Source organism: Salvelinus sp. IW2-2015, linkage group LG8, assembly GCF_002910315.2.
Source record: "Salvelinus sp. IW2-2015 linkage group LG8, ASM291031v2, whole genome shotgun sequence".
NCBI lineage: Eukaryota > Metazoa > Chordata > Actinopteri > Salmoniformes > Salmonidae > Salvelinus > Salvelinus sp. IW2-2015.
In genome coordinates, this window is record NC_036848.1 from 22,741,714 (window position 1) to 22,802,661 (window position 60,948).

The window sequence follows — 60,948 nt, forward strand, 5'->3', positions numbered from 1 at the left end:
CATCTCCAAACGCGGTTCGAAATGATTATGGAGGACGATTAGCTCAAACCGGTGGTTATTTCCACGTCGCGTGATTACGATCATACAATGAGTGCTAAACAGCATGCGGCAGTGGAGTGCCGCTAGGAGCGCAGAATAACTATTCCGGGGGAGGACGGAGGGGAGAAGGACGCTTTTAAATTGCTCAGAATCCCACAGGCTTGAGGCTCATAGCAAATGGCCATAATGGCTGCCCACTCTTCACCATTACTCATTTGGCTAAAGTCATATCCAACCTGACTCGTGAATAATTGGTACCAAACACACAATGGTGTGGTTTTGCTTTGAAAATAAAACAAGTAGCCCCATGCTTTTTAGTCTGGGTCCATTTTAATTTCAACCTAGGCACGTAACATCATGTCTGTGATTTAAGGCATTACTGTCCACATAATGTCGTTCAGGCAGGCGCAGGTGGTCCAATCATAATCAATTTCTAGACTCACACTGAGGTGACGGGATTTGTTTTTGTTAGTGACAAGATTTAGTGCCATATTAGTTCCCATTTGTAGGCACCCAGAGCCTTGTGACACATTGTTTTGAGCAACTTCAGGGTGTTGGGAATTTAGCTGCAAGTTGGTGGGGAGCAGAATTAAATTCAAACATTGTACAATTAACCTTGGATCGACTGATTCAAATAAGAAGTTATTTATCAATGCATGTTGACATTTTATATTTTAGGCCTTCAATACACTGAGTGTACGAAACATTAGGAACACCTTCCTAATATTGACTTGCCCTCAGAACAGCCTCAATTCGTCAGGGCATGGACTGACTACAAGGTGTCGAAAGTGTTCAACAGGGATGCTGGCCCATGTTGGTTGGCTCCAATGCTTCCCACAGTTGTGTGTCAAGTTGGCTTGATGTCCTGTGGGTGGTGGACCATTCTTGATACACCCGGGAAACTGTTGAGCGTGAAAACCCCCGCAGCATTGCAGTTCTTGACACACTCAAACCGGTGCGCCTGGCATCTACTAACATACCCTGTTCAAAGGCACTTAAATATTGTGTCTTGCCCATTCACCCTCTGAATAGCACACATACACAATCCATGTCTGAATTGTCTCAAGGCTTAAAACCCCTTCTTTAACCTGTCTTTTCCCTTTCATCAACACTGATTGATGTGGATTTACAAGTGACAATAATAAGGGATCATAGCGTTCAGCTGGATTCACCTGGCCAGTCTATGTCATGGAAAGAGAAGGTGTTCCTAATGTTTGTACAATCAGTGTATGTATACAGCTGTGGAAATTGATAATGAAATTAATCGCCTAGGCATTTAAAACAGGGTTTTGGAGACTGAGATGATATTCTGTGTATTAGATCTTCTTGTAAAAGTAGAAAAAGGGATATTGTCAGCAGTCTGAGTGACAGTTTATTATAACTTTTTCTGCACCTGTAATCCTGCATCTGAAAAGACTATCTAGAATTCAGACTAGAGAGCATCCCCACCTTTATCTACTCACTGGAAGTAAAACCATGTGGAGGTTGACAATAGTTTCTCCAAAAGGCACAGATTCATGTAGAACAATCAAAGTGTTTCCTTTCACATAATACATAGACATCCAAGGCACTCATCTCCATCATTGAAACCCTCCATTATCCCCTGCTAAACAAGTAATAACTGCAATTAACTGCTTATCCCGACATCTGATTGACTTGCTATCTTAAAGAGAATACCCCTGAACACTATCCAAACTGGGTAGTGTGTGTGTGTGAGTGCGTGCGTGCGTGCGTGCGTGCGTGCGTGTGTGTGTTAAACACACATATGCAGAGTTGAAGTTAGATATACAGTCGTGGCCAAAAGTTTTGAGAATGACACACATATTCATTTTCACAAAGTTTGCTGCCTCAGTTTGTATGATGGCAATTTGCATATACTCCAGAATGTTATGAAGAATGATTAGATGCATTGCAATTAATTGCAAAGTCCCTCTTTGCCATGCAAATGAACTGAATCCCCCAAAAACATTTCCACTGCATTTCAGCACTGCCACAAAAGGACCAGCTGACATCATGTCAGTGATTCTCTCGTTAACACAGGTGTGAGTGTTGACGACGACACGGCTGGAGATCACTCTGTCATGCCGATTGAGTTTGAATAACAGACTGGAAGCTTCAAAAGGAGGGTGGTGCTTGGAATTATTGTTCTTCCTCATTCAACCATGGTTACCTGCAAGGAAACATGTGCCGTCATCATTGCTTTGCACAAAAAGGGCTTCACAGGCAAGGATATTGCTGCCAGTAAGATTGCACCTAAATCAACCATTTATCAGATCATCAAGAACTTCAAGGAGAGCGGTTCAATTGTTGTGAAGAAGGCTTCAGGGCGCCCAAGAAAGTCCAGCAAGCGCCAAGACCGTCTCCTAAAGTTGATTCAGCTGCGGGATCGGGGCACCACCAGTACAGAGCTTGCTCGGGAATGGCAGCAGGCAGGTGTGAGTGCATCTACACGCACAGTGAGGCGAAGACTTTTGGAGGATGCCCTGGTGTTAAGAAGGCCAGCATAGAAGCCACTTCTCTCCAGGAAAAACATCAGAGACAGACTGATATTCTGCAAAAGGTACAGGGATTGGACTGCTGAGGACTGGGGTAAAGTCATTTTCTCTGATGAATCCCCTTTCCGATTGTTTGGGGCATCCGGAAAAAATCTTGTCCAGAGAAGACAAGGTGAGCGCTACCATCAGTTCTGTGTCATGCCAACAGTAAAGCATCCTGAGACCATTCATGTGTGGGGTTGCTTCTCAGCCAAGGGAGTGGGCTCACTCACAATTTTGCCTAAGAACACAGCCACGAATAAAGAATGGTACCAACACATCCTCCGAGAGCAACTTCTCCCAACCATCCAGGAACAGTTTGGTGACGAACAATGCCTTTTCCAGCATGATGGAGCACCTTGCCATAAGGCAAATGTAATAACTAAGTGGCTTGGGAACAAAACATAAATATTTTTTATGTCCATGGCCAGGAAACTCCCCAGACCTTAATCCCATTGAGAACTTGTGGTCAATCCTCAAGAGGCGGGTGGACAAACAAAAGCCCACAAATTCTGACAAACTCCAAGCATTGATTATGCAAGAATGGGCTGCCATCAGTTAGGATGTGGCCCAGAAGTTAATTGACAGCATGCCAGGGCGGATTGTAGAGGTCTTGAAAAAGAAGGGTCAACACTGCAAATATTGACTCTTTGCATCAACTTCATGTAATTGTCAATAAAAGCCTTTAACACTCATGAAATGCTTGTAATTATATTTCAATATTCCATAGTAACATCTGACAAAAATATCTAAAGACACTGAAGCAGCAAACTTTGATTTGTTATTTTTGTTGGTCTAGTTTCTGTTTCCCATCTCCACACTTTCTCTGGAGTTAGTACCTTCACACACAGTAATACCATAAGGCCATTAATGTCTTTGGAGCCCAGAGGCACAAACTGTATTGCCTGAGCTATCCATGGTGCTGAAAGGCCTATCTCTCGCATGGGCTGGAAATGGTATGTTCTGCACTGGCCATGGTGCTGAAACACCTCTAATTTGAACTCTACAACTGTATGTTTTGAGTTGTCAATGGTACTGAAACATACAGTCGTGGCCAAAAGTTTTGAGAATGGCACAAATATAAATTTCACAGTGGTTTTCAACCAAACACCTTTCATAAACTAGTGGCTATTAGAAGAAGGGATCATAATAGCCGTTTCTAAGAGCCACCTGTTTATAATACATTATGGATGCATATCACCACATGGTGCAAGTATAAGACGTGCTATAAGCATTCATATCTATCGATAGCTATTTTTAACACCCTTTATAATTGTCTAAAGCTCATGACTAAATGCTTAAGTGCTTATGTGTTTATAATACCTTACAAACCAGGTGGCTCATAGAAAGTGCTACCAAAAGGGGATAACTTAATTATACCATGGTGATGAATCCCTTCACACTGTTCTCATGTAGCTATCTTTGATATTATGCGCATGCTTAGGTGTGTCTGCATGCCTTCCAGCATACATATGCATGAGCAACATAATGCTTATGTATTTATTTTTTACTTGTACACGTGTTGAGGTGAGACGTCTGTACATGTGTCCTGTTTGTCTGTGATGCCAGCTTGTTTGTTCAGGCTCGCTTACTAGGTAAAATACTAAATAAACGCACCTCGAGGACAGATGATGAGATTTCTATTTGTTGTAGATTTTTTTCTCCCTTCATGTGTTTTCATCAACCCCACCGCTGCTCTGGTTGCCATGGCGTCAGGCAGCCATGGCGAGTGAGAGACAATGGGAAACTTTGCTTTTCGCTAAGGGCCCGATTCCGACTTAATAATTAAGCCTTTCTTACACATGCCTTTCCTACGCACTTCTCAGTAATTGGTATTCAGACTAACCTTATGAAGGTCCTTTGCAGGCGTTGTGTTATTTTCATATTTTTATTTGCGCTCGCTGAATAAATGTAATTCAACCGTCTTGCTGGCCAACAGATTTTCTCGTGGAGATTTACATCAATTGAGTTTCCAGTATATTTATCTTAAGCCCTCCCTTTAAATACGGTGTACCTTTTAATTAGAATTTTGTCGACAGGCTAGAATACATAGAGAGAACGGGTTCAGAAAGAGAGCCATCCAAATATATGCATATTTGTCTCTGTTTCAACACCAACTGGTAGATAGCAAGTACTCTGATCTTGTAGATTACTTAGGCACATTTTTGGGTTAGGAAATTATGTATGAATCATATAAAAAAAACTGTTTTGGCGAGCCTTTACGCAAAAAATATATTGATGAGTCAAACATACAGTGGTTTGATGTTGGAAGATTAGTGTACATATAATTATAATAGGGAGAATAGTTTACAATAGTCGGCTATACCCTCCTCTATTGCCTGTACTAACCATGGAGCTAGCCCATGGAGCTAGCCCCTGTGTGATGACACAGCCAAGTATTGCGCCATGCGTCGGGTTCAAACTGCTATGGCTTGGACTGTGCTCCGCTCCATAACAATTGAATTAGCCTAACAATTGAATTAGCCTACATTAGGGCTGTTGCGGTGACCATATTACTGGCAGTCGTGGGTCATGACCGCAGTAAAATTCCACGTAACTGTTGAGTCATGGTAATCTCCTTTTATGCAGACATGCGTTAGTAGTACCCAACTCTGTAGTACTGACAGTCACTAATGGCCTGGCACTCAGCGCTCTATTGTCCCTCTAACAGCTCTGACATCAATGAAAATCCAATCAAAGTCACATTAAACACCTATCATCAAAACAGTACCATGCTTTTAAAACTCACCTCACTGTGATCGATCAATTTGAGGYAAGAAGTTCAACAACAGGTTGAAACTGAGTGGAAAACATGGTTGTTGTGGATGTTGTTTCAAAGCCTAACACAATGAAGCGGGCCACACTTTCTAAAGTGATGTTTAATTCTAAACACCGATTTGCATTTAGCATTTTGGTACTTGTGCATACCAATAGTCCTATATTTGAGCCCCAAAAAACGGAATTAAAATAACGATTGTGCCTTTTATACAACACATAGCCTACCGCATATTACACATGGCAGCAAAAATAGGTCTTTGGTAAATAATTGGTCTAGCTTACACTCCAACATAAACAATTTGTAGTAATGGCCTTTGAGTGTGGACTGTAGTATTATGCATACTGGATGGACTGGTTACCTTATGCTACGCTCCAAACTTACTATCCATGAGTCAGAGAGAACATATGTAGGCCTAGCCCTAGGCAATGCTGTTGGTTCATTGATTTGGCAGGGGATGCTTACAGAGTGAGCCTACAATTGTAGTGAATTTGAATTTGATTTTGAATTGCCTAGTAATAGGGAATTATTTATATTTTCATAATTAATAGGCTGACACGTTACCTTTAAATTACAGAATGTTTCACCCCCATGCGTTTCCATCTCCTCCAATCTCTCCTTCATTCCTTCTCGAGCGTGCCGAGAGAGGGGCTGTCAACAGTTGAATGAAATATGTTCCGTCGTGAAAACAAGTTACTATTGATGTCCCAAACAGGTTTCTGTTCGTAAAGAAGAGATTCAATTAAGAATAGTCTGATGGGTGAAAATATGATCACTTGATGAGAGAACAGGTGTGCGTAGCCTGAGGTCAAGGAACAGAGGTCAAGCTTTTTTAGCGACTTCCTCAAATCATGAATAGCATACAGTCACATCATGCAGCCCATATATGTTTTGATTTCTAAGACATCCTAAGGTTGTATCATTCACAACTTAAGTTGCCAAATAATGTATCGGACCTGTTTCAAATGATCACTTTTACGGTCAACATAACCACTTCATAAGCGCACTCCATGTGGAATGGAAAAATATATTTTCAATTTTATTCAGTTGAACTATATTCTTCTTACTATAAAATCATATAATATAAAATGGCACGGGATTATAAGCATGTCTTGTCTGCTAAATTAACAGCAGACTTTTGCATGACAATAACTGGCAGACAAAATTGGATGACCACCACAGCCCTATCCTACCTGTCTTCTTTTATTATCAACTGTTACTAATTACCCTCAGCAACAAACACATGGTCGTGATGGTGTTTAGAAGAAGCAAATGAAGGTAAACGAAACAATGTAATGAGAATGTAGGCTATGCCAACTAAAGGGAACTAACAGTAAATTGGCAGTTGAATATGTGTTGTTATTAGGCCTACTGACGGTCTATGCTGATAGTGGCTAATATTTAACATGATAGAAATGGAAACAGAGAAAGTCAGGGTAGACTATAATTAAGACATTTAGTGCCCATCCCTGCAAGTTAAAAGGCTGTACAATTTAAATGCTGCATGATGGCACAGCATTTCATAAAGTTTACTTTGGGAAAGTTGATAGTTTGATATGCCTCAGTTTGCTGCAATATGACTGGTTTGTCTAAACAAAGTGTAATTTATATTTACAATTCCCTTATCCAAACCGATTGCTCTTTTACCTAGCTCTTATCATTGTAAATTATAGTGCATGGAGAATGCGGGAATTAATTCAAGGTTCGAATATGGCATATCTGTTGTGCATAAAAAAGTGAATAACGTTCAATTTACGCACGCTTAACCGGGTGGTAATCGGGCCTATGTAGAGCTGGGGAATATGGCGAAAATATCATATCACGATATATTTTAAATATTTGACAGTAGGACTGTATTTTATGTTTTTTACTAATAAACGTTATAAACTCCTTTATGAGTAGTGTGACCCTATGGTGGCAACACATATATTCTAAATTATTTCAATGGGTCTTCTCCATTCTGATTGTTTTATGTTCAATTCAACTTCAACCAAAATAATTCCTGCATTTCCATCAATTTCTGCATTTCCTGTTAGAATATAATAGTGGGTACTTTGAATACAGTGTTGCTTGACATGTCAACAAATACAAATGCCAGGGAGGATTATTGTGACAGGGTAGGAACCAAAGGGATGGTCAGTGTTTAATAGGGCAGAGGATCCCAAACTTTTTCACTGGGGGAATAGACCTGCGCATCCGCAACATCATTTCTATGTGCACAAGTACTGTTCATAATAAACTGTTCACACCCCTCTTGTTAGTGGAGAGGATTTAGCAGGTTTAAAGTTTAGTTCCGGCAATTCTATACATTTTGCCATGTCTAATGTGTATTCATGTGATATTTGAGTGACAAAAAAATTACAACAAAATCTATGGCTAAAAAAACTAAAAATGTTAGCTGACATGGGCTAGTTGATCTGGACATTTCTGACAAGTTATAAATAGCTCTAAGGTATGCAATGACTAACATGACAAGAGGAACTGATGATTCACTGCCCAATTTCGAAATTGCACCTTGTGCATTCTACTATTACAACTTTCAAGAGTAGGTTCCCCCTGCTGACCCCTCGCCCGCCCCATAGTTTGGGGACCCTATAATCTTTGGCGCATTAAATGTTTCTTCATGTTGCCAAGATATTCATGCTTTGCATATTCATCTTTGATTTAAGAGATACTGTTGCACAAACATGCTGAATTAGGCCTACACCAAATCAAATCAAAGTTTATTTGTCACGTGCGCCGAATACAACAGGTATTTCACCTTACAGTGAAATGCTTACATAAGGCTCTAACCAATAGGTAGGTAAAGAAATAAAACAACAGTAAAAAGACATGCTATATACAGTAGCGAGGCTACATACAGACACCGGTTTAGTCAGGCTGTTGAGGTAGTATGTACATGTAGATATGGTTAAAGTGACTATGCACATATGATGAACAGAGAGTAGCATAGTGTAAAAGAGGGGTTGGCAGGTGGTGGGTGGGACACAATGCAGATAGCCCGGTTAGCCAATGTGCGGAGTGTCACGATCGTCTAATGAATTAACGGACCAAGGCGCAGCGTACGTAGAGTCCCCCCCCCCCAAAGGTGCGGACTCCGGCCGCAAAACCTGAAACCAAGTGGGGAGGGTAGGGGGGTGACTAGTGTCGGTGGCGGCTCCGGTGCGGGTCTTTCACCCGCCCCGACCACGGGTCCGGGTAGATGGCCCATGGGGCTCCGGACTGTGGAGGCTCCGGACTGTGTCCCGTCGCCGGGACTCCGGGGCTCCGGACTGTGACCCGTCGCCGGAGGCTCCGGACTGTGACCCGTCGCCGGAGGCTTGATGCGGACCATCGGCCGGACTGGGGAGGCGGACTGGAGATTTGATGCGTGGGGCCGGCACAGGTTGCACCGGACTGGTGACACGCACTTCCGGGCGAGTGCGAGGAGCAGGCACAGGACGTATCGGACTGTAAAGGCGTACTGGAGGTCTGGTGCGTAGAGCAGGCACAAATTGTCCCGGACAGATGACACTCCGCACAGCGAGTGCGGGGAGCTGGCACAGAACGTACTGGGCTGTGGAGGCGCACTGGAGCCCTGGTGCGTAGAACCGGCACAAATTGTACCGGAACAATGACACACACCTCAGGGCGAGTGCGTGGAGGAGACACAGGACGTACCAGACTGGGGAGGCGCACTGGAGGGCTGATGCGTGAAACTGGTGCAGATGACACTGGACTGGTGTCACGCTCCTCAGCACMCTCATCGCCACCACCTCTCTATGGAATCTTTCGTTGAGTTCCTCCTTCGACTCCCTGACGGTCTCTGGCTCATTCCTCAGCTCTGCCGACCACCCAGTGTGCCCCTCCCCCCCKAAAAATGTGGGCTGTTTTTTGGGCTTTCCTTGTGGCCGCGAACCCCGGCGTCGTCGTTGTCCTCCCTTCTCTCCTTGCGTCTGCTTCCATGGCAGGCTTTCGTGTCCTGGATATTTTCTCCTCGATCTCCTCCCAAGCCCAGGATGCCATCTGATCCTGGGCACGCTGCTTGGTCCTGGTGTGGTGGGATCTTCTGTCACGGTCGTCTAATGAATTAACAGACCAAGGCGCAGCGTACGTAGAGTTCCACATGTTTAATCAGATGAAACTCACCAAAACAATAAACAGCAAACGAAACGTGAAGTCATGGAGTGCTCACAGGCAACTACACACAAACAAGATCCCACAAAACACAGTGGGAAATGGCTGCCTAAATATGATCCCCAATCAGAGACAACGATAAACGGCTGCCTTTGATTGGGAACCATACCAGGCCAACATAGAAAGAAACAACCTAGATAGGAACACCCCCACTAGTCACACCCTGACCTAACCAAAATAGAGAATAAAAAGGCTCTCTATGGTCAGGGCGTGACAGGGAGCACTGGTTGGTCGGCCCAATTGTGGTAGTATGTACATGAATTTATAGTTAAAATGACTATGCATATGTGATAAACAGAGAGTAGCAGCAGCGTAAAAAGAGGGGTTGCGGGGGGGGGGGCTCACAATGCAAATAGTCCGGGTAGCTATTTGATTACCTGTTCAGGAGTCTTATTGCTTGGGGGTAAAAACTTTTGAGAAACATTTTTGTCCTGGACTTGGCACTCCGGTACCACTTGCCATGCGGTAGTAGAGAGAACAGTCTATGACTGGGGTGGCTGGGGTCTTTGACCATTTTTAGGGCCTTCCTGTGACACCGCCTGGTGTAGAGGTCCTGGATGGCTAGCAGCTTAGCCCCAGTGATGTACTGGGCCGTTCGCACTACCCTCTGTAATGCCTTGCGGTCAGAGGCCGAGCAATTGCCGTACCAGGCAGTGATGCAACCAGTCAGGATGCTCTCGATGTTGCAGCTGTAGAACCTTTTGAGGATCTCAGGACCCATGCCAAATCTTTTTAGTTTCCTGAGGGGGAATAGGCTTTGTCGTGCCCTCTTCACGACTGTCTTGGTGTGTTTGGACCATTCTAGTTTGTTGTTGATGTGGACCCCAAGGAACTTGAAGTTCTCAACCTGCTCCACTACAGCCCCGTCGATGAGAATGGGGGCTTGCTCGGTCCTCCTTTTCCTGTAGTCCACAATCTCCATCTCCTTAGTCTTGGTTACGTTGAGGGATAGGTTGTTATTCTGGCACCACCCGGCCAGGTCTCTGACCTCCCTATAGGCTGTCTCGTCATTATCGGTGATCAGGCACTGTTGTGTCGTATACAAACTTAATGATGGTGTTGGAGTCGTGCCTGACCATGCAGTCGTGGGTGAACCGGGAATACAGGAGGGGACTGAGCACGCACCCCTGGAAAGCTCCAGTGTTGAGGATCAGCGTGGCAGATGTGTTACTACCTACCCTCACCACCTGAAGGCGGCCCGTCAGGAAGTTCAGGATCCAGTTGCAGAGGGAGGTGTTCAGTCCCAGGATCCTTAGCTTAGTGATGAGCTTTGAGGGTACTATGGTGTTGAACGCTGAGCGGTAGTCAATGAGTAGCATTCTCACATAAGTGTTCCTTTTGTCCAGGTGGGAAAGGGCAGTGTGGAGTGCAATAGAGATTGCATCATCTGTGGATCTGTTTGAGCGGTATGCAAATTGGAGTGGGTCTAGGGTTTCTGGGATATTGGTGTTGATGTGAGCCATTACCAAACGTTCAAAGCACTTCATGGCTACGGACGTGAGTGCTATGGGTCTGTAGTCATTTAGGCAGGTTACATTTGTGTTCTTGGACACAGGGACTATGGTGGTCTGCTTGAAACATGTTGGCATTACAGACTCAATCAGGGACATGTTGAAAATATCAGTGAAGACACCTGCCAGTTGGTCAGCACATGCCCGGAGCACACGTCCTGGTAATCCGTCTGGCCCCGCAGCCTTGTGTATGTTGACCTGTTTAAAGGTCTTACTCACGTCGGCTACGGAGAGCGTGATCCCACAGTCGTCCGCAACAGCTGATGCTCTCGTGCATGCCTCAGTGTTGCTTGCCTCGAAGTGAGCATAGAAGTGATTTAGCTTGTCTGGTAGGCTCGTGTAACTGGGCAGCTCGCGACTGTGCTTCCCTTTGTAGTCTGTAATAGTTTGCAAGCCCTGCCACATAAGACGAGCGTCAGAGCCGGTGTAGTATGATTCAATCTTAGCCCTGTATTGACACTTTGCCTGTTTGATGGTTCGTCGCAGGGAATAGCAGGATTTCTTCCGGGTTAGAGTCCCGCACCTTGAAAGTGGAAGCTCTACCCTTTAGCTCAGTGCGAATGTTGCCTGTAATCCATGGCTTCTGGTTGGGGTATGTACGTACAGTCACTGTGGGGACGACGTCCTCAATGCACTTATTGATAAAGCCAGTGACTGATGTGGTGTACTCCTCAATGCCATCGAAAGAATCCCGGAACATGTTCCAGTCTGTGATAGCAAAACAGTCCTGTTGTTTAGCATCTGCTTCATCTGACCACTTTTTTATAGATCGAGTCACTGGTGCTTCCTGCTTTAATTTTTGCTTGTAAGCAGGAATCAGGAGGATAGAGTTGTGGTCGGATTTACCACATGGTGGGCGAGGGAGAGCTTTGTATGCGTCTCTGTGTGTGGAGTACAGGTGATCTAGATTTCTATTCCCTCTGGTTGCACATTTAACATGTTGATGGAAATTTGGTAGAGCATTAAAGTCTCCAGCCACTTGGAGCGCCGCCTCTGGGTGAGTGATTTCCTGTTTGCTTATATCCTTATACAGCCGTCTGAGCGCCCATAAAACTCCTGCCATTTCTTCCAGCGCCATTTTGTTACCAGCACTGGTATCAGGCTGTATTAACTAGCTATGTTTGCTCTGACTCAGTACATTTATTAGCTAGCTAGCTAGCCAGCTTACTAGTGATTAGCATTAGTGGCTAACACYATTTAACTAAAACTTGCTAAGAAAAGACAAACTAGCTGTTTGCAAATGTAAGAGGCACAAACTAATAGTGTAACTATAGAACTCTGTGTGGCTCAGGTGGTAGAGCATGGCACTTGCAATGCCAGGGATGAAGGTTCAATTCCCAAGGGAGACTGGTCTGCTAAAAGACAAAAAAATAAAAAAATATTTAGATTAAGAAGAAAAGTGGAAACAACATTGTTGCATTGGCCATGTAGACTAAGTGACAGGTGGTGGGGCTCTGTGGAAAGTGGCACGGAGAGGGATGACTTAAGTAGTGGTGTAAACTATAAAAATGGACGTTACACATGGCATTTAACATTCAAATACCGTTATAGACAATAAAGTAAAAACCCAAATCGGTCTGTGCATCAATACCGGTGTATAGTAAAATATGATATACAGTGTAAGTGAAAAGCTGACGATAGTCGTTTTCCAGAAATAAGATCTTGGGAGTGATCAGGGAAAATAGGGAGGAGCAACACTGTCAACAGCATGGATACTGCTGAATTTAAACCATCTGAGAGCAGGATAGGGAGAAATTCCTGTTTGTCTGTATGACATGAAATACACCAGCAAACAACCCAAGCCTAATGAGGGCAGCAAACATAGATGTGTGTGTGGTGTGTGTGTGTGAGAGAAACAAAGGGTAGCCTACCTTTGCAAAGCAATTCAACACAATAGCTAACATGCTTTAACAAGGAGCACTGAGACATTATTAGAGAATAGCTATGCTTCAAGTGACAGCTACAGCAACAATTGTCACTTCTGGATAAAGCTCAGAGAACCTGTTCATTTCACCCAATCAGTTAGCAGCAGCAATGGGCCCAGACCATTTCACACAAAAATGTTAGGGCACTTTTCAATCAGATCCGCTTTAGCCGACATGCGCATAGCAGTTGTTTTGGTGGTGTCGGAAGTGGAACAGAGTTAGAGCTGTCAAATCCACAAAAGGCTTTATACCTAAAGCGGACATTGCCATTGGCTGCATGGAGTTGCATTAACAGAAATCTCATGATGCCTTGCTTACAAGTTTGAACACTGGAATGTGCGATGTAATCTACACCTCAATTAAGATGATAGAAATTCTCATTATTTAGTGTAATGATTTTTCAATTTGAGCGAAACACGCCTACACTTTCTCTTTCTGAATTCCTAACAGGAGTGGCGGGTGAGGCTTCTTGACAATGATCGCAAGAGCAGCTGCTCACCGATTTGAAGGCTCCAATGCAGTTCCACCTCCTACACCGCCTAAAGCTATACGGGTGTCTGCTATGGCTGGTTAAATCCTAATCTGATTGAATCTAGGCCTTACACTATCATTTGACCGTGACACAAATTGTATTTTTGTGATTCCTCCCCTCAGACCTTCTTCTCCAATGCAAGGAGAGAGGATACAAGGAATCTAGAAAAATATGAATGGAGAAAGAGAAAACATATTCCATCTTTGGAAAGAAGCAGAGTTCAAGCAAAGGCTCTTAGTAAGAGACTGTTAGCAGTGTGCTTGGTTTGTTGCTCAAAGTTTTTTGGTTATTGATCTATTTACCACCTAGTGTGATGACTCCTACTAAGATGAATCAACATGTTCCAATAAAATATTTTAATAAAATACAGCTATGTGATGTGAGGTAGTGTGCGTGTGTGTGTGCCTACCCGTGCAAAGCAATTCAGTACAATCTTTGGCCAGTTTCCTCTTGTTACTTGATAGCCTCAAGGGGCAGTATACATCAGTAGGTCTCTAACCGTTGAAAGATGCTAGAGATCCAGTCCATTTAGACACTGCCACTAACAAGCCAAAGACCATAGACTTAGGACTCACTACAGGTTTTCAAAACATTGGATGGAAGTGTCCCATCTTTGCTGAATAAACTACTCAGACAATGGCATCACGATACAGATCATACAGGATTTWAAAAAATCCTCAACTGAATGCTCTCACGCTTCAAATAAGTGTGAGATGAATCTAGACAGGCACAGGCCTATGTGAGACATTTAGGCGAGGTGGCCTCTCCCTCCATCAGTTCCCTCGTCCCCAGGCGGGTCATAAGATTGTTTACCTGTGCCGTGACAAGGTGAGGGAGTTAGGGGGTTTCTATTTGTCACTTCCAAACTCATTCCCCTTCTCCCTCATACCACAATAATGAGGGCTGAGTGAAACAAGTTTTACCTGGCGTTGCTAAGCAACCATCCTCTTTTTCTCGCTCTCTGTGAATTTTTCCCAAAACGAGGACAAATGCAATGTGGCGTGTGATGCCTTGGTAGTGCTCAATGGCAATGATGGTGCATGCGAACAAGGGAAATGTGGACATCGATGGACATGTACAGCAGAGGAGGTTGGTGGGATGAGCTATAGGAAGGTGGGCTCATTGTAATGGCTGGAATGGAGTTAACGGAATGGGGTCAAACATGTAGTTTCCATGTGTTTGATACTGTTCCATTGATTCAATTCCAGCCWWTACAATGAGCCTTCTCTGATGTACAGTACTGTCTATCAGCAAAGCCTTCATACCTCACCAATACGGAGCATGATTTTCCACATTGGTAATGAAATTACTTTAAACCGCAACTGCACCTAAAAAKCAACTTCTCATTTAGAAAACCTGATATGAGTCAGAAACATTTCATCTACTGTGGGATAATGGGATAATTTTGGTCATGAAGTCAGTCTCGTCAAAAACTGAGTTTTGTGAGACTGCATCACAATGTAAATGAAGGTTGAGTTGGTTTCAACCCTGCCCACAGCCGGCAGCACACATTTGGAGTGCAGCTGCACATGGACCAATCGTAATGCCCATGGTAAATTTGGGTTGACTTTGGATATCCCTATGGGGCTAGTTAGGGACCATTGGTAAATTACACAATGTACATGGGACAATCTGTAAAAATTGCAATAGCTCCAACTTTCAATGACTTAAAACCACAAACCAACTATAAATTCTAGGCTTAAACTTAAAAAGGTGTGCAACCTGAAAATATATTCTCATTTACATTGTGTCATTTATTGACGGTCCCTAACTAGCCCCGGCGGCTATCCAAAGTCAACCAACTTTGCCACAGTCACACACCAGCCGGCTGTAGCTGATTGGCAACAAATGATTTGGCTAACTCTTCCCACCTGCGAACACACACACAAAATTCAGTCATGGCCACTAGCATTAATGAACCAAATCTAAAATGAGGCCAAAGTGCAGTCACCATTTAATGTCAGGCACTGCTCAGAACATTTCTCTCCTCACAGTTCAGCTGGTTGAAGTGTTGACACTACACTAAACGCTATATTTGTAGAACAATGTGCTCCAAAGACAGATGTTGCACCCTTCGAAAGGAATCAGGCAAACCCAATACCTGTGAAAGAATGCAAAGGCCTATACATGCACGCACGCACACTACCTAACATCACACAGCTGTATTTTTTGAATATTTTATTGGAACATGTCGATTCATCTCAGTAGGAGTCCATCACACTAGGTGATAATTAGATCAATAGCCAAGTGTAACGGATGTGAAATGGCTAGCTAGTTAGCGGGTACGCGCTAATAGCGTTTCATCGGTTACGTCACTTGCTCTGAGACTGAAGTAGGGTTTCRCCTTGCTCTGCAAGGGCCGTGGCCTTTYTGGAGCGATGGGTAACGATGCTTCGTGGGCGACCGTTGTTGATGTGTGCAGAGGGTCCCTGGTTCGCGCCCATGTRGGGGCGAGGGGACGGTTTAAAGTTATACTGTTACATTGATGCTGTTGACCCGGATCACTGGTTGCTGCGGAAAAGGAGGAGGTCGAAAGGGGGGTGAGTGTAACGGATGTYAAWTGGCTAGCTAGTTAGTGGGTACGCGCTAATAGCGTTTCAATCGGTTACGTCACTTGCTCTGAGACTGAAGTAGGGTTTCCCCTTGCTCTGCAAGGGCCYCGGCTTTTGTGGAGCGATGGGTAACGACGCTTCGTGGGTGTCAGTTGTTGATGTGTGCAGAGGGTCTCTGGTTCGCGCCCGTGTCGGGGCGAGGGGACGTACTAAAGTTATACTGTTACACAAGCACACTGCTAACAGGTAGCTGTCTCCTACTAAGAGCCTTTGTTTGGACTCTGCTTCTTTCCAAAGATGGAATATCAAATCAAATCAAATAGTATTTGTCACATGCGCCAAATACAACAGGTGTAGTAGACCTTACAGTGAAACGCTTACTTGCAAGCCCTTAACCAACAATGCAGTTAAGGGYAAAAAAGTGTTAAGTAAAAAATAAAATAATAATATGAATCTCTTTATCGATGAATCTTTTCTCGATTCAATGCATCCTCCTCAAGATGCATTGGAGAATAAGTTCTGAGGGGAGGAATCACAGAAAGACCATTTGTGTCACGATCAAATGATCGTGTAGGGCCTAGATTCAATCAGATCAAGAGTTAGCCGGCCATAGTAGACACCCGCATAGCGGATGTTTTGGCAGTGTCAYAGGTGCAAAGCTGCATTGGAGACATCAATTCGGTGAGCAGCTGCTCTTGCGATKATTTTCAAGAAGATTCACCCGCCCCACTCCTGTTAGAAACTCAGAAAGAGAAAGTGCAGGCTATATAGAAATACCAGCCTCACCCTACTAGAATCTGAAGTCAAATGTCTACTGTTTGCTGATGATCTGGTGCTTCTGTCACCAACCAAGGACAGCCTACAGCCGCACCTAGATATTCTGCACAGATTCTGCCAGACCTGGGCCCTGACAGTAAATCTCAGTAAGACCAAAATAATGGTGTTCCAAACAATGTCCAGTCGCCAGGACCACAAATACAATCTAGACACGTTGCCCTAGAGCACACAAAAAAACAATACATACCTTGGTCTAAACATCAGCGCCACAGGTAACTTCCACAAAGCTGTGAACGATCTGAGAGACAAGGCAAGAAGGGCATTCTATGCCATCAAAAGGAACATAAAATTCAACATACKAATTAGGATCTGGCTAAAAATACTTGCATAATTTATAGAACCCATTGCCCTTTATGGTTGTGAGGTCTGGGGTCCGCTCARCAACCAAGAATTCACAAAATGAGACAAACACCAAATTGAGACTCTGCATGCAGAATTCTGCAAAAATATCCTCCGTGTAAAACACCAAATAATGCATGCAGAGCAGAACTGGACGATGCCCGCTAATGATCAAAATCCAGAAAAGAGCCGTTAAAGTCTACAACCACCTAAAAGGTAGCGATTCCCAAACCTTCCATAACAAAGCCATCCCCTACAGAGAGATGGACCTGGATAAGAGTCCCCTAAGCAAGCTGGTCCTGGGGCTCTGTTCAAACACACACCCACAGAGCCCCAGGACAGCAACACAATTAGACCCAACCAAATCATGAGAAAACAAAAAGATAATTACTTGATACATTGGAAAGAATTAACAAAAAAACAGAGCAAACTAGAATGCTATTTGGCCCTAAACAGAGAGTACACAGTGGCAGAATACCTGACCACTGTGACTGACCCAAACCTAAGGAAAGCTTTGACTATGTACAGACTCAGTGAGCATAGCCTTGCTATTGAGAAAGGCCGCCGTAGGCAGACCTGGCTCTCAAGAGAAGACAGGCTATGTGCACACTGCCCACAAAATGAGGTGGAAACTGAGCTGCACTTCCTAACCTCCTGCCCAATGTATGAGCATATTAGAGACACATATTTCCCTCAGATTACACAGATCCACAAAGAATTCAAAAACAAACCCGATTTTAATAAACTCCCATATCTACTGGGTGAAATACCAGTGTGCCATCACAGCAGCAAGATTTGTGACCTGTTGCCACAAGAAAAGGTCAACCAGTGAAGAACAAACACCATTGTAAATACAACCCATATTTATGCTTATTTATTTTCCCTTTTGTACTTTAACCATTTGTACATCGTTACAACACTGTATATAGACATAATGACATTTGTAATGTCTTTATTATTTTGGAACTTCTGTGAGTGGAATGTTCACTGTTCATTTTTATTGTTTATTTCACTTTTGTATATTATCTACCTCACTTGCTTTGGCAATGTTAACATGTTTCCCATGCCAATAAAGCCCCTTGAATTGAAATAATTACACTCGAAAAATAATTAAATGAATTAATGAGGATATCGGCTAAAGAGGATCTGATTTGAAAAGTGCCCTAACATTTGTGTGTGAAATGGAACTGGGCTGACTGATGCTGCTAACTGCTAACAACTGTTGATGAAGCTGTCACTTAAAAGTTGTCACTTGAAGCATAGCTTCTCTAATGTCTCAGGGCTCCTTGTTACAGCATGTTAGCTATTGTCATAGTGGATGGTGTGTTTGGTTGGAGTCCAGTCAGTCCTCCCTTTTTCTGTACAGTATACAAGCATCTTATATCACACAGCCCTGTGTATGTGTGTGGGAGCGTGCGCGTAAGACCGACCTCTGGTCTTGTACGTCATTGTTCCTTGACGGGCTCAGCATCTGATTCATTATGGATAGCTGTAGGGGAAGTGGATCTGTCAGTATTTTCCCACTCACCTTCTCCAATGCCGTTCTACCCTATTTGTTTTCATGTGCTTGGCATTTCCCTCAATAATGTATGAAGATCACAGTCACAGGGCTGAGCTTGCTTGCTGAACTTGCTTGCTGAGCTTGCTTGCTGAGCTTGCCTGCTGAGCTTGCCTGCTGAGCTTGCCCGCTGAGCATGCCCGCTGAGCTTGCAAACTGAGCTTGCCGGTAAATTAAGTCCTAAACTCAGGAATCCAAAAGTAGCAACACTGTCTAATAAAATAAAACTTTAACAGAATACTTTTAAATTTCCCCCTTTTCCTAATTTAGCCACATTGTCTTCAATGTCAATTTGATGCTGGCATTATCCCCACCACCGCAAAGGCTCAATTGATGGCGACACAAACCCTGAAATGCATGGATCTCATCTTGTAAAAACAGTGCTTTATAATGTGATGTGTTCCTTTAATGTGAAGCTAATTATGTCAAAATATGTGGACAATTATTGGTGTCGTTTGGAAGCAAGTTTTCAAATTCCATTTCTGTTTGCTAAGCATTGTCTTTAATTGTCAGTTTTTTTGTACATTTCTCAAGTTCACACAATGGGAGGCTGTCTGGATGTTCATGGGTTTGTGGCTGTAGACTAGAAACTTCTTTACACCATGCGATAATGTGAGTTTTGTGATCTGATCAATATGATCGGGTGTCAATGTGGGCAGCATCCTCTCTGAGTTAGTGATTGCTGTTTAGCAGTCTGATGGCCTTGTTATTGAGAAACAGCTTCTATCTCTCAGTCCCAGCTTTGATGCACCTGTACTGACCTCGCCTTCTGGATGATAGCGGTGTGAACAGGCAGTGGCTCTCAGTGGTCTTTTTGGTCTTCCTGTGACATCGGGTGCTGTAGGTGTCATGGAGGGCAGGTAGTTTGCCCCTGGTGATGCGTTGTGCAGACCGCACCACCCTCTGGAGAGCCTTGCCGTTGAGGGCGGTGCAGTTGTCGTACCAGGCTGTGATACAGCCCGACAGGATGCTCTCGATTGTGCATCTGTAAAAGTTTGTCAGGGTTGAAGAGGCGCTGTTGCGCCTTCTCCACACTGTCTGTGTGGGTGGACCATTTCAGTTTGTCAGTGATGTGTACGCCAAGGAACTTAAAACTTCCCACCTTCTCCACTGCTGACCCCTCGATGTGGATAGGGGGGTGCTCCCTCTGCTGTTTCCTGAAGTCCACGAGCATCTCCTTTGTTTTGCTGACGTTGAGTGAGAGGTTGTTTTCCTGACACCAAACTCCGAGTGTCCTCACCTCCTCCCTGTAGGCTGTCTCGTCGTTGTTGGTGATCAAGCCCACTACTGTTGTGTCGTCTGCAAACTTGATGATTGAGTTGGAGGCGTGCATGGCCACGCAGCCATGGGTGAACAGGGAGTACAGGAGAGGGCTGAGCACACACCCTTGTGGGGCCCCAGTGTTGAGGGTCAGTGAAGTGGAGATGTTGTTTCCTACCTTCACCACCTGGGGGGCGGCCCGTCAGAAAGTACAGGACCTAGTTGCATAGGGAGGGGTTGAGACTCAGGGCCTCCAGCTTGATGATGAGCTTGGAGGGTACTATGGTGTTGAATGCTGAGCTGTAGTCAATGAACAGCATTCTTATATAGGTATGCCTCTTATCCAGATGGGACAGGGCAGTGTGCAGTGCAATGGCGATTGCGTCATCTGTGAACCTGTTGGGGCGATATGCAAACTGAAGTGGGTCTAGTGTGGCCGGTAAGGTGGCGGTGATATGATCCTTGACTAGCCTCTCAAAGCACTTCATGATGACAGAAGTGAGTGCTACGGGGCTGTAGTCATTTAGTTCAGTTATCTTTGCCTTCTTGGATACAGGAACAATGGTAGCCATCTTGAAGCATCTGGTGGCAACAGACTGGGATAGGGAGCGATTGAATATGTCCGTAAACACACCAGCCAGCTGGTCTGCGCATGCTCTGAGGACGCGGCTAGGGATGCCGTCTGGGCCAGCAGCTTTGCGAGGGTCAACATGTTTAAATGTTTTACTCACGTCAGCCACTGAGAAGGAGAGGGGGGGGGCGCAGACTTTGTTAGCGAGCCGCGACGGTGGCACTGTATTATCCTCAAAGCGGGCAAAGATGTTTAGTTTGTCTGGAAGTGTGATGTCGGTATCCGTGACATGGCTGTTTTTGTTTTTTTAGTCCGTGATTTCCTGTAGACCCTGCCACATATGTCTCGTGTCTGAGCTGTTAAATTGCGACTCCACCTTGTCCCTGTACAGGCATTTTGCTTGTTTGATTGCCTTGGAGGGAATAACTACACTGTTTATATTTCAGCCATATCGCCAGACCTCTTTCCATGGTTAAATGCGGTGGATCGCGCTTTCAGTTTTTCACGAATGCAGCCATCCATCCACAGTTTCTGGTTAGGGTAGATTTTAATAGTCACAGTGGTTACGACATCGCCAATGCATATTTATAAAACGCACTCACCGAGTCAGCGTATAGATCAATGTCGTTCTATGAGGCTGATTGGAACATATTCCAGTCCGCATGATCAAAACAATCTTGGAGCAGGGCTTCCTATTGGTCAGTCCAGCATTGAATGGTTCTCGTAACTGGTACATCCTGTTTGAGTTTCTGCCTATAAGCCGACACGAGCAAGATGGCGTCGTGGTCGGATTTTCCGAAGGGAGGGCGGGGGAGGGCTTTGTATGCATCGCGGAAGTTAGAGTAGCAGTGGTCGAGAGTATTAACCCTACGTGTCGTGCAGTCAATATGATGATACAATTTAGGTAACATTGATCTCAAATTTGCTTTGTTAAAACCCCCAGCTACAATAAATGCAGCCTCTGGGTATATAGTTTCCAGTTTACATAAAGTCGAGTGAAGTTCCTTGAGGGCCGTCTTGGTGTTCGCTTGAGGGGGATGTACACAGCTGTGACTATAACTGATGACACTTATCTTGGTAGGTAGAATGGCCAGCATTTGATTGTAAGGAATTCTAGGTGGGTGAGCATAAGGACTTGAGTTCTTGTATGTTGTTATGGTTACACCATGAGTTGTTAATGATAAAGCATACACCCCCGCCCTTCCTCTTCCCAGAGAGGTGTTTATCTCTGTCGACGCAATGCATGGAGAAGCCTGGTGGCTGGACCGATTCCGGCAACATATCCCGAGAGAGCCATGTTAGAATGTTAGTCTCTGATGTCTCTCTGGAAGGCAACCCTTGCTCAAATTTCATCTACCTTGTTGTCAAGAGACTGGACATTGGCGAATAGTATATTCGGGAGCGGTGAGCGATGTGCCCGTTTACGGAGCCTGACCAGAAGACCGCTCCTTCTGCGTCGCCGTTGTTTTCGGTCAGCTGCTGGGATTAGATCCATTGTTCTGTGTGGTGGTCCGAAGAGAGGATCTGCATTCCTGGTCGTAATGTTGGTAACTTGACGTTGTTCTTATATCTAATAGTTCTTCCCGGCTGAAAGGAATAAGACTTAAGATTTCCTGGGGTAAAAATGTAAGAAATAATACATAAAAAAACAAAATACTGCAGTTTCCTAAGAACGCGAAGCGAGGCGACCATCTCTGTCAGCGTCATCTTATTCCCAGCTATTAGGTCAATTAGACTTGCCTTGCCACAGTAATGGCTATGAGTTAATAGTTTTGCATATTGAGTCTTGCAACTATCAAAATCAAACATACAAAGAGAGTAGAAGAATTGTGAAAGCAACTGTGGCTTTGGGGTTAAGGCCTAGATTCAATTAGATGCGGGTGTCGGCTAGCGCGGATCTGATACAATCTAGCCCTAAGTACCCATCTTGCAACATAGTTCAACTTCGGAACTATGAACCGTTGTGATAATGGAGAAAAACTATTTAACAGTTTGTGGGTTGACTTGTTTGGCATGAGTAAGATCTAAGATTACTCATGGGGGCGATAGATTATTTTATACACTTCATATACTCTAATTAAATCATTTTAAAGTGGCTACAGGAGCAAAATTCTCCATCAATTAGCCATAACATGACTAATTATAAGCAACTTCAACCACAGGCAAAATAACCCGCTGGTATATTAAGAGTAGTCTGAATGCTAAGCAGTCATAGTCCTGATGAGGCTGTAACATGCCTTCTCATCTTATCCTCTCTCATGCTGGAACAGATAATCTGAAACGAGGAAGGGAAGCAGAGTGAGAGAGGGTAGAAGGAGAGGGGGGGGGGGTAGAAAGAGAGACAGATTGAGAAGGGCGGAGAGTTCAAGATGCCAGAGCCTACAACCTGTATCCATTAGGGAGAGAAGAGCGATGGGAGCGGTATAAAGATGCCCTGCTGTGAGTCCCAGAGTGTCTGGAGGTGAGTGTGAAGGAGTGAGATAGACAGAGGAGAGGGCCCATGTAATGGAGTTGTCAGCACCAGAGCCAATCCCTCCTAGGCTTCCCTGAACACATGGGAGACAGACATGGAGCTAATAGCCAGGGCTGCCACCTCTCCTGTCGCTCTGGATAAGAGCGTCTGCTAAATGACTTAAATGTAAATGTAAATGTAAATCTTGTTCTACCAATGGAAATTATCAGGACCACTTTGGGTGGGAGACTTGGTCATGTAGCAGGGAGGAAGGGGGCTGTGTGTGTTAGCTTAAAGATGGGAGGGGCTAAACAGAAAATTACTTTCCATTCATCCTGTCTTACAGTATAATGGGTCGCTAGTCCATTGTAAATTGTCTTAGAGAGCCATGTCTGAGAACAATTGGGATTCCCAGTTATGCATTTCGATCACTGCAAGGCGCCAGGCCTGAGACGTGTGCAGTATGTTTGTTTAGCTTGGGTTATGACTGACTGTTTAATATCATTGACCTCTCGCAGTTTACTCTGTAGAAATTTAGTACATTAGAGTGAGTCACGGTTGAAATAGAGAATGTTACTGGAGTATTTGGACGATTCCATGTGTCTCAGTTCAAATGTCCTCTCCCACAGAAACACTTCTCAATAAACACAAACTTAACGATCTCGGTCCACACAGGGTCCGATTCAGATTTAGGCGATGTATGCCTTTTCTAGACGCCTTTCTTACGCTCTTCTCAGTAGTTGGTATTCAGAAATTATGCAGGTGCGTAACGGGCTTTGCCGGCATGGTCCCCATGCACGTGCTGAATAAACGTAATTAAATCTGCTGAAAACCGGCCCACTTGCTGGCCAACAGATTTTCTCATGGAGTTTTCAGTACATTTATCAAAAGCCATCCCTTTAAATTTGATGTAACTTTAATTTTCTCAACAGACTCACTAGAATATATGGAGAGAACAGTTCAGAATATTAGGGATCAATGAAGGAAAGCCATACAAATACACACATATTCATCTCCTTTTCAGCACAAATTGGTATATTACAAAAATATAGAAGGGGTCTGAATACTTTTGCAATTCACTGTATGTGGATGAATGTGGCATTCCTGACAGCTTTGAGAAACGAGGCTCTATTCAATCCGCATCGTGGAACTTCCGCTTTACAGTGTGATTGAAGTTTAAAGGCAATGTTCTTGCTTTAGCGGAGACTGCATTCACGGTAAATACTGCATATGTCGGCTCAATCGGAAATTACCTTTACATTTCTACCGTGGAATCTGTAAGCAGCTTTACAGATTGAATATTGCCCTTACTTGCGCCTGTTGTTCACACGCATATCTAATCTCTCATTGGCTAGAATGGTCCCACCTGATATCACCTGCCTTCAATCATTGAGGACATTTATTTACATTGTTAGAGCATTCACTCAGCTATCTCGTCAATATAGATAATATGCCTATAATCTTGCTAATAAGCGTGGCGTGTTCTAATGGACGCTAGGTTGTCTGGCTGACTCCCTGGACTGTCCCGCATTTATGAGATCTGATTACACTCTGCCCTATTATTTGTGCTCCTTAAATACTGATGTGACTGGGAGGAATTACGGAGAATCAGCACAAGTGATGTGGGTAACATTTTGATTAAATCCAACAGGTATAATTCATTATGATATGATTATAATGCATTGTACTGTAAGACTAAGTCTTCATGATTTCATAATGATCCTGACTGAATACGTTTTTTTTTCTTTCTTCAGTCTGTTGAAAAATGTCTGTATTGAAATACATACCAATTTGCAATGCAGGAATACTTCTCATGAAAGTTCATGTTGCACTGTAAAAGCCATACATAGTTATGGAACCATATGCAGCTATCCATTTCAAAAAGGTCAACCCTTCATATCTTGTAATGACTTGACTTTCCATAGCTGGCCCAGTGAAACAGTCCCACGAAGGGTACTCCCACTCTCAGCTATCCAATGACTTGATCCAACGGTCCTTTTATAGCCTTTGGAGCTGCAGAGATGGATGCAATGGCTCCAGAATCAATTAACAAGAAAGCCTGGAAGCTAACCTCATGCTGCTCCATTTAATTGTGATTTGACTCTTTTAGCCCAGTGATTTAAGATGATACGCTTTTTTCCCTCCAAATCTATCAGCTATAAATTACAGTCGAAGCAAAGTAAAAAATAATAATTGTTTTTCGCAACACGGGGCCAATTTAATTTGGGGAAGACATTGCGATTGAGTCATGCTTTCGATGTGTAATTTCCAAATGACCAAAAACAATCCCTGGTTAATGTATTTTAGCTCAGCGGCTAACTGCTAATACGGTGAAATGGTTGTTCAATGAGCGGATGTGTTTTATTCATCTCGCTCGTTAGTGGGAGCGAATCCAGATGAGACAATTACTGGCTGAACTCAAACACACAGGCCCATTATGCCAAGTAGAGTGAACGAAAATGACTGAAWAGTAGGTACGTTAGAATGAGGCACGTGTGTTGGAATCGAGAGAGAGAAAAAGGACAAGGGCAAAACTTCCAGTTTAGAATAATCATAATTAGTTCTAGCGTACAAAAGACTCTTTAGCCTACAGCAATGCAGAGTCTGGTTATACAGTGTTTTGGCAACGTCATCAATATGAATCTACACAGAGATTTGTTAATGGCTTCTTAGCTACAGTGTTCCTGTGTACTGCGCAGCAGAACAAATCCAAAACAAGCCTAATTTCACAGTAATGACTCGTTACCACACACTCACGTAATCAACATCCAATCTAGCTCAACTATGGCTATAAACTTCAATACAAGACAATGACAGCAGCTGTCCATATTTGGAAATCCAGGGATGATCCAACCCTATGTCATAACACTTATCTGGAGTGAGTTACCTCTTTTACAGTAAGCTACAAGTGTTTATTTTGTTACTTATCTCCTTTTTTTATGTGGTAATGCTATTGCCAAACAAACTTGGGCTGGTTAAAAGCGGTTGCTCCCTCGACTCCCATTGAGTTCTATGTCTTCCCTCAGCTACTGCAGGGTGTCTCCTGGTGAACGGAGCCTGAGGCTGATCCTGGGTCAATTCCTGGGGTGCTGGTGGTGGTAGAGGGGTCACTGGAGCCGTATTTAGTCTGCAGGGAGCGGCCCACGTAGCTCCAGTACTCCCTCCGGATGGTGTCCTTCTCATGGGCCAGGAGCTCACAGAGCTGGGGAGAGAGACAGAGAGAGGGTTAGGGATATAGCAGGATTAAAGGGTTGAAGGTGCAAAGGACGAGAGATGGACAAGAGATCTATTTAAACAGAGCAGAAAGATTAAAGGAATAATTGATATTGTAATGGGGTGAAACCAGATACTGTTTACTTTAATGGAAAAAAATAAAATAAAGCCAAATCAAAATGTTTCTTTTTGCATAGTCTTGCAACCCAAGTGTTTGGAACTTTGGGCTGATTTGCTAACACTTGCTTGTTCGCTTACGTGCAAATCAAATGACCTATTACCACAGCTAACATAGCCATGGTAGAAGTACTGGCAGTGAAGTAGTTGGCTAGTGGCTACTCAACATACATTTGACACTTCTCACGGATGCACTAGCATTGCGAAACATAAATTTTCTAAGTAAATAAAGAGGAAAACTAAGAGAATGTCATTTTCAACAACCAATTGAATGAAATCCCTTCCTGCTGCATGCATTTCTGAGTAGTGGAGACTCAAATATGCATCAGAGCTCCTGTAGTGCCTTTTCTGACAACGCCCATGTTGATGATTATAAGCATAGACACGTTTTAATTTTGTGTTCTTTTTTTTTTTACAGTTGAAAACAGCAGCAATTTTTTTAAATAAAACACCTCCCAGGAAACCTAATTAACTCTGACAGACAACCTAGCATTTAGTTGCCAAAAATAGAGGCAAAATACAATCTGTCACTCAAACTGCCAGGGAGATTGTCATTGGAGACTTGGAATAACATGCAAGAGATCCGGTGCGATAGGATAAAGCGTTTTCAAATCCGACTTGTTGAATAATTCCGACTGATTTTCCTTGTTCCTCAGCCTTGAACTCTTTGCGCGAGTGCTGCTCTACACTGATTGACTCTCAGTCAATGTTTTACACTCGAGGTATACAAAGGAAGGAGACGTCTCGGCTATGGTAGAAGACACAATTTCCATTCTCTGCACATTGTTGCCAAGTTCTTCAGCATCTACACCCGTTTCCCAGTGCATTCCTGGGGGGATCCCGAAGATGAGATGTGCACATTTCTGTTCGTGCCGAGCACTAGCACATTTGTTTCAACTCATCAAAGCTTGGTGTTTAGTTTAATCAAGCGTGTTACTGCTGGGCTAAAATTAAAAAATGTGCACTCCCTTCGCGTCCTCCAGGAAATGACTTTCAGCCGAGACTTTCAAAGTCTAAAGACTTTCAGCTGAGTGCACAATCCCACTTCTGCCACAATGTCTCTAAATTAGTTTAAAGTAGTATAATCCCAACTCTGGAGTAATACCAAATAAGATTGTGCCTATTTTCCCATACATTTGGTCCATGTGCTGAACTATCCTTTGAAGTGGGAGAAGTCCCCATGTTGAACTCTTCTTTTAAATCAGATAGGTCCCCATGCTGAATTATCCCTTTAAGTCTAGTAGGACAATGTGCTAAACTAGCCCAGATAGGTCCTAGTGCTGCTCACCTCCAGGGCCTTACTGAGGACTTCCTTGTGGTGTTCCAAGGTGTTCTCCAGGAAGTCCTCGTAGATGTCCACCAGGAAGCCCAACAAGTTGGGCGAGCAGTGGGTCTCCTTAAGCTCCAGAATCTGCTCCAGGAGACCCGGGTGGGATGACAGGCCCAGGTCCTGTAGAATCCTGGGGGTGGGGGAAAGAGGGAGAGGGGTGTGAAAAGCTTTGACCAACCAGCTGGTCAAGCCGCATGTGGCTCTTCAACCTCCCCTTACACCTTCCCTACAGTAGGCCTATGCTCCATGCCATAGGCTGTAGACTTGTTAATTTAGCTGACAAGAAATGCTTAAGTGCAGTGCCATTATTTTATAGTAAGAATAGAATGCAACTTAGCTGAAAAAATTGAACATTTATTTCTCCCATTATGGAGCAAGTCCGCATATGAAGTGGCTGTGTTGAGCATAAAAGTGATTATTTGAAACAAGTCCTATATGCTATACTTAGAGTTTTGACAACTTTAGTTGAGAATGATATAAACCTTAGAAATCAAAACATATGGGCTGAATGGTATGACTGTAGGCTATTGATGATTTGAGAAAGTAGCAAAAAAAAGTTTGTGCTCCGTTCCTTGCCTCAGGCTGCACAACTCTTCTCTCATCAAGTGATCATATTTTTATCCGCCATCAGACTACTCAATTTAATCTCGTCTTTACTAATATGTAAAAAAAAAATGTTTTAACCGATTTAGAAATGGGCCATTATTAAATGGTCAGGAATAGGGACAGGGGAAATGCATGTAATTTGTACGCACTCGAATAGCGAAGGGAGGCCGTGCGCTTTCCCGCGGGACCGTTTTGTAGGCTACTTCGGTTTTATAGCGGAGCATGTATGTGCTTTAGAAATAAATAGAAGCACACTTATTTTACGCCACTGCATCAACCACYGTTCGAGGTGCATTGTCTCGCTGCCAGACGGGTGATATTCAGCCCAAACTCTGTATGCTATGGGCTCTCTTACCCTGTTCCTGCATCTACCTATTGCTTAATTTTGGAAACCAAGCAAAAATCGCATCGAAACATTTCACTAAACATTTGACAGCCCTCGAGAAAGGAATCAAGGAGAGGCGATGGAAACACATGGTGTGAGATATTCTGTATTTCTAAAGGTAATGTCACCCAATTAATAAAAAAAAAATAAGCCCTATTACTAGGCTATTCTAAATCAAATTCACTAATTGTAGGCTGTCAACTGCCCTGCACAATCAGTGAACCAACAGCATCGCCTAGGGCTTTACGTTCTCTCCCAGACTCATGGATAGAAATTTTGGGGCATAGCATAAGTCCACTATGCATAATAATACAGTTCAAAGGCGATTACTCGAATTTGTTTAATTTTGGAGTATATGCTAGATCAGTGGTTCCCAAGCTTTTTAATAGTCCCGTACCCCTTCAAACATTGAACCTCCAGCTGCGTACCCCCTCTAGCACCAGGGTCAGCGCACTCTCAAATGTTTTTTGCCATCATTGTAAGCCTGCCACACACACTATACACGTATTAAACATAAGAATGAGTTTGTCACAACCCGGCTCGTGGGAAGTGACAAAGAGCTCTTATAGGGCCTGGGCACAAATAATAAATCAGTAACTTAACCAACAACTTCTTTACTTAACCATCTTACATATAAAACCTTATTCACAATTTTTTATGAACAAATAACTCACCACAGGTTAATGAGAAGGGTGTGCTTGAAAGGATGCACATAACTGCAATGTTGTGTTGTATTGGGGTGTCTTATCATTTTCCACACAGTTTGTGCCTGTATTTAGGTTTCATGCTAGTGAGGGCCGAGAATCCACTCTCACATAGGTACGTGGTTGCAAAGGGCATCAGTGTTTTAACAGCGCGATTTGCCAAGGCAAGATACTCTGAGCGCTGCCCAATCCAGAAATCTGGCTGTGGCTTCTGTTTAAATTCCATTTTCACAGAACCGCTTGTTGCAATTTCAGATATCGGTAAATGGACTGGAGAAAGGTCCTTGTTAATGTAGACAGAGAAGAGCTCCAACTTCTTAAATCATAGCCTCAATGTTGTCCCGCACATTGAATATAGTTGCAGAGTCCCTGTAATCCTAGATTCAGATGAGAAAAAAACATCACCCAGATAGGCCAGTCGTGTGAGAAACTCATCATGCAAGTGGTCAGACAAGTGAAAATTATGGTCAGTAAAGAAAACTAAGCTCATCTCTCAATTAAAAAAAAAAAGTGTCAATACTTTGCCCCTTGATAACCAGCGCACCATATCGTTGCATAGTGCAGAAAATACAGGAGTTCAGGGGCCTTGCTTTAACAAAGTTAACCATTTTCACTGTAGTGTCCAAAACATCTTTCAAGCTGTCATGCATTCCATTGGCAGCATTCCCTTGGCACCATAAATGTAACGGACATATACCAGGAGCGTTGCCAGGCCCACTGGCTTGTATGCGAAGCAGTAATTGTTTCAAAACATCTCCTGCCATGTCACTGATGAGTTGTGAAACAGTGTTGTTTGATGAAGGCATTGTCTGTATAGTTTTTTGGGCCTTTTCCCCCAGCATTGTCCCAGCCATATCCGTGGCAGCAGGAAGAATTAAGTCCTCCACAATAGTATTGGGCTTGCCAGTCCTAGCCACGGTAGCTCACAATATAAGACGCTTCTAGCCCCTTCTTATTAAATGGTCTCTGTTGCTTTTATACATGTCGTACTACTCGAAATTGGTCTTCATTTTCAATCAAATTACTCCCGTGGCTTATTTTTCAAATTGGCATGTTTTGTTTCTAAATGTCTGCGCAAGAGTGAAGGTTTCATCGAGTTGTGAGACAGTGTGTTATGTACAAAAGTACTGTACCTAAGGAAAGGCACTACTCCCAATATAAGTGATCCCCAAATCAATGTATTTGCGCCTCTTCGATGGTCCAACGTCCCTGTCTGTTGTTCGGTGCTTTCCCGGGTAAGGGGGCAGTAGCTCTTCGGCTGCATCAGATTCACAACTGTCAGTGTCCATGCTAGCTGGGCTAACAAATGTAGAATTACTGATGCTACTGATTGGATGTGCTCGTGGAAGCAGAACAACTTGGGTGGTCGACAGGTGCAGGTGGAGTACTGCTTGTAGTAGCAGCTGGTATGTGTCTCTATGGACGCGGGTCTTACTTTAATCATTTATCTATTTTTGAGCAAACGGAATGTGCAGCAGCTACGCTTGGCTACATACGGACCGTTAGTGGAATTCCCGCGAGAGAACAACGGTTAATGTGATTGGATGTTAATTATTTCACTAGGCCAACTGTATTTGACATCGTGTTATTTCGCTGAACACTAGATGGTTTAATTTTATTTTTGGCAGTGAAACGAGGCTACTCAGGCAAGGAAAAATCTCACCCAAATGTATTGCCCCGTAGGAAAATATAAATGGACTGTTTGAAACTTATTTTAAATGTTAATCACATTTTAATTTGGCGTACCCCCGACGGCATTGCGCGTAACCCAGTTTGGGAATACCTGGGCTAGACCAATTATGGCCCAAAGACATTTTAAATCTGCATGATGTTTTCTTCCATGCATAATATGCAGTCGGCTGTGTATTGTATAAAAGCACAATCATCATTTGAATTCAGGTTTTTCTTTTGGCCTGGGCTCATTTGCCTATACATAAGCTCAAATWTGTATATGGGTGTTCTGAATTAATCATCACCTTAGAAAGCACTGTCCATTTCGTTATGTTAGGCTTTGAAACATCATCCACAACAACAACCATGTTTCAACTTCTTTCTTCAAATTGATCATCACAATGATGTGAGTTTTTTTTAAAGTACTATAGGCTTACTACTGTTTTGATGACAAGTTTTTGATGTGATTTTCGAATGCATTTGCATTGATGTCAGAGTGGATAGAGGGACAAGAGCGCAGGGAACCAGGCCATTAGCGACCTGATGTTAGTTGGCAAGTTGTGTAATTTTACTGTGGTTATGACTCATGATGTGGGCAGTAATACGCCCCTGCAACAGCCCCATCTGAGATGGGCGACGTTACAATATACAGGACAATACATGTTAAAACCTTATCTTACTTTTATTTAATTCTGTTTTTAAAATGTACAAAACATAACCTGTTGCAGGTTAAGTTTCTGTTGCTGAAAGTTTCAGGTTAGGCCGTTCAATGTGCTAATTTCTAAAAGTAAAGAAAAAAAACACTGTTTTTAGTTAAAGCAGTATAATAAATATTGATTACAATCAACCTGTTTGCATTACAATAAATGTATCTGTGTTCATTATAGAATTTCTTGTGGGGCTTGATATGGGCCTTACAACGAATCACTGCAGCATTTTTTCTCAATAAAGTAACTATCAGCAAAGTCGGTGCTAGTGGGTTGGTGGGGGGAGTCAAGTCTTAAAAAAAAAGATTTAAATGGAGGGGGGTGCAGTGGGATTATTTAAAATACACTTTGAAGAGGTAGGGTTTCAGATTTTTTGGGAAGATGGGCAGGGACTCTGCTGTCCTAGATTCAGGGGGAAGCTGGTTCCACCATTGGAGTGTCAGGACAGAGAAGAGCTTCGACTGTGCTGAGTGGGATGGCCAAGAGACCCAAGGTGGCAGAACGGAGTACTCGGTAGGGATCGACATTGGTAACTGGGATCACTTCACATTTCCCCTCCCCCAAAAATGACAAGACCCAGGAAATTATATTTTGCCCCAATGTTGGCACTAAAGCAATTCCACAAGACATGTGTGCAGCATGAGATTATCAAAACAGGTTCACACAAAGTCGCCATAAACGCAAAGCACACGCGACCCAATTTAAGTGAATAAACTCTACAGGAAACCCTATAAAATAGTGTGTGCCTCTGATAGGCCTATGCACAATTCACTACATAGGCATCTCTGTCACAGACAAAGTCTGTTAACAATTCAGTGGAATGACAGAAAATTCTATCTTCTTCTGTCCTAGAGCCTAGGCTATTTTCCTATTCAGTCCCAATCCCACTGAAACCCAAAATCATGACTCTTGTCTTGCATGAAAATTCCTAACTTTCTTCTGTAATCCATAGCTTACATTATCAAAGCACATCTCTCGCCTATGCATGTCAAAATAGAGGTCTAACATTTCTCCCACTTGCTGCCCATATGAGAGCTTCGGTAGAGAATGTGTGATCTACATACAGTACGAGCGTAGATATTGATATTTTTTTCAACAGAGTTGCTCCCAGTTAAGATACCTTGATATTTAAACTACTTCCATTCTTCATCTGACCGTTATTCAAGAACTGATCTGCTATCTGTATAAACATCTCGATTTAGCCAAAATATAGGAGATATTCTGTCATTCGTTGAACGAGGTTATCTATCAAGCTTAGAAACTTTGGACATTTGACTTTTGTTTGACTGCCGTTAAAGTATGTATGATTCGACAACGCTATACTCGGGGTGCGCTCTGTGTCGAGATGGCTTACTGCTGAAATGCCTTGAATTGAGGAACATGATAACGCTCTGAATTTATGAACCGTCTGTTTGGCAATTCACATCATTGCTGATCAAACAGTTACTCTATCATTACTAAATATCAGTTTAATTTGCTATGAAATATTCACATAGTGGCGCAGCCAATCCAACAAGGTGGCGCCGCGCCCATCTATTTGGGGAGAACCCTGGCATAGTGGCCATATCTTGGTTTTAAACACTTTAAGTGGGCACTTCCGATTTTTTGAGATATTTCCCGGGATTCTCGTGATAAATATGAATCATTCCCGGTATTGAAACTTGGTAGATTTTGGAGAAAATAATCATCCCTATAACACAGGTTGGGGTGTAGGTTTTGAGCATAGCTGAAGGTAGGAAGGGGCAGTTCCTCTTGCTGCTCCATAGGCAAGTACCATGTTGTTGTAGTGGATGCGAGCCTCAACTGGAAGCCAGTGGAGTGTGCGGAGGAGCGGGGGTGACATGGGAGAACTTGGGAAGGTTGAACACTAGGCTGTGGCGTTCTGGATAAGTTGCAGGGGTTTGATCGCACAAGCGGGGAGCCCAGCCAACAGCCAGTTGCAGTAGTCCAGACGGGAGATGACAAGTGCCTGGATTAGGACCTGCGCCACTTCCTGTGTGAAGTAGTGTCGTACTCTACGGATGTTGAGTAGAGCATGAACCTGCAGGAGCGAGTCCTTGCTTTGAGATTTGCAGAGAATGACAGGGTGTTGTCCAGGCTGTTTTTCCAAATCAAAAAGTAACATCACTCCTGTAGCATATTTACTGTATGTTCACGAGATTGATTCTCTCTACACCTTCACCAGACAGCCGCTGTGTCCACTGCTCTGTGAACCTTAACGTCAGATTTCATGGTAATTTGATCTGACTGCTATCAGTGGTGATGAATATCAGATATTGCCGCTATTGGCTTGAAAAGGCTCACATTTTTTGTGCGGATCTCTCAACACTTTTTTTTGTTTGGAAAAAAAGGGCTCTTCCAATCAAAGGTTGCAGACCCCTGGCCTAAACTAAAAAAACATGGTGCCTTCTGACATCTGCTGGTGGAGGATAGAAACTGCAAGGCAAGTGTGATATTACCCATAACGTTGTAGACTCAGAAAGTAAGTAGGATTTAATTCCCTACTGAATGAATCCTATGACACTTACCCTTTTAAATAGTTCCACACACTTTCGTTGTGGGGAGCCTTCTTAACCTGTTTGAGACTGTACCTTAAAAAAGACAAAAGGAGAACACATTTATCACATATTTGTTTGATATAGCTCACTGGAAATCTTTGCCCAATCCAGAAACAAGACCTACCCCATTTTCAAAAACAATCCCTTACCCACGGATATCCAAAAGGGTTTGATAGGTTTAATGCCGGTTAAACTCCTACCAAGCCTATCAGAGGGCAAGGTGGAGTTACAATCATGCTGCTCATACCCATCTCATCCGTTCAGATAGGAGTGGGTAGGGGCTTAGAGGATGAAGTGCCAAGTGGGTAGCAGCTAGGAGGTTGTTTCTGGACCAAGCCTTTCCCATTTTCTGGGGCAGTTTGTGGGGCTGACATGAGATACGGCTTGTAAGGAGAGCAGGTACGTACTGCACTTCTCTGTTGAGTATGGCTGGGTCTGAGTAGCCTGTCGTGTGGGAGATGATGTAGTGCCTCTGGTTCCATGCCGAGTTGTTCCTCACATCTTCCTCCAATAACTGATCCACATACTCCAGCTCACTGTCCCAGAGCTTGTACTCCTAGAAAATAAGACACTTTAGTACTGACACACACAAACTAACATAGTACAGGCACACTGTCCCACGGCTTGTACTTCTGGAGTACACTTATTTAGTACTGACAGACAAACACATCATTGTCCTTGCTATTGTGTATTCCAATGGCATGTGTCCATTCAGATTTGTGATTCATATTCACTGCACATAAAGGATTTCCTTGTTCAGATATCACCATTCATTCTGATATCCTATTTTTGATCCATCCGCTACTAGATACTTTCCAAGACAATACACCGATTCAATCACACAACTGTGTTAAAATAAAACTGCACAGTCATATAATCAATGCAGCCCATTTCAGAGAGCTATAGAGTCTGTTTGGTGGCAGAATTCAAATGGGACTTCATTTACACAGACCTGCAAAAATAAATTGGTAATCAACGTCGTTTGGTTTCATGTATCAAACCAGTTGCCTTGAAAAAAAGTTGGTTTTGTGCACTCTCCTCAAGCAATAGCATGGTATTTTTTCACTGTAATAGCTACTGTAAATTGGACAGTACAGTTAGATTAACAATAAGTTAAGCTTTCTGCCCACATGTCTATGTCCTGGAAAGTTTGCTGTTACTTACAACATCCTGCTAATCACATTAGCGCACGTTAGCTCAACCGTCCCGGTATAGGGACACCGATACCGTAGAGGTTTTAAGAACAAATTCTTATTTACAATGATGGGCTACACCGGATGGCGCTGGGCCAATTGTGCACTAACCTATGGGACTCCCAATCACGACCGGTTGTGTTACAGCCTGGATTCGAACCAGGGTGTCTGTAGTGACGCCTCTAGCACTGAGATGCAGTGCCTTAGACCGTTCCACCACTCAGGAGCCCAATATACTCTCTGCCTCATTAGAAGGTATGTGATTGTGAATGTGCAACGGAGTCGGTATAGTCCCTATCCCAAACTGGGCTTAACCAGAGACACTCTGCACAACAACACTTCTTGCTCAAGAAGCACCGTTAATACCATTGACCCAGAAAAGCCAAGGTGCGAGCAAAGGTTCAGCTAGGTCCAGGACAATGATTTTAAGTCTCAGGGCAGGAGATGTCACTTGCACGATGGCCGCTACTAGCGCACACAGAGATAACTAGCTAACAATTCACCATCGGTTACAAACGCAGCCTGGTTGCTGAGGCTCATACCTTGATGACCCACTGTCTGTGCTGCCAGGCATGGTAGTTCTTAGCGTCCTGACTTAGGATCTCTGCAATGAACTCCAGTTCCTCAGAGGGGTCGTTCAGCCACTCCACCACCATTCGTCTATGGTGCCTAGGATATGGAGCAGACGGTTAAGGCTTTGTAGAACCGAAGAAGAAAAATAAGAACTTTATTGTCCAACTTGCAGAGAACGGAAAAGTGTCTTTATGCTCACAACCCAATGTTGGAGACAAACAGCCCGATGTTGTCATCCAGTCACATTTGTTAATTTCTTTAAAAAGTATAGTACACAATATTTTACATAAATTAGGTTCTTAAAGGACAATAGAGTTTTAGTCTGCTTCATTGAAAATCAACTATGGTCGTGACACTGGATTGGCAGAGCTCACCAGACTTGGTAGTTTTTGGGCTGGTCCTCGATGATGGCTGTGATGTACCTCATCTCCTCTCTCAGGTCCTTCTCCAGGGCCTGCAGTAAAACTCGCCGGTAGTGCCTTCACATACACAAAATGGAGAGGAAAAGTTCACCCTTTCTGTATGATCTTCGAAAATGAAATGTGCAAGGAGGGGAAAAGAAAAAAAAAGTGTTGGTTTTCTACTGTTCTGTTTATAAATCATAATAACACCTGCTTACCATACAGTGTAATTTGCAGCATTCAGTTCAATAGCTTCAGCTGTCAGCAAGAGTGCCCGGTCACTTTTTTCATCATTCTTCAGTAACGCTCGGAAATAGTCATACACGTCTGTGACTATTGGAGACAAATGTAACATGTTTAGTTACGTGTGAAATGTAACGTATGATGCAAAGTGAAATAATTGTTCATGAATCGTAACTATTTAAAGTGACTTCAGAGTTACAGTTGAGTTTTAATGACTCCAACCTAAGTGTTTCAAAAACTCCTCAAATTTCTTGTTAACAAACTATAGTTTTGGCAAGTCGGTTAGGACATCTACTTTGTGCATGACACAAGTCATTTTCCCAACAATTTTTTACAGACAGATTATTTCAATTATAATTCACTATCACAATTCGTGGGTCAGAAGTTTACATACACTAAGTTGAGTATGCCGTTAAACAGCCTGAAATTCCAGAAAATTATGTCATGGATTTAGAAGCTTCTGATAGGCTAATTGACATCATTTGAGTCAATTGGAGGTGTAACTGTGGATGTATTTCAAGGCCAACCTTCAAACTCAGTGCCTCTTTGCTTGACATCATGGGAAAATCYAAAGAAATCAGCCAATAAATTGTAGACCTCCACAAGTCTGGTTCATCCTTGGGAGAAATTTCAAACGCCTGAAGGTACCACGTTCATCTGTACAAACAATAGTACGCAAGAATAAACGCCATGGGGCCACGCAGCCGTCATAACGCTCAGGAAGGAGACGCGTTCTGTCTCCTAGAGATGAACATACTTTGGTGCGAAAAGTGCAAATCAATCCCAGAACAACAGCAAAGGACCTTGTGAGATGCTGGAGGAAACGGGTACAAAAGTATCTATATCCACAGTAAAACGATTCTATATCAACCACTGAAAGACCGCTCATCAGGAAGAAGCCACTGCTCCAAAACCGCCATAAAAATCCAGACTACGGTTTGCAACTGCACATGGACAAAGACTGTCCTTTTTGGAGAAATGTCCTCTGGTCTGATGAAAACAAAATAGAACTGTTTGGCCATAATGACCATTGTATGTTTGGAGGAAAAAGGGGGACGCTTGAAAGCTGAAGAACACCATCCCAACCGTGAAGCACAGGGGTGGCAGCATCATGTTGTGGGGGTGCTTTGCTGCAGGAGGGACTGGTGCACTTCACAAAATGGATGGCATCAAGAGGGGAAAAATTTGTAGATATATTGAAGCAACATTTCAAGACATCAGTCAGGAAGTTAAAAGCTTGATCGCAAATAGATCTTCCAAATGGACAAGGACCCCAAGCATCTTCAAAGTTGTGGCAAAATGCCTTAAGGACAACAATGTCAAGGTATTGGAGTGGCCATCACATAGCCGACCCTCAATCCTACAGAAAATTTGTGGCAGAACTGAAATAGCGTGTGCGAGCAAAGAGGCCTACAAACCTGACCAGTTACACCAGCTCTGTCAGGAGGAATGGGCCAAAATTCACCCAACTTATTGTGGGAAGCTTGTGGAAGGGAACCCAAATATATTGACCCAAATTAAACAATTTAAGGCAATGCTACCAAATACTAATTGAGTGCATGTAACTCTGACCCACTGGGAATGTGATGAAAGAAATAAAATCTGAAATAAATCCCTCTACTAATATCTGACATTTCACATTCTTAAAATAAAGTGGTGATCCTAACTGACAAAAACAGTGAATTTTACGGGATTAATGTCAGGATTGTGAAAAACTTAGTTTAAAAGTATTTGGCTAAGGTGTATGTAACTTCCGACTTCAACTGTATTTGGTAGGCTAAATGCATGACACTGACAAAATAAAACAATATGGATGTCTGGTTTTAAATGATATGCCAAGTTTAATTTCTTACACTTGTCAGAGTAAGGCAATCTTCACAACAGGATTGGGACCATCATCTTGAGGAACAGGCTCTAAATCAGCCCATTCTTTCCTGTCTCTGTACATGAGGGCGAGAGAGGGAAAGTGAGATAGACATTAGTGAATGGGGCAACTGTTCAGTCTCGGCCAATTCGCCTACCTCAATTGACGTGAATTCAGGTATCACTTTTAATTCAATTAAACATAGAAAACAATAATACCTAGCTAATTGTAAGCTTACTATTAAGTATAGATCAAGGCGACCAATAGCTAACATTATTAGCGAACTAACTCACACCGGCTAGGGAAGTGGGGGAATTTTTTTTGACGTATTGCTACACAGAGAAGAATCTTTGACTTCACGGACTCGTCATACTCGTCTCAGATACTGGTTCAGCTAGTCGTACTACTTAACGCTAGCCTAACTCGTTAGCTAGCCTACCTGTAAAACACATAACGGAACGGGCTTCATAGCAATCTCCTCTTCGACCTCTTCCTCGCTCCTCTCCTCCTGAAATTCTGAGGATACATTTGAAGTTTCTTCAATACCTGACATCTGTAATAAGCTGGTTTCGGTTGCAAGCGGAATAAGAGCTGCCTTATTTGTAAGGTCGGACGTCTGTGTTATTGCACTCATGGACGTCATTTCCTGTTTTGTGCAACTCTATAAATCGTTTTACAAGGAGCAATGTACTGGAGAACGTATGGTCGCGTAGGAGTTGATAAAAATATATATAAAGGACCGTTTTTAAAACATTGTGTTTATGTCCGCAATCTGTCACCTCATTCCTCGAATAAATAGTCTTAAAAATGTATGAATATGTGTGTGTTTCGTTAGAATGCACACAGGTTTACCAAAGAGTATTATATTGGCACGAACATGTATTTTATCCCTACTGTGGATTATTTGTTTTGGATCTTTAGAGAGATTCAGTAGAGCGTTTTTGAGTTTAAGAGTTTTAGCAAGAATTTATCCATCACGACTATCCATAAATGCAAAAACCGAGTTAAAGCCAGTTTCAGGTTGGGAAATTCGACGGAATTGCGCGCTTCAAACCTCAATTGCTTTCAAACCACTTGAGCCACAGACTCCAAATAAGTTCATGATGTTGGAAAATGTTTGCACATCATGCACAGGTCTTATTTTCACGATTTGGACATTAACGCTTTCAAAAGCTAATAAACTGTGAAATGTGAGCAGCATTTTGTATTCCTAGTTGATTAGTTAGGGAGCTTAAACTAAGTAGAACGTTTTTTTACATTCGAATTTCAATAGTCCTTGGTCCATGTGACCTACTGACTTCAACAAGACGTTCAGAATGTACACTCAGTGGGCCTACACATTGCACATCCTTTAGTTTGTCCATTTTTATCTCACACGTTTTTACAATAATTTTTCAAACTTTCCCATTTCAATAGCTCCTTGGTCTTGTGATCTACTGGACTCAAACAAGGTTCAGAATGTCGACTGACTACCCTTCTATAGCGCACACCCTTTTGTTCGTCCATTTTCATCTCACACGATATTACATACATTTTCAATGTTTCTCATTTCAATAACTCCTTGGTCATTTGACCTACTGAACTCAAACAAGGTTCAGAATGTACACTCAGTGAGCCTACACATTGCACACCTTTTAGTTTGTCAATTTTCATCTCACACGATTTTACATGAATTTTGTAAACTTTAGAATTTCAAAAGCTCCTTGGTCATGTGACCTACTGACCTCAAACTACTTTCAGAATCTCCACGGACTGGCGAAGACGGGTGCCGCAAGGTATCCCGGAGAAGCTGGCAGGAGCACGGGGCGAGGTCTCAATTCTTTGTGAAGGGCAGGGCGCCCTGGAATGGGTTTTCCCCGAGAGAAGGGCCCAAGCCATGAAAAGCGTAGCGGTTCCAGCGGCGTCCGGTGACCTCTTGCTTGAAAATCCGGGGGAGGGTGTAAATCTCAAGCCGGGCCGTACCCATATCCGCAGCAAGTCTCCAAGGTGAACAGGCTCTGGGATGTTATAACAATGTAGGTAAGGGTTGTTGGCAAGTCAGATCCGTAACTTTGGGATGAGGATTTGCTCTAAGGGCTGGGTCGGGGTCGGGGTCGGGGTGCGAAGGTCGGGGTGCGAAGTGGGGCTGGGCTCAAGCCGCAGCTGGGGGAGCAGTCACCACCGTTGGAAGTTCGTTGTGCGGCCAATCTCATGGTCTCTCGTGCGTGGTCTCGCAATGAGCTGCGTGCCAGTGTTTGTCCGAGTGGTGTTCGTCTGGCGAGCCGGTGGGGGGTTGGGTCCGGCAGTTAGCGGCCGCAACTCTGGACGCGCACCAGGCCCTTCTCCCTTCTCGCGGATRTCCCCAGCTACGGTGCTCGCCCGTCCTGTTCGCGTGGGGTCACTTCGGACGGCGCCTAGCAGCTGACTTAGAACTGGTGCGGACCAGGGGAATCTGACTGTTTAATTAAAACAAAGCATTGTGAAGCCTCAATGTGAGTGTTGACGCGATGTGATTTCTGCTCATTGCTCTGAATGTCAAAGTGAAGAAATTCAATGAAGCGCGGGTAAACGGCAGGAGTAACTGTGACCCTCTTAAGGAGTCCTTAGCCCAGGACATTGGGGATCCATGCTTCCCGAATTAATGCAAAGTCAAATATAGGCAACTCCAAACCATACATTGTGTTACCTGCTTGCAGGTGGCCCTAACATAGCAACAAACAGGAGCAAAAGGTGCCTTCAGGTCGAACGAAACCCTGGTCCAGCTGAGAGTAACTACCTCGAATAGGTTAAGACAGGGGAGGTAAGGCAAGACGGCAAAGTCAGATCCATAACTTCGGGATAAATAGTACCATAGCCCTTGGAGGGCTCTTCCAACCCCTACTCTGTGTGTCACCTGTTTGAGGGAGTCTCTCCAACGTTAGGAGGCAAACTGTCTCTAGTACAGTGTAAGGGAGATAACGAGGTAGCCCTCTAGCAGGACACTTCCGATCCCTCCCTGTGTCACCTGTTTTTAGGTGTTGCTAACGATGCAATCCAAACGGGAGTTACCTGCAGATGGTGACGGCTGTTGATCGTTTACGGATGGCGGCAGTCGATCCTGGAATATGGGGCTTTCGGTCAAGCATGAAAATATGTGGGCGGTTCCACCAGACTCAATGATTTGCTGCGGGGCTCTTGTAAATTAATCCTGACCTTGACAGGAAGCCAATCTGAGAATGATGGCTTGAACGCATCCCTGGCTTTAGCTGGGAGGGAGAGTTAAGTCCTGGGAGACGGCTGATGAAAGTGTAGTACTGGCATCAGTCTGATCACAGAGCGGCTGTGGTGAAACGTTTAAACACGCGTCCCCCGTATACTTAGCTAACTCTAAACCACGAAGGTTTGAATCGAACGCTGGCTTCGGCTGGACCCGCTAACAGTGGAGCACTAAGTAGAGATGGAATGTGCTTAGCGGTTATGGATACTGCCAGGTCTCAGGTCCGCCTGGGTGCGGGACTCTACACATTCTATGTGGGAGCTCTCCTCCACGCTCCTTGGAGCATGTATTGGAGATGGCATGTGCCTTACCATTAGCTGACACTACCAGGCCTCAGGCTTGCCTGAGTGCGGGACACCACACATTGTAGGTGGGGAGGTCTCCTCTATGCTCACTAGACTCGAGGCGGAGACTTAACCCATTGAACCCGCAGTGATAGGGAATTGCATGGATCTGGCTCATGCCCTACGAAGTGGAGAGAGGTATCTCCAGCTTGTCTGGGGAGGGAGGCCTACATCTGATGTGGGTAGTACCATCCACACCTATTGATTTGCTGCAGACCTCAGAAAACGGACGGAAGAAGCCTAGGTTCCCACTGGGCACGGATCACTGAATGTCAACTTCATGAAATTCAAAGGAGCGTACCCATCTGTAGTAATCCTGCTCAGTACGAGAGGAACCGCAGGTTCAGACATTTGGTATATGTGCTTGGCTGAGGTGCCAATGGTGCGAAGCTACCACCTGTGGAATAGCCCTAAACGTAACGATACCGTAGCGCTGCAGATCTTCGGTTGGCCTGGCATAGCCTGCTTCTTTTGGCAGGTGACTAGAGCCGTTCATGACGGGGTTGGGGTGCAGCCGGATGAGTTGACCCCCCTCTCCTGATGCGGACCGCATCTTTGTGGGGAACCTGGTGCTAATTCACTCGTAGACAAGTGAATGGGTCAAGGTTTCGTACGTAGCAGAGCAGCTCACACACTGCGATTTATTGAAAGTCAACCGTCGAGCCAAGCTTTTGTCGGGGACGGAAGGCGTCTTCCTCCACCACCATCCCTCTTTACTAACGGGTTACCAGGTGCACGAAGAAGGGCCAGAGGCCAGACACAGAGTGTGAGGAAGGCCCCAGGAAGAAGGCCCAAGTGAATAGGTGTGTGTGACACTATCCTTCCGGGGGGCAGAGCAGGCAAATTAATGTAAAATGAAAATGGACAGACGAAAGGGTATGCAATGTGTAAGTCCACTGAGTGTACATTCAGAACCTTGTTTGAGGTCAGTAGGTCACATGACCAAGGGGCTATTGAAATTCTAAAGTTTACACAATTTATGTAAAATCGTGTGAGATGAAAATGGACACACTAAAGAGTGTGCAATATAGAATGGTAGTCAGTAAACTTCTTGAACCTTGTTTGAGTCCAGTAGGTGCTATTGAAATTCGAAACAATGAAAAACAGAAAAATTCAAGTAAAATCACCTGAGATTAAAATAGACAAACTATAGGGTGTGCAATATATATTGCTAGTGAGTGGATGCGCTGAAAGTAGTTGAGTTGTAGGTCACATGACCAAGGAGTTATTGAAATTAGAAACATTGAAAAAACATTTAAAATGAAAGTAAAATCATGTGAGATGCAAATGGACAAACAAAAGGGTGTGCAATATGTAGGCCCACTGAGTGTACATTATGAACCTTGTTAAAAGGTGTGTGGGTGCTATTGAATTTCAAAAATGTAAATAAATAAAAATAGTGCGAGATGTAAATCTACATCAGAAAAGTGTGCAATGTGTCTATGCCATCGGGTTAGCTAGAACCAGTTTAAAGTTTTAGGAGTAATGGTTAAAGAGCTATTGAAATTTGAAAAATTTGATTTGTCACTATGTTGACGGTCCCTAACTGCTGTTGGAAGACTAAGGAAAACTACAACCGAATATCCAACCTGAATCTGTCTTTACCTCGGTATGCCAAAAGGCCAAGGAGAGGAGTGCCCCCTACTGACCATCTTCTGTATGTACTGTACCAATTCTTCTTCATGGCATTATAATGGAAATTGACATAATATTCACAGAACTGCAAAGTGATAAATGTACTATAGAACATGTAAATGTCTACTAAATTTCGAGTTTAAGTTCATAAGTGCTTTTCAAAAAGCCCTTTATTTTTTGAACACATGACAATTACAATTCATCATGTCATACAAAAGTCATTAGTATCTAACAATTGTACATAAAAGTTAACAACAAGCGTATCGTAGGCTAATGTGTAAGTTGGACATACAAAAAAAAAATGGCTATTATCCATGACAATTCAGGTTACAGTATAAGGGATGGAATTTAGCCTCCTTTGTTCAGCAGAATTCACTGTTTGCTATTGCCGTTAATGGGCAGTTTCTTGTAGGCGTCAGAGTCTAGGAAGGCCTTGATTTTGGGACGGGCAGACATCTTCTCGACAAAATTCTTCAGGGAGGGGAAGGTATCCAAGCAACAGGAGCAGAGCACCAGGTGGTTGAGCAGGACTTCAAACAGACTATAGTCAGCAAAGGAAGGCTACGTAGGATAGGGTTAGGGTTAGGATCATAGAAATAGAATCTTGCAAGTCGCTCTGGATAAGAGCGTCTGCTAAAAGACTGAAATGTAAATTATGGCATTATTAACTTCAATGGGGATGCCTGCTCTATTCATTCTAGTTTTGTGATAGGTAACAGACAGTACTGTGATTACAAGAGAACCATTTAGTTAATGCATTTTGGTAAATATAATTTTTGGGGACTACAACTAATGATCGCAGTATGTACTATGTTAGAACTCCATTTATTCAAGAACCCTATTTTCGTGCATTGCAGGATCGGTTACCTTGTCGCCAACAAGAAAACCAGTCTTGTTTTTGGCCATCACAGCTTCAAACTTGTCAAGGTGGTTAGGGAGGTCTTTGATGTATGCGTCTTTACCAGTATCCTATGAAAAGAGAAAGTGATTAATCATAATGACGCTTCATAAATGTTTACCCATTAAGCTGCATAAAAAAAATGTAAAACGTTTTGTGTCTCTACACTTTGAAACAAATGTTTACTGCACAGTGCAGGTAAAATGTTTTATGAACTGTACCCTTAGTCCGAATTTCAGCTTTCATGAATACTTACGTATTCCTGGTAAATCATTTTTACGTATTTAAGACGAAGGTCCTCAACGCCATCACACATCATGTCAATGAGCGCAGCCTCCTTGCCATCTTTCCCATAGGCATCTGTGTGTGTGTTCGAGTTAAGCATGAAATGTTAATTATACTTTCACCTATATTTGATAGATTATAAAGGATAAATAGAGTGAGGAAAACAATGTAAATATATGACATAACGATTGAGATCAATTACCATGATTGCGGCCCAAGTGCCTCAGAATGGCATTTGACTGGTACAGGGCAAATCCTCCATCTTCTAACTTGGGCAACTGACCAAATACCTAAAACCCCAATATGGAAGTGTTATTTATTATAGATTTGAACAACTAATGGGGACATGGGGGTTTACATTTGTTGTCGCTGAATCAAATCTACATTGATGATAACAGAAGATACAGGTAAATAATGGAACACAAAGCTCATGAGGTAAAATCTCTCTACTTAAATAAGAATAATGGAAAGCACCGGCAGAGATTGTAGAAACAAACAGTGTACACTAAACGAACCGATCATCCTTCAAAAGCACATCCCAGCTGTTATCACTAGACCATCACTGGCTAAACTGAACAGGTTGACAAATTAAAAAGACGGTAACAAAGGAATGATCCATTCCCCACTCACACAAGTGGCTTTCAGATCTCCCTTCATCCAGTCCGCAAAGTCCACCACGATCTCCTTCCATTCCTGTCCCTGGTCGGCCATCATGATTCTCATAGCGCCACAGCGCCCTGTGGTAAACAAGGGTCTCTGTTAGCACAGGTCAACCAAAACCGATCTCAATCATAAGACACTTTGGCACAGTTCTAACAAGTCATACATAGCACTAGTGTTGGGCAAATACATATGTTTCCAGACTAGATAATTATTTATACATACAACCTTTCTTGATTATTCAAGTCAAAAACCTTTTATGGGTTCAAGTCAATGAACCCTTAGTCCCATGACACAATTGTTCACCAGTGCACTCCACATTAATCTGGGTCACATGCTCCTGACAGAAAGCCAGCCCTTCTCATCGTTCAAGCACCATGAATAATATAAACAAATAGGAGTACTTTGGAAACAAAACTGTTTAAGTTCATGAACAGTGATCATGGGGGCCAGCTGAGCCAAACTAATACTCCAAGTATTTCCTGTGATAACAATCAAAAAGGTATGGGTGAGGCTAAACTGCCACTGTGATTTGAATCAGCTGTGCAGTGCTAGGGCAAAAACCACACACCATTTGGGAAACCCTGGGCTATTGGGTAATGAATGACAGATAAGGTATTTGGATATGACACTTAAATGCAAAGGTCATGAATATGCGCAGTAGCATTAGCAAGGCTTTTGTCTTTGACTTCAAACAATCTTACTCCATCACAATATAACATGTATGGCTGTCAAATTGAAGGAAAGATTTAGTAATAAATTATCAATATGAAAAGCTTATAACAGGGAATGCATTCTCCAATAGTAGGCTATTATTACTTCAAAACAATAGCCAGGCTCTATCATGTGATGTTGAATAGGATTAACTGACTCAACATACCTCGGACTCCAAAGTAGGTGATTGTGTAGGGACCCACTGGGGAGAGGTGATACAAGAACACAACACACGTCAAGTTATTCAAATAAAAATATTTTAAATCAATGTAGTTGAATTAGTCTGACTTATTACATGGATTCAGACAAGTCTTTGTCCCGTTGATATTTCAACTAATTACATAGCTAATTTTAGTACATTTAGTATGGTATAGTATCAAGTGCTATTTGCATGTGAAAATGCCATGCAACATTACATATTGCTTGACATAGTTTTGTTGCCAAACAAATCTGTCAGTGTGACCAGTCTGTGGGTCTTTTAGTTTTTTTTAGCATATCAAGTATCCGGGTCCTTTCTGGTCAAGTAAAGTTCACCCACACCACTGTTATGCAAGGAACATAAACATCTTTTGCCACTGTCTGACAACACATCTCAACCGACTAAAATATAGACATATGCTCGAATACGAAGTTTTAATCTGCACGTGAAAACATTGCACCTTCAGCTAGCTAGAATATAATTAATTAAAAACGTCAAACATGCATAACTGGGTAGAAGGGCTATCGGTTGTGCCGTTACATAAGAACCCTCCGTTTAAACCAAGAAAATAGCCTAACTTCCAGCTAACTATTGTGCTTTTTGGTCGTATTTTTCCTTTACCGTCGATGATCAAGTTGCAAAAACGATTAGTCCTAGATAGCTAGGCTAGTTCAAATTAGCTTCATTAAAAAGCACAGTGAGTGCACGCACGACCGACTAAAGGACAGACAGCTGTCTGTGTGCTAGTATGAGGTGTAAATCCTAATTTAGAGTAGCTATTGCACATCGCTTTATAATGTTTAAAAGGCATTACTGTCTATAACTAGTTACTTACTTTTATGCTGTAAGAGTCGTGGTGGCCCTGACAGTAACTATGGAACCAGTGTTGCCAACTAATTTTCAGGGTAAGTTGCTAGAGGCAGGTTGATTTGTTGCTAAAACGACGTTGTGATGTCATTGCGTGATAACGTAAAACTGCGTCATTACGTAGAATACACAATAACGTTACTTAATTTGACTTGACCATTCTCCCACCAGTCCTTCTCCACTACCCTCATCAACTTGCTGCACCACAACCTATGTGCCAACTACAGTGTCTGTTTTTATTGCCATAAACACATGTAAATGAAATGTTGTCCATATTTACTGTAAGATTTATGGTAACATTGCACATATTGTAACATGATAGTCCTTTTTCATACATGACTTAACTACTTTGCATAATGCTCAGTTTACCGACTAAYAAATCATACATTAAATAAAATATTAAAGCTGCATTATGTATTACTTTGTCCAATTGATTCTGATTGGTTGTAATATTTTTGAAAACTTTCACGACACAACTTATTTTGCTGATGGTCGATCCTGTCGGAAACTTTCATAATATCAATCCTTTTGGGACACATCACCAATTAACATTGGCTGCAGTATTCTGAACTTTACTAGGTAGTCATGCAATAAACATTTTGGAAAATTCCCCTTAACTTAATTACATTTTTATTTGTCACATGCGCCAAATACAACAGATGTAGACCTTACAGTGAAATGCTTACGTACAAGCCCTTTACCAACAATCCAGTTAAGAAAAATACCTTAAAGAAATAAATGTATAATTAAATAACAAATAATTAAAGAGCAGCAGTAAAATAACAATATTGAGGCTATATACAGGGCATACCTGTGTAACGGATGTGAAATGGCTAGCTAGTTAGCGGGTACGCGCTAGTAGCGTTTCAATCAGTTACGTCACTTGCTCTGAAACCTAAAAGGGGTTTCCCCTTGCTCTGCAAGAGCCGTGGCCTTTGTGGAGCGATGGGTAACGACGCTTCGTGGGTGTCAGTTGTTGATGTGTGCAGAGGGTCCCTGGTTCGCGCCCGTGTCGGGGCGAGGGGACGGTTTAAAGTTATACTGTTACATTGATGTTGTTGACCCGGATCACTGGTTGCTGCGGAAAAGGAGGAGGTTGAAAGGGGGGTGAGTGTAACGGATGTGAAATGGCTAGCTAGTTAGCGGGTACGCGCTAGTAGCGTTTTAATCAGTTACGTCACTTGCTCTGAAACCTAGAAGTAGTGTTGCACCTTGCTCTGCAAGGGCCGCGGCCTTTGTGGAGCGATGGGTAACGACGCTTCGTGGGTGTCAGTTGTTGATGTGTGCAGAGGGTCCCTGGTTCGCGCCCGTGTCGGGGCGAGGGGACGTACTAAAGTTATACTGTTACACCTGTACAAAGTCAATGTGCGGGGGCACCGGTTAGTCGAGGTAATATGTACATGTAGGTAGAGATATTAAAGTGACTATGCATAGAGAGTAGCAGCAGCGTGAAAGAGGGGGGTTGCAATGCAAATAGTCTGGGTAGCCATTTGATTAAATGTTTAGTAGTCTTATGGCTTGGGGGTAGAAGCTGTTTAGGAGCCTCTTGGAGCTAGACTTGGCGCTCCGGTACCTCTTACCGTGCGGTAGCAGAGAAAACAGTCTATGACTAGGATGGCTGTCTTTGACAATGACACCAAATGTTGGTGACTGTAGAATTCCACTCTCCATTTTCTCCCTGAAGGCTGCGTAAGTTGGGTGAATTGGCAACCTTAAAATAATGCTGCATGTATTTGCTTCCAGGAAGATCCTGGCAGCCTCTGTCACGATCCTCCTCCTGGAAATGACTGGACCAAAGCGCAGCGTGATGAGCGTACATTTCTCTTTATTTGAAATGAATGTCGCCAACAAAACAAGGAAACGACCGTGAATCTTAACTTGGGCAATAGTGCCACTAACAAAGATAACTACCCACAAATGCGAAAGGAAAAAAGGCTGCCTAAGTATGATTCCCAATCAGAGACAACGATAGACAGCTGCCTCTGAGAACCACACCCGGCCAAACACAAAGAAATAGAAATAAAGAAACTAGAATGCCCACCCTAGTTACACCCTGGCCCAACCAAAATAGAGAATAAAAGCCTCTCTATGGCCAGGGCGTGACAGCCTCCTTCTCTTGTTTGTATAAGAACTGTAGCTGTGGCTCCGCTGGGAATCCCAGCGGAATGGCCGAAGCCCCCGAAGTGAAAATGAGAACCTTCTCCAGGGTTAAAGGGTATGCGTTCCCCTCTGAAAAAAGAAGGGGAGGTCATTAAAGTCCATAAGTAACACTTATTGGAGAACACAATACTCTAAGTGAAAGTAGTTTGGGATTTAATTGATCTATTAGGTGAAAGAATAAGGTTATAACATGCTGTCCCACAGTTGTGAGAGTGATTAGGTGATATATTTTACTGATGTGGGCCGTGTTACTTCAATGATCATGGTATTGCATCTAACCTTCCACCTCCAGCAGTCAGTCATACGCCTCTGCTCTCTATTGCTCTTTGATTGGTACCAGGTGGGGAGAGCTCTGCTTTAAAGAGAGAAGCTATGTCTTTGGCCAAAAGAGGCTTCTCAGCGTAGATGAAAACCTCTCTGAAGAAGCTTGAGAGTCTATTAATGTAAGGCAGGAGACCTAGACACTCCAGAACATCTTTGAATCTATAAAGTAAATAAAGTCACATAAGAATTTGTCCTGAAGAATTTAACTCAGCTTATGAGATGCCTTAGATATATGGAAACTCACTGCTCAAGAGCATCCCATAGCCTGCTTTCTAAGTAGAACTTCGTGGCTGACTCCACCAGGGCATCCCTCTCCTCCAATGTACGAATGTATCATACTGAACCCAACATGACCAGTTGTTTGGAGGCCACTATGACCGCTTCCTGTGCCTCGTCAACAGTTTGTGCTAACTGGATCTTGGATAGTTCAATAACAGTGTTTTGGGACAAATTAGCAGAACAATAAACTGATTATCACTACCCTTAAAAAAGATTGACTGCCAACAAAAGGAAACCAAATCCATGTGGAAAAGTATTAATGAACAACTACAACCATAATATTTTTTCAAACTTTGTGTAAATTAACAGTCACATAATATCGATGACAGTCTAAAGTTACTTACCTTCTCCAACTTCTCTCTGAGTCATATTCCGCAATTTCAGTTTTGGCACAGAAGGTTATAGGCGACACACTTGCCTGTATAGCCTCTCTGAAAAAATGTGTGGCTCTACACCCCCATGTACCAGACAGACTGCAATCATGTGGCCCACCTGCTTGTATACGCCATCATAGAGTGCTGTCACACAGAAGACAAACAGTAAATGAAGGACACATTACATAACATTATAACCAAATGTCTTACTCAAGTCATCTATTGCATAACAAAATGTGTCTTTGTTGGTGTAACTCACCTTGAGAGTTGCAAGAAAGGCATTTTGGCCAATAGTTCCCTCAAATATTGCAGAGGAATGGATGGCACTCATTAGCAGCCAGAGAAATTCTCTTGAAGGACACCTCATCAGCTGCCCCTTCTCCGTCAGCATCCCTAAAAACCATGTCTATGGTTTAAAGCGGGATCTCTTAAGCCACAATCATAAACGTTGTCCCTCATCACGTTCATTTGGTGGCATCAGGGGCAAAAGTGAGTCAACCTTGCTGCTCATTAACTTCAGCAGTACCTTCTACTTTTTAATGGAGTTATGGCTCCCTCTAAGTCCATTTACATACACACAGTCTGTTACCTGCCATTGCACTTTGACCAACCAATATCCAGACTGAATCCTACTGTAAAGATGGGATGGTACCTTTTCCCATGTGTTGAACTCTCCTAAATCTCCCGAGCATAAACAAACGATATGAACCTGAAGCCGAACTTACTAAACCCGAAAATTAAACATGTAAAGATCCAAAAGGGGGTTTTCCCACTAGCTAATGTAACCCTGCGTTGTGTGTGGTTGATTGAGACTATAGACAATGGACTTTGGAGATCAGGTAGTTTTAATTAGCAGAATTCACTCTCTGCATCCTGCATCTGCATCCAAAAGAAAATAAAACATTTGTAGAGCACATATGTTCTGCGAATCGTCATCTCTTTCTACAACAGATGCACAATACAAGGACTGGGATCATTCGAGGAGCTAGCCATCGTTCACACATACAATAGCCTGCTAATACCTTAGCTAGCTATTAACCACATGTTGAATTCAGAATGTTGATATCATCCTAAAAAGTACAATTACAAGTGCATCTTAACAATACCATCCACTTATGAGTAACCTCTAAATATACAACATTATTCATGAACAAAACACTGTGTGTATGACTTTGTGCTTAAAATAAAACTTTTCTGAAGACGACAGAAAAGCCTGCCTACCTCTCATAGTGCATCAATGATTTGAGCACGAGCACGCAGGGCAAAACGTAAGTACACACTCCCCTATTCCCAGGATGCAGGCATGCATAATAACACAATCAACATGCGATATTAATACACTGCTCAAAAAAATAAAGGGAACACTTAAACAACACAATGTAACTCCAAGTCAATCACACTTCTGTGAAATCAAAACTGTCCACTTAGGAAGCAACACTGATTGACAATAAATGTCACATGCTGTTGTGCAAATGGAATAGACAAAAGGTGGAATTATAGGCAATTAGCAAGACACCCCCAATAAAGGAGTGTTCTGCAGGTGGTGACCACAGACCACTTCTCAGTTCTATGCTTCCTGGCTGATGTTTGGTCACTTTTGAATGCTGGTGGTGCTTTCACTCTAGTGGGTAGCATGAGACGGAGTCTACAACCCACCAAGTGGCTCAGGTGTGCAGCTCATCCAGGATGGCACATCAATGCGAGCTGTGGCAAGAAGGTTTGCTGTGTCTGTCAGCGTTAGTGTCCAGAGCATGGAGGCGCTACCAGGAGACAGGCCAGTAACATCAGGAGACGTGGAGGAGGCCGTAGGAGGGCAACAACCCAGCAGCAGGACCGCTACCTCCGCCTTTGTGCAAGGAGGAGCACTGCCAGAGCCCTGCAAAATGACCTCCAGCAGGCCACAAAATGTGCATGTGTCTGCTCAAACGGTCAGAAACAGACTCCATGAGGGTGGTATGAGGGCCCGATGTCCACAGGTGGGGTTGTGCTTACAGCCCAACACCGTGCAGGACTTTTGGCATTTGCCAGAGAACACCAAGATTGGCAAATTCGCCACTGGCGCCCTGCGCTCTCACAGATGAAAGCAGGTTCACACTGAGCACATGAGCACATGTGACAGACGTGACAGAGTCTGGAGACGCCGTGGAAACGTTCTGCTGCCTGCAAACATCCTCCAGCATGACCGGTTTGGCGTGGGTCAGTCATGGTGTGGGTGGCATTTCTTTGTGGGGCGCAACAGCCCTCATGTGCTCGCAGAGGCTAGCCTGACTGCCATTAGGTACCGAGATGAGATCCTCAGACCCCTTGTGAGACCATATGCTGACACATGCACATTTGTGGCCTGCTGGAGGTCACGCTCTGTAGTTCTTCTGTATGGCCTGCTATTGCTTCCAAGACCATTCCTATCTTAACATCGATCACTTTAGTAATGTTATTCGTCATTCTTTGAATCACCAAGTCCATTGTGCCTGGATCCGCAATAGTGTTAGCTTCGCTAATGTTAGCTAGCTCCTCCTGCACATCATCTACAGAGGTGGTGGTTTTGGTCGAGTTCTTAGTAGTGCTGCTGGGCATTTTGTCGGAAATTTTGGAGAAATAGCCGTCAATACTCATTGTAGGATAGCTTATTTAGCAAATTCTAACACTTTTTCAAGCTATAAAATGTATATAAAAAGAGAAATTAACAAATGCCACGGAAGTTCGCTGAAACACAGTGTTCTCTCTACGGCGCCATTTTGTCCCTCCCGAATCAACCTTGTTAACGTGGACTGAAGGGCATCAAGTCCAGGATTATTGGAGAGCAGAAGCCGAGTGCAGTCATTTAGGGTTTGTTTGCAGCGGATAAGAAAGTTCTTTCTCACAATATGGTGTTGTTGCTTTAAACTGACTGTACACCGATTAATGAAATCTGTTTGAAAGGAGGAGCTAGGGAAATTGGTTAGTAAAATTAGCATAATAAAGAACACGTTAAGTTATCGTGTGTAAGTGTATATTTAGCAGCTGTAGGTGTTAATTTGACTGTGCAGGACCGCTTGCAGCTGTTTATTTAGCACATTGGACCACCTGCAAGAACATTTGCACGTGCTTATTTGACGCGTGTAGGTGTTAACTTAGCGCTTGAAGACGTTACCTTAACGAGTGATGAGTGAACGCGTTAACGCCTGCACCTGCTTACTTTATTATTAAAAAGTATTAAAAAGATTGCGTTTTGACCACATGGTTTATGATCCAAACGGCGTTCCATAGCTTTCTGCCAAGTCATACTGATTTACCATCACTGAAGTTACGCTGTTGCCTTGAATGAGTTGCAAAGCTTCTTTGTTTCCAACAATAGGCTGTAGTCTTGTGATATCAATCATGCAAATCCCAAGCAAAGTCTCAGGCGTGACCTTCAAGTCTATAGTCACGTTCTCATGGAACGGCGTTCCATAGCTTTCTGCCAAGTCGTACTGATTTACCATCACTGAAGTTACGCTGTTGCCTTGAATGAGTTGCAAAGCTTCTTTGTTTCCAACAATAGGCTGTAGTCTTGTGATATCAATCATGCAAATCCCAAGCAAAGTCTCAGGCGTGACCTTCAAGTCTATAGTCACGTTCTCATCGTCTGCAAGTCAATTGCTTATTTACAGTGGTGGAAAAAGTACCCAATTGTTACTCTAGAAAATCACTAAATAAAAAACTTAATTCACCCACTAAAATACTACTTGAGTAAAAGTCTAAAAGTATTTTGTTTTAAATGTACCTAAATATCAAAAGTAAATATAAATGTTAAAATATACTTAAGTATCAAAAGTAAAATTATAAATAATTTCAAATATATTAAGATTTTTTTTTAAATATATGGATAGCCAGGGGCACATGCCAACACTCAGACACAATTTACAACTGTAACTCAAAGCATTTGTGTTCAGTGAGTCCGCCAGATCAGAGGCAGTAGGGATGACCAGGGTTGAGGATTATTTCTGTCTGTAATAAACCCCTTTTGTGGGGAAAAATTAATTCTGATTGACTGGGCCTAGCTTCCAAGTGGGTGGGCCTGTGCCCTTCAAGGCTCTCCCGTGGCTGTGCACTTGCCCAGTCATGTGAAAACCATAGGTTAGAGCCTAATGAATTTATTTCAATTGACTGATTTCCTTATATGACCTGCAACTCAGTAAAATCTTTGAAATTATTGCATGTTGCGTTAATATTTTTGTTCAGTGTACTTAACTGTAATTTTAACCTAGGTCTATTCTTTGGAAAAATATAGGCTCAATGACTTGAGGCAAGATGTGTGCTTTTTATATATGTCTCTGGAAGGTTCTTTGTGTAAATATGGGGTAACTCAAATGTGAGTACTATACATCTACAGACAACTATTATGGTAATTTCTATGACTTGGCAAAATCTCATGATCTGCATAAAGACATCTGTGGCCAGCCAGTGCATACCAGAACATCTGTTTATCATTCTGAGTCACCCTGTCTACACCCTTAGAAAAAAGGGTTCCAAAGGGTTCTTCCACTGTCGCCATTGGAGAATCCTTTTTGTTTCCAGGTAAAACCCGATTTTGGTTCCAGGTAGAACCATTTCGGGTTCCATGTAGAACTCTCTGTGGAAAGGGTTCTACCTGAAACCAAAAAGTTATACCTGGAACAAACAAGGATTTTATAAAGGGTTCTCCTATGGGGACAGCCTAAGAAACCATTAAGCCCTTTTTCTAAGAGTGTACTGTAGATCTATCTTCAAGCATATCTCCTCATGTGAGCATGTAAAAATGCCTTCTCTAAGGTGTGGTCCATGAACATGCTACAGTTTAACTGTCCATGAATTCCATGCATACCTGGAATTAGGCCAAACCACAGAATATTGGGAAATTGAGAGCAAACAAATGTAGAGCTGCAAAAAGTTGACATTTCCTAAGGCCAATGAGTCTCTTTCAATTATACTGAACAAAAACATAAACACAACATCCAACAATTTCAATTATTTTAGTGAGTTACAGTAAATATAAGGAAATCAGTCAATTGATATAAATTCATTAGGCCCTAATCTATGGATGTGACATGACTAAGCAGGGGCACAGCAATGGGTGGGCCTGGGAAGGCAAAAACCCACCCACTGGGGAGCCAGGCCCAGTCAATCAGAATGAGTTTTTCCCCACAAAAGGGCTTTATTACAGACAGAAATACTCCTCAGTTTCATCAGCGGTCCGGGTGGCTGGTCTCAGACGATCCTGCAAGTGAAAAAGCTGAATGTGGAGGTCTTGGGCTGTCATGGTTACACATTGTATGCGGTTGTGAGGCCAGTTGGATGTACTGGCAAATCCTCTAAAATGACATTGGAGGTGGTTTATGGTAGAGAAATTAACATTACATTCTCTGTTAATAGCTCTGTTGGACATTCCTGCAGTCAGCATGCCAATACCACGCTCCCTCAAAACGTAGGAAATCTGTGGCATTGTGTTGTCTGACAAAACTGCACATTTTATAGTGGACTCTTATTGTCCCTAGCACAAGGTGCACCTGTGCAATGATCATGCTGTTTAATCAGCTTCTTGACCACACCTGTCAGGTGGATGGATTATCTTGGCAAAGGATTAATGCTCACTAACAGGGATGTGAACAAATGTGTGCACAACACTTGAGAGATATAAGCTTTTTGTGTGTATGAAACATTTCTGGGATCTTTTATTTCAGCTCATGAAATATGGGACAACACTTTACATGTTGCGTTTGTATTTTTGTTCAGTATAAATGCTCACTATATATGACTGCAAATACCAAACCTGATCCTCCTTCCCTATACATTGTCTCCTCACACTCTTTCTTAACTTGACACCTGACAACAACCGTGACTTGCACATTTGGCTCTTCACTGTATGTAAGTTGAGCTGCTGTTTGTAATAGAATTACTTGAGACAATGTTTAGGTCAATTGTTTCTACAAGTGTCAATAGGATCCACGATCACTTATTCTAAAAGGAAAATATTAGATTTCAAATATTTAAGCAATGAAGCCCAGGAGGGCATGGTATATTGGATATATTGTCACGGCTGGGAGAAGGTGGCTGGAAAACTACCTAGCCATTACAATATATCTGATAGACCACAGTCTCAGGGGTATTATTGCTTTTATATAAAATGTATCTGCCAATATTTTCAACACACAAAACAATAGTGGAAATTCTATGTATATGCAAATGTACTTTATTAAACAATAACATAATTTTTAACACTCCTCGCTGCAAGTGGGTAGGACTGGTACCAGGCACAAACAGACAGAGACCTACTCCACCAAGACTCACAGTACTCAATATACAGCCAAATTACAATTCAAGGTGATCCATTCTGGTTGAATGTATACATATTGTGGCATATTAGATATGATATAATATTGAGGTACGATAAGTGGACTAAGGCCACACGGACTTCAAGCTCTTTTTCCAGGAATGATGGGTCTGTTCTTGAAGTCGTCGCTATGAAGGTAAGCGTGCAGGTTGGGTCGGGCACACAGCCTCTTCAGGTAGCTCTGGAGGGAGGGGAAGGCATCCAGGCAGGGGGGGCTGAGGACTTGGTGGTGGATCAGCAGGAGCACCAGGGCGTAGTCGGCTAAGGAGATCTGCCAGAGAGAGGAAGAGAGCATGAGTACATGAGAAGTCCAGGTCCAAAACAACCCCTTAAAACCCCTTACCCCTACCCCCATGTACAGTATATGCCAGTTGACATCTTTGATGATAATTAGAAAACATAAATAAATGTACCTTGTCGCCAACCAGAAAGCCTCCTTTATTGCTGGACAGGGTTTTTTCGAAGGGCTTCAGACCTGTTGGCAGTGCTTTAAGGTACCCCTCTTTACCGGAGTCCTGGGGAACCAAATATCATTATTAATCATTTTGGGGCTCAATCTAATCAAACTTGCATTGCAGTTACAGTAGGTAAGTGGCAATTTTTCCTACAGTCAATACTAAACTACAACTGTACTATGATATAAATATAGTATATTCATTTGATCACTGTTGTTGCAGAGAATTTTCCTGCTCTGAAAGAAATGATAAGTGCCCTAGTAGTAACAAACAGTTATCTTTCTCTCACTAGATCTCTCACGTAAACAAATGCCTACTGTAGCATAACAAAACTAATTTCTGTAAAAACTTTTTAAAGAATAATCAATTCCTCCTGCTGCAGGATTATTTTACTACTGTGACAAAACTGGTCAAATTAAGATCCAGCAACAGATCTGTATTATGAGGGAGACGATGGGTTTAGATCAAATTGGTTACATTTACCATACATTTGAACACTTACATCTTTCTCGAACATCAGTTTTATGTATTTGTTCAGGAGATCTTGAAGGGCTTCATCCATCATGTCAATGAGAGCAGCCTCCCTCTGGTCTTTGCCATAGAGTCCTGGAGCAGAGGATTGATCAAGACATATTGGGTGAGTCAATATGAATTTCATTATGTTGCAAGCAGGATTTTCAGTTTGTTCTCCATTTACCAAGTTTCCGTGCGAGATGTCTCCTTATTGCATTGGTCTGGTACAAAGTGAGGTCGCCGTCTTCAAATATAGGGAGCTGACCAAACAGCTGTGTACAAAAAGCAAAGGAAAAATGATCAACAATTCACTTGTAATCCTCTGTCAAAAATCAGAATTGTGATTTGTCATGTCCTGAATCACTTAGCATCTAAACGTCATGATTCAAATGCATGATTCTGAGATGACGTTTTGGTAACACCTCCTATGAACACCCTCTTCATAATGCATTATAAGTGCATGCGCAACACCTTGTGAGCCATGCATAATGCACAGAAGTGTGCTTTTTATAAAGACAGTATTTGTGATAGGTATGTTTTCTATTGATATGTTTATCAAGTTCCGTTTGGCTGATCTTGCATCCAACCTCCCCCTATAGAGCTTGTTAGGGGCTCTCTCCGTCTCTGTAAGGCCCACATGGATAATGTTGCTTAGAAGCCCGGGTTGCCAGTGTCATGTTTGCTCAGTTGATATCTAAACTGCCTTTTTAGGAGAACATTGTCGACGGTGTATCAGTAAACATTCAGCCAAGGATACACATGTATTCACTTTTTGAAAGTATTTTTTTTCTCAAAGGTTACTCCCTCCCCTGAATTAATTAAGACATTTTTGTCTGCATGTAAAAGTGATGTGAAATGCAATAACATAACTTGTCTATGGTACACTGGTTACCGGGTTACTCACACAGCTGGCTTTGAGAGTGCTCTCCGTCCACATCTCCATGGTGATGACCTTCTCATCAAACTCTGCCCCTTGGTCTTTGAGCATCACTCGGATGACCTCAGCACGACCTGTTATAGCACAGACCATAGAGATCCTATTCAAATACATTGTATTCTAATTCTTAATTCTACGGCACAGGGAAAAAAATTGGCCTTTTTACACTGCATTGTTCTTAGCCCCGGGCTAAGGAGGCTCTTAGCCCTGAGCTAAGGTGCAGTGTGAACGTGCCTAATCTCTACCAAATGAAACCCTATTAGAGCCTGACAAAATCTCTGGTTTTTACAACAAGGTTATAAAGAGAGTTATGGGCAGAATGCAATTTACTGTTTAATAAGCAAACTCTATATCAATAATTGTTTCTGTGTTTAAAAGAAAAGGTTAAAAAGGTCCAATGTAGCCATTTTTATCTCAATATCAAATCCTTTCTGGGTAACAATTAAGTACCTTACCMTGATTGTTTTAAATTAAAATGATACAATTATCTATATAAAAAAACACAGGTAAATCACGTTTTTAACTGCATTGGGCCTTTAAAAAGTCTACTTCAATAGCCAAGTTTGGCATGAAAATTCCATAAAGTGTTGGCAAGAGAGCAGAAACAGACTGACAGCCAGAGTAAATGTTGGCTACAGTATTTTGCACTTCAATAGCTGTCCATTCTTAAAGCTGAAAAGTTCAACATTGATGGAACATTGATCAGGTCAACATACAGTACCTCGGACTGGAAAATATGTGAGTGTGAGAGACACTAAAGAGAAAACAAAAAACAGTAATTATTAGTAAGAAAGACAGACAATTAAAGGCTCTGCACACTACAGTTAGTTCTCTGAAGTGTGCAGTACAAAGTCAATGTTCTTTGTCAGTTTCCTACTTCAGAATATCCAGCAGCACTTGCATAAATATATTGAATGTGCATGTTTTCTACCCTTTTTATACAAATCAACCATAATCCATAACTAAACAGGTAAGAAGAGTAGATTAAAAGTTTTGCTGTGCATTCACTTACTCTCTGCTATCAGCTGTGGTTTGTAGAGCCAAGTCGTGTGTTAACGCAAAATGCAATACCTGCTCTCCTCTTTGTATTGGCCTTATATACACCTTTGTTGGTTTTGCAATATGACTTGCACATTCAAGTTACCAATGGGAGGAGAATGGGTCATATACTAGAATTAAAGGTGTTCCCCCAGCCAATGAACCAGTTAGACTTGCCAGAAAGCAGAAAGTCTGCTGTTTTGGCTGAGTCATGATGATATATACTGAACAGTGTTGGTCCCATGTTTCATGAACTGAAAGAAAAGATCCCAGAAATGTTCCATGTGGACAAAAAGTTTATTTTGCTAAAATGTTTTGCACAAATTTGTTCACATCCCTGTTAGTGAGCATTTCTCCTTTGCCAAGATAATCCATCCACCTGACAGGTGTGGCATATCAAGAAGCTGATTAAACATTATGAGCATTACACAGACACACCTTGTGCTGGGGACAATAAAAGGTCATTCTAAAATGTGCTGTTTTGTCACACAACACAATGGCACAGAAGTCTCAAGTGTTGAGGGAGTGTGCAATTGGCATGCTAACTCCAGGAATATCCACCAGAGCTGTTGCCAGAGAATGTAATGTTCACTTCTCTACCATAAACATATTTTTTGAGAATTTGGCAGTACATCCAACTGGACTCACAACCGCAAACAATGTGTTACCACGCCAGCCCAGGACCTCCACTTCTGGCTTCTTCACCTGTGGGGTCATCTGAGACCAGCCAACCTGACAACTGATGAAACTGTGGGTTTGCATAACTTAAGAATTTCTGCAAAAACTGTCAGAAACCGTCTCAGGGAGGCTCATTTACGTGCTCGTTGTCCTCACCAGGTTATTGAATACACAGAGATATCGTGACGAGATCCTGAGGCCCATTGTCGTGCCATTTATCCACCGCCATCACCTTACGTTTCAGCATGATAATGCACGGCCCCATGTCGCAAGGATCTGTACACAATTCCTGGAAGCTGAAAATGTCCTCGTTTTTCCATGGCCTACATACTCACCAG

At 42.8% G+C, this 60,948-nt stretch overlaps 4 protein-coding genes across 4 annotated transcripts in view; all 4 read right to left on the reverse strand.

Annotated features, from left to right (window-relative positions):
* Positions 1–144, reverse strand: part of LOC139028081 (transmembrane protein 271-like) — a 1,689-nt gene extending 1,545 nt beyond the window's left edge. The window contains exon 1 of the mRNA XM_070444631.1: positions 1–144. This exon is cut by the window's left edge and continues 1,545 nt beyond it. The gene's annotated coding sequence lies outside the window, so the exon portion shown is untranslated.
* Positions 145–25,597: 25,453 nt separating this feature from the next.
* On the reverse strand, positions 25,598–39,314 carry LOC111968202 (protein farnesyltransferase/geranylgeranyltransferase type-1 subunit alpha-like). The gene is given in 11 exon segments (XM_023993764.3): positions 25,598–26,264; positions 27,741–27,912; positions 34,384–34,446; positions 34,821–34,969; positions 36,149–36,275; positions 36,554–36,658; positions 36,799–36,913; positions 38,677–38,689; positions 38,691–38,763; positions 39,127–39,159; positions 39,161–39,314. Coding segments are annotated over 11 exon segments (1,110 nt in total). The 5' UTR covers positions 39,241–39,314; the 3' UTR covers positions 25,598–26,084.
* Positions 39,315–44,039: 4,725 nt separating this feature from the next.
* LOC111967603 (glutathione S-transferase P) lies at positions 44,040–47,590 on the reverse strand. Its single transcript, XM_023992764.2, has 7 exons — positions 47,493–47,590; positions 46,625–46,660; positions 45,715–45,821; positions 45,287–45,374; positions 45,056–45,159; positions 44,769–44,870; positions 44,040–44,462 (listed from the first exon to the last, which is right to left on the reverse strand). Coding segments are annotated over exons 1-7 (627 nt in total). The 5' UTR covers positions 47,494–47,590; the 3' UTR covers positions 44,040–44,273.
* A 9,242-nt stretch (positions 47,591–56,832) lies between these two features.
* LOC111967604 (glutathione S-transferase P) lies at positions 56,833–59,982 on the reverse strand. The gene is made up of 7 exons (XM_023992765.2): positions 59,907–59,982; positions 59,616–59,648; positions 58,862–58,968; positions 58,142–58,229; positions 57,947–58,050; positions 57,403–57,504; positions 56,833–57,260 (listed from the first exon to the last, which is right to left on the reverse strand). Coding segments are annotated over exons 1-7 (624 nt in total). The 5' UTR covers positions 59,908–59,982; the 3' UTR covers positions 56,833–57,071.
* Between the last annotated feature and the right edge of the window lie 966 nt (positions 59,983–60,948).

Coding starts and splice junctions, on each gene's coding strand:
- LOC111967604 (XM_023992765.2), bottom strand. Junction 58,969..59,615: donor CACATATTTTCCAGTCCGAG/GTACTGTATGTT, acceptor GTGCTATAACAG/GTCGTGCTGAGGTCATCCGA. Junction 58,230..58,861: donor GCACTCTCAAAGCCAGCTGT/GTGAGTAACCCG, acceptor TTTTGTACACAG/CTGTTTGGTCAGCTCCCTAT.
- LOC111967603 (XM_023992764.2), bottom strand. Junction 45,822..46,624: donor CACCTACTTTGGAGTCCGAG/GTATGTTGAGTC, acceptor TGTTTACCACAG/GGCGCTGTGGCGCTATGAGA. Junction 44,463..44,768: donor GTTTTCTTGTTGGCGACAAG/GTAACCGATCCT, acceptor TATCCTACGTAG/CCTTCCTTTGCTGACTATAG.